Source organism: Sphaeramia orbicularis, chromosome 10 (genome assembly GCF_902148855.1).
Source record: "Sphaeramia orbicularis chromosome 10, fSphaOr1.1, whole genome shotgun sequence".
Taxonomy (NCBI): domain Eukaryota; kingdom Metazoa; phylum Chordata; class Actinopteri; order Kurtiformes; family Apogonidae; genus Sphaeramia; species Sphaeramia orbicularis.
Window position 1 is genome coordinate 44448401 of NC_043966.1, and position 72089 is coordinate 44520489.

The 72089-nt window shown below is 38.1% G+C and overlaps 1 long non-coding RNA gene and 3 other non-coding genes across 4 annotated transcripts; all 4 read right to left on the bottom strand.

Moving 5' to 3' along the window:
* Positions 1–9592: 9592 nt before the first annotated feature.
* LOC115426563 (uncharacterized) lies at positions 9593–23633 on the bottom strand. The gene is made up of 3 exons (XR_003936360.1): positions 23531–23633; positions 22743–22749; positions 9593–9604 (listed from the first exon to the last, which is right to left on the bottom strand). It is a non-coding gene; the product is annotated as an uncharacterized LOC115426563 (long non-coding RNA).
* Positions 23634–38432: 14799 nt separating this feature from the next.
* Positions 38433–38514, bottom strand: trnal-uag (transfer RNA leucine (anticodon UAG)). Its single transcript has one exon. It is a non-coding gene; the product is annotated as a tRNA-Leu (tRNA).
* Positions 38515–41073: 2559 nt separating this feature from the next.
* On the bottom strand, positions 41074–41155 carry trnal-aag (transfer RNA leucine (anticodon AAG)). The gene has a single exon. It is a non-coding gene; the product is annotated as a tRNA-Leu (tRNA).
* A 2766-nt stretch (positions 41156–43921) lies between these two features.
* Positions 43922–44003, bottom strand: trnal-uag (transfer RNA leucine (anticodon UAG)). The gene has a single exon. It is a non-coding gene; the product is annotated as a tRNA-Leu (tRNA).
* Between the last annotated feature and the right edge of the window lie 28086 nt (positions 44004–72089).

The window sequence follows — 72089 nt, forward strand, 5'->3', positions numbered from 1 at the left end:
CTACTAGAGAGTCATAAATGTAGTAAATATTATTCCTTACTAATACCACAATGTCAGCACTAAAACTGTGACTGTGCATGGTAATAGTTTTTTATCACAAAGCGCTGCATTACCCACATTTAGAAATGTAACGATATGCAACTTTTCATATCATGGTTATTGTGACCAAAATTATTACGGTTATCATTATTATTGCGGTATTGTTGAAATGTGCTCAAAATGTTCAAAAAGTACTTATACATACAATGAAATAATGTAACCAAGTTGTATTTTGAAAAAAACTAATAAAATAACATGCACAATGTACTTTCTGTTTGCAGAAACATTAAAGGTTGGGTGCGAGATGTTTTCTTGAAGCATTTTTTACTATATTGCTTAAAATCTCCTTCACACCCCGATTACAACCAATTAATTAAATGCTCTAACACAAAAAATTAAAAAAAAATTTACTCACCTGTGGAACGGGCAGGACTGAAATAACACCATCCAATCATTTTAACTGGCCCATCGAAATGATTGTGATATGTCTATCAAAGTCAACTGCCATTTGTCCCTCCCCCCTCCGCACGTTCCCCTCTTCGTGTGTTCTCAGAGGCTTGGAGCACTTGTTCAGGAAACAAAGCCAGAGCCAGAGCTTGGCTATAATAGCTATATTAGGATGGAAAGTTCATCGGCAAACTGTTTTGTCACTAACATAAATCACTAGGAAATGTAACATTAGTCAGATAGGTCTGAACTGGGGCTGTTCTGTAAGAGCGGGGGTGTAGGAGGAGACTGGGGCCGCCGTAGCAAGGCGAATGGTTGCTGTGCAGCGCTCGTGAACCCTCCAGAACAAGAATTGTGCGTGCCAGTACTCTGGAGGTGTGGCTTCGGGGATGTCTGAAGAAAGGGATTTAGACTTCGGAATTGAGTATTTTCAAAATGCAGCTTGCTCAAACTGTTTTTCTAAGAGCACATACCCAACCTTTAAAATATTAACATGTAAACATCAAACATACAAATGTGCATTAAAGATGGCACCTTATGGCCATGAGAGATATCTGCCCTAGGGGTGGGGATTAATAAGATTTTATCAATATCAATATCAATGCTATTGTCAATTCTGCTTACCAATCCAATTAATTATGTCATGGCCGTGAGGTGAAGTGTCACCTGATATCTCAATACTAACTCCAAAATGGTATAAAGACAACGCCACCCTGATAAGGGACAAAACAGAACACAAATAGGCTAAGCCTAAGGCTACGTTTACACGGCAACACTAAGATCCAGTTCTGCAAAGATTTCTCCTTTGCGTTATAAAATCATTCCGCGTTAAGACGAAGCCGCTATGATAACGATCTGCGTTCACATGAGTCTGCGAGGATGGCTGGATACGCTGTAGTGGCCATGCCAGACCAGTAGCTGGCGATGTAGAGCTGTAGTGAAACAGTGGCGGTAAAACACGCGCCTGCGCACAAACGATTTCCGGTTTAGACAGCCTTTAAGTGAGAAGAAGAAGAATAGGCGGACAACACTATTTACAAACAACAATGGCGAGTGGTCGTACAAAGACGCAGGACTTCTTTGTCTGGACAGACGAGCTGAGCACAGTTAGCAGCATGTATGTTGTTCTGAAACCGGCCATTGTTGTTGTGGTTGTTCCTTCTTTTTCTGCAGTTTTATTGTGTCATAGAGGCTGGCAAACCAGCTTGGAGGCGCATTACCGCCACCAACTGGCCTGGAGTGGGTTAATTGGCGGTTCTTGGCTGCGCGCGCATGCAGTGACATCATATTTAACCCGGAACGCTCCGACTCGCGTTAACACGGAGCTGGAATGCGGAGCGTATCGATAACGTTCCACCCTGGACCCTGGTATCAAAAGTTTCCGGATTCAGGCACTCTAGGCACCGTTTCCATGTTAACAGAAGGCTAATCCGCGATGAAATCTTCCCGGAGTCGACTGAATCCGACGCCGTGTAAACGGCCCCTAAATTTATCCTGCTGTTAAGGGTTAGTATTTTTTTGTTGATTCTGTAATGGGCTGTGCCATTTGTGATTGTTGTATTTTTGTAGTTCTTCTGTTCTCTTCCTTGTGTGTGGGTGTATTCTGTTTTTTTTTCCTCCAGCAGATAGCAGTTGATTAAGGATGAGCTGCAGGTGTGCTGTTGCTCTGCTGGCTGCAGCTGATTGGTGCTTCAGGAGATGAGCCGGGAAATTTAAAGGACAGAGCTGCATTCCTCCAGAGACTCCTCTCATTCCATCCTCCCCTGTGTGCAGACTAGCCTTTTGTAATTTTTTGTTAGAACTTTGTAAACCTAGTGATACAAGGAGGGAATCTTTTTCTTTAAGTTTTGTTTGGTAAAATTGATGTATTTTGGTTTCCTTCGATTGTTTTTGTAGAACATTTTGATTCCCTTACCTGATTTAATTTTTCTTTTTTTGTAAATAAATATCTCATCCTGCAGTGCTATGGTTGCTGGTCATTTTTTGATAATTTGCCCTGTTTGTTAAGGGACATGGAGGGAGGGGAGTCTCATATCATGTTGCGTCTCGGCAAACCCTAGACCGAGCATAATACTGCCATAAGATCACACAGGTTAGTATCTGAAGGAACAGTAGATCAAATTATGAAAATACAAAGTCTTTATTTAATAGTGTTTTTCACATTACAGCAAAATATAATTTCTCTTTTTAAAAACCAACATACACATCCATCCATCCATCCATCCATTCATACTCATGTGACAGGTTAAAATACCTTAGCGCATTATTTTTTTTTTTAAATGTTCTTCATAGGTCATTAATGTTTATTTGTTCTCAGGTGTTATTGTAGATTTATGTATGTTGTTGCTGAAGTGCAAAGGTACTGTGTAATTACATTTATATGTAATTAATGATGAAAAATACAGGTTTAAATAATTGAATTTTACATTTAAAACTGTAGTAATTAAAATCGTTACATATTTTGTTTAAAAATCAAATGCATTTAGAAAAGGTTCTATTTAAAACAAGTAATATACAGTTTGTTCGATGTTTCATGCCTGATTGATTTATACTGTCTAGAAAGGAAGTTGTTGTACGCATGTGCACCGTGGAGGTGAGTGTTGTAATGGCGGCTGTTGAATAAACTCCGTACGAGTGAGGAAAACGCAGCGAGTTCATTGTTATTTCAACACCACATACAGCGCAGCCATCTCCCTCGAACGTCCGGGCGGATTGCACAACACTCACACCTACGTATATAAAAACAACAATATTTCAAAATGCGATTTAAAATAGTACAAACACCACAGCGGAGAGCCGGAGCTTTAAACAGTGCTCCTTATTCAAATACCGGCATATATGAAAGTCAGCCTACCAGGGTGTAGTAGTATGTCATTTATTTGTGGCGAGGATTCGCTGAAGCCTTTTCGGCATTAATGGATGGGTTGTGGGTTCCGCGAGTCCAGAAACCCAAAATGGTGGTCCCATATAAATCGGTCCAGGATCCACCCACCAGAGGAGAGAAAGGGTCAGAGGTCCGGATTCGGAGAAACGAAAAGGAACAGAAGCAAAAGAAGGGGAGGCTCGTTGCTCCTCAGATCCACACCGCAACTTTAAACACCCATCACAGTCCTGCACACCATGCCCCCAAACGCTGCCGGAGAGCAGGGGCAACGAGCATGGAGGCTTTTCCCCACGGAGCGCAAAACGCTCCCTGAACGCCAGCATTTAACGTAGCGACATGCAATACAAAACGCGTAGTAACTTGGCCTTAAATCCCAGCACAGGTGAGTAAATCTGGGTCGTAGTTTCAGCTGCTCTCACTCGGGAGCTCTGTTGTAACTGGCAGGTAACGTCAGGAATGAAAGAGACAGAACCAGGTGAGAGGCCCTCCTAATATAGGCTCTGGTACGTGATTGGCGGGCCAGCAGGTGTGCGCATCACCACACTTATCAATTCTAATATCGATTCCTGAGTGGTTTTTAGAGTTGTCGGACAAGTCATAGTGGAGCTTGTTTGACCATTTTCCATAACAAAACATTAACAATGTCACAGTGAGACAGAGATAGAGATGTATGAGAGGGAGGTGCGTTCAGCCTGGGTCCATGTGGGAGCCCGCTATCCCCAGATCTCTGCAGCGCTGTCCATGCGGTTGCCTTCAGCCATGTTTTCACAAGCCAAACACAGTAAATTGCAAATGCGTGCCTGGAGTGCCACTGCTTCTTTAGGAAATGAGCAATATGAGTTTTCAAAGTGCGGTAATCGAACACGGTTTTCACGATAATTACAAATTAAACAGTAATACTAACCGTCTGGAATTTTACCGCGGCTTATCGTTATACTGGTAATCATTACATCCCTACCCACGTTGGTTGATGGATGAAATTCAAACTAAAACAACCACTAACATACAGACAAAAGCAACAAACCCTTCTCTGTATAAAATGAGTTGATATTGCCTCCATGATGTCGTCCCATAATTTTTGGACAACTGATTTACATTGGTGTTGCTACCACTTTGGGGTTTTAGAGCAAGAAATGACTGTATTTGGACAAAATTGTTGAGCTGTTGGACTGTGGGATAGTCAAAGCTAGCATTAGCATACTGACAAGGAAAAATGTTAATATCATAAAGTAAGCACACATTATATACACTGAGCCACTTGTAGAATTGGATACAGGACGCTCACTCAATGGTGTTGTAAGGACACATGAGGTGCATTTATTTCAGTTTATTACAACTTGTAAAAGCAGAACATGATCAACCATTACCATTGTCTAACAGGTAAAGGCACTTGTTCAGCCTACAGCTTTCACTCATGGTGCACTTGAGAAAAACAAAGCTGAACATAAAAAGGCAGATAAGTATTTTGTCACACACACACACACACACCTTCCATTAACCCCTGTACATAACACAGAACATACTACACAAAATGTCCAACACCCACAATGCAATGCAGCAAGATAGTTGCAGCATGCCACAATACATATACATACAAACAAACATGCATGCATACAACATCACCAGTGCACTTATTAAAGGATCTGACGATACTGAATGAAACCAGAATGACGCCTAGAAAAGAAGCAAAAAATTATAAGTAAATTTTAAAAAAAAACAATGCATTGACTTGCATTAGTGATTTCACATTTTTTTCAGATCAACTTATTTGTCAATGTGTTGCCCTTAAGGCATATTTTGTAAGAGTTTTATGTTTTCTTGTTAGTTTATTATTAGATAGATAGATAAGCTTTATTACAGACTCATGGTCCACATTAAAAAGCAAAGAGAGAAAAACAGATACAATTTAAAAAAAAAAAAAAAAAAAACCCTCTATACTTTCAAGAGGCAGTCATACCAGTGTTTCCAGAACAGAGATGTGTAACGTACAGCACTATATGCAAGATTTGTCAGCAATAAAATTACAGTATTTTCCGAGTGATTCAGGCGACACATAAATTTAAACATCAGATTTCTCAGCACAGCACACAACAAATTTACATGATTAGACACAAACAATTCACTAGCACTAGTCCATCTGGGCTTTTTCAATAAAAGTCTTAGAGCAGTGGTTCTTAACCTTGTTGGCGGTACTGAACCCCACCAGTTTCATATGCGCATTCACCGAACCCTTCTTTATTAAAAAATACAATACGATTTTTTTCAAATTCAAGACACCGGCATATGTTTTACTGGTGCACAAAATGAACCGTGCATTTACATCACTGTGCTCAAAGAACAAAACCAATACAGTGCATGAACTTACAACAAATTACATACCTTTTCACAAAGACATGATCTTTTTTAATATTACCACACTGAAATGGTTTTAATTTTTAACCTTATGTATTCCAATAATGAACTTATTGTATTTATGCTATCTATCATTTTTAACATGTTAACACACACCCATCACCTAATTTCCATCAGGCTACAATAATAATGAATATTTACTGCAAATCAGTGTGACTTCTGCTGTTGTGTACATGTATGTGTAAGCCGTCAGGTCAACCCGGTTTTCATTTCATCTCGCTCCAAACTTTCCGAACCACGCAATTTTGACATAAAAAAAGATAACTGCATGTAGTGTATCAAAAAAAAAGTTCTCGTTATACTCCTTCAGTATTTTTGTGATCGTTGTTTTATTACGGCACTAGCTCGGCTTTAGCGTAATACGATTTCTCCATCCGCGACGGTGCGTCGGTTGTCACATGATTGTAACTGACCAGTGCGGTGACCGAAAAATGTAAACAAACGCTACACATGGCTGCCTCTGTGGTTAACAGGAAGTAGCAAAAGTCATAACAACGATGTGGAAAATACTCAAATAATTAATCGTCAGACGAGTGGAAGAGATTATAAACACTTCCGGATTGTGTTGTAGTGCTATAAGCAACAACAATACACCGCATATATTGGATGTCAATCAGAGAAAGAGTCTCCGAAGCCGTTTGTTTACATACACGGACCTAGCCCGACACACACACCCAACTAATGAGTTGAGTGTGTGTCTTGACCTCCGCCGAACCCCTGAGACTGACTCACCGAACCCCTAGGGTTCGATCGAACCCAGGTTAAGAACCACTGTCTTAGAGCATCATTGTATGCCACTGTCAGTCTGTGGAAGCTGGCCTTTTTATAGTTCACCCACAGATGTGCTGTGTACAGAGGGGTGCAGTACGCTCTAAACAGAGTCAGTTTCACCTGGACAGAACACGAAGAGAATTTCCTCGACAGTATGTTTGCTTGTGCATATAACATTCGGCACTGACGATACATGTCCTTGTCATCTGACAGCTGATCTGTAATGATGTGACCCAGGTACTTGACAGCATTGCATACATTTAAGATATTCCCTGTTAGCTTAAAGTCAGGAAACTTCAAAGATCTGTCCTTCTTGGTCCGACAGATCATAATTACACTTTTAGCCAAGTTATACTATTGTATACTATTTAGTTATACTATTGTAGCAATGTGTTTGTATAATGTTAAATAAGCAAGACATTTTAAATAGTACGTTAAATGTGAATTTCACGGAATTTATTTTGTTATACGCAAACTTTCGGTTCGAGATCTATCACTTTCGGTTTTAGTAATATGCACAAACTTTACATCGAAGTTCGTCTGTACTCATTCAAAATGCCACCAAATCATCCTGCAAAGTCACAGTGAAATATTGGAGAGCCAACACTGTAAGTTTAGGAAACTTTGTTAAAATATTTTCGGGATGTGTTTGCTGAGAGATTGTTACATATGTTGTTTTTATTTACAGTTTTCACCGATTGTACGAATAGCATGTGCAGTATGTTGAAGAGGAAACTACAGTAAAAGGAAAATCCTTACTCTACGTTGCATCTTTGAATCCGGTTTAACTTGGTGTTTAGTCTGTGTTTATACACACTGTAAAAGACACTAAAGTCAATAAAGTCGAAGTCGAGTCGACGAGTCGTATGATGATGTCATCACCTTGACAGCAGAGGAACAACAATGATCAACTTGTACTAACGTTCACCGGAACATTAACAATGTACAGTAAAGAGCACAATGAAAAACTTGCAAGACATGAGCATCAACTGACACCTTGAATTTTCTTTTAAATTTAAGTGAACAACATAAAGTGGAAAAAGGTTAAGACAGCGTCAGCCAAAATGCACAGCATGTTTGAGAAAAGAACGCATTGTCTGAATGAAATTAATGAACAGAATAATCCAAACACACTGGCTGTCCAAATTATTAATCAAAATGCGGACCCGTACCAACCCGACCCAGGTCTGCTAATCTGCAGATCACTACCTTGTACTCCATGTTTTCATGTAGAAAGATGACAGTATTGACATGTGCTGAAAAAAGGCTCACACGTTGTCAGGTGATGGAAGGGAGAGAGAGAATAACACACGACTAGTCGACTTGTGCCACAGACATCGATGCGTCGACAAACTGGCTTTTCTGTTAATGCACTAATTTCTAACGGTAAGTTGGAGTCAGGCTGTTTTGGAGCTCATACACAGACTTTTTAAAATTGCACTTTTTTTTTGCACTAAAGCAAAGAATAAAAAAATGTAGTATTTATTTATAGGTTACTGTAGTGGTTTCCAAACTTTTTTGGCCTGTGACCCCATTTTAACATTACAAACTTCTGGCGACCCCAGATATTCAAAACAGAGACATTTTTTTGCTGAAATTAATTTGTTTTTTTAACATGTATTAGTTTGCTATATTATGTTGCAAATACACGTTAATTTTAGATGAAATTTAGTCTATAAAATGTATATTATTTGGATGGAGGCAGAAAAGTCAGGCGTAGATTACTGCACAAAGTGAGAATTTTATTTTCCTTGGTCAGGATATGTACAGTCAGTCCAGCTGTGATTTACAAGGCTGGCAATTAATACTGAACAAACAAGAACTCAAACTATGAATTATGAAAGAGCCGCAGCATCTGAAACCGACCGCAATGAACATTTGAAAAATAAACAGTACACTCTAAAAAATGATTCATGGGGTTAGTAAGTTAAGCTTAAAATCAAGAGCTTTCTCGTTTTAAAAAAATTAAGTTTGTTACATGTACACATTTAAATCAGATGATAAGTTATTTTATTAAGTTGGTCTAAATGAAAAACAAGGAAAACACTCTTAACTTAATAACATATTGATTTTGAACAGACATTTCTGCCTTTAACTTAACAAAAAAATATATTAAGTTAGTACATCTTAAAAATCTTGTAAGCTTCCTCTAAAAGCTGAGTACAAAGCTGACGAGCCTGGACATGTTTTGCTGACAGACCACGCCCACCACAAGAAAAGGAGGGAAGCACAGAAAAAAAAAAGGGAGAAACATGATTTTACACAGAACTTTACCAAACTTTAAGGCTTGATAGAATTTAGCTTTGTTTCTGCAACAGTAGTTTTAATTATTCAAGGACTGAATAATACACATTTTGCTCCTTTCTAATTTAAAATTGTAGTTTATATTGTGGCGTATTTGCTGCATTGCGGGTATTGGGTATATTGTTGAAAACGTGTTCTTTTATGTGCAGGGGTTCAGCAGGGTTGTGATGTTGGTATTAATTTTGAGTTAATGTGTGCATGCTAATGTTTACTGGCTTTTTTGTGTTTATTTTTTTTATTTTTATAGAACTGCACCATGAGTCAGAGCCATAGGCCAAACAGTGCCTTTCATGTTTATTGTTAGTTGCAGTTGTATTGTTTAATGTAACTTCTCACTGCTTAACAAGTATAAATTAATATCTGCAAGAACATGAGAACAATAGTACTGTGTACATTCGAGATATTAACATGTAGACAAATTTAGTAAGTTAGTTGCGCAGAAAATTAAATGGCTCAGTCATATAACTGGAATTTCCATATGGAATTTCTTCTGATGTACAGAAACAAGTTAGACCAACTCAAAAAATTAAAGAAACTACTTGTATGAACATTTTTGAGTAGAATGAAAGTAAAACAATAAGTCAATATAACTAAATGGAGTAGTTTTTACACAATTAAAATTAAGTTGGTTTGACTTAATTAAGCTCGTAGAGTAAAAAGCAAATCATGTTGTTTGTACTAAAATAATAGAGTTTACTTAACTAGAGAAGTCTTGTGGCATTTAAGCAATTTGCCAAGTTGAAATAACTTAAAAAGATTAATGGAAATTGTTACCTCAATTTTTTTACGTTGAGCCTATTAATCATTTTTTAGAGTGTACCACAGTGCTTCAGTTTCAGCTTCACAGTTTGTCATGGCTTTTATGGATTGGAATTGTCTCTCTCAACCCACCATATATTCTTATTAGTAATTTTTAATTTTTATCAATTACTAGAAATTTCAGGTGACCCCATTTGAATTCCAGGCAACCCCACATGGGGTCCCGACCCCAAGGTTGAAAAACACTGGGTTACTGCACTGTTCTTTTACTGGGCTGGCCCACTTGAGACCAAAGGCTGAATGTGGCCCCTGAATAAAACTAAGTTTGACACCCCTGAGTTAGAGGAACACAAACTGAACAACAAGTCAGTCAATACACAAGAAACACTATCAAACCCCAAAACAGTAGACACCAATCTCTTCTGTTAAATATAAATATAAATAAATGTGACAAAAGTACCACCAGACCACTAATAATAGAGAGTATGCACATGACGTCACCGCTAGCAGAAGTCACTGCGGTTCCGCCCACTGAGTGGCAGAAAGAGGGAGATGAGTGACAGCGTTGGCTTCAGTACTGTCTAAACTGAAGAACAATATTCAATAAAAAATGGGGAAGAGCTGTTGTGTGATTGATTGTATGAACAGGTTTGAAAAGCAGTCGGAGGTATCGTTTTACAGACACCGAAAGACAAAGAAAAGAGAAGTAGATGGATCCACAAATCCAGGAAACCAAACCTAGATTTGTGGATCCTGTTTGGTGTCGGCTAACATTAATTTATGCTGTATTTTGGGGTAAAATCATACCTTAAGTTATGTATTGTTTTGGCTAATGTTACTTCTTAGTAAAGCTCTTGGTTTCATGATCAGATCTTTCATGGTTTTTGTCTTCATTTTGTGATTCTGAACCTTGTGCTCCTACATGATTAGTAAAATAACTTAAAGTGAGGCTAACCTAGTTTTTCAAATACAGGGGAACTGGAGAATAAAGCTACGACAGAGTATTAGGGTCACATAAGAAAATAAAAACACTTGTCACTACGAGAATAAAGTCATAAAATATCGATATAAAACCTGTAATTTTATGATAAAGTCAAACACAAAAAGAATCACAATGTTATGAGAATAAAGTTGTAGTTATAAAAAAAACTCATAATTTAACAAAAATGCCGTTCATTTAAGAGATTAAAGTCGTCATATTCCGACAATAAAGCCATAATATTACAAAAATAATGTTGTACTTTAAAAACAGAAAAAATATAATTTCCCAGAATCCAGTGGTCCCCTGCTCATCCACAGCAGTATTATCTGTGTTGTTTAAAGTAGTTGATCTGAACTAGACTCAGTAAATCTCCTCAGTCCCAGTAGATCATGCATATATTCACTGGGGTCAGTCCACGGTCTACTGTAAATGCACTTTGGATCAGCTGGTTCTGGGCTCTAGTTTTGGACCCTGGTTGTCACTAATGATGAAACCATGTATATTTGTTTCAGGTAAAAATAGCGATGATCCCCTACACCCTGGATGTCCGCATACTCCATTTCTGTCCACATGTCAATGTTCATGGACCACTTCTTGTTTAGCTCGTATGGATCCATGTCCAGTCCAGTTGTCCTTAATTTAATTTCATATTTCACATTTTCCCAATCTGGCTGTGTTTACTGCTATACTTTGTCATGTGGCGCAGGTTGGTTTTTGCCACTCAGTCTGACTTAGAGGGGCATGGCCTGGGGTAAAGTGGCATATGTGCATACTCTCTATTAACAGTAATGACTAGTGGTTTTTAACAGAAGTTCAGTGTACGTTTATAGTCCCTTTTACACAGCAATTCTGTTCCGGGAATATTTCACCTTTATTCTGGAGTGACGTCTGTGTCAATAAAATGGTGAGATCATTTGGTTCTACCTCTGTAACGCCTTCGGAGGTTGTAACAGAGTCAAATCATGATTCCAGAACGCTATGTAAAAGGAACACCTCTAATTCCGCAATCAAGGTGTAACGTTTTCATGACGTATTGCGTGTGAAACCCCCGCGCCGAAGGGGTTTTAAAAATGAGTGCGGGGCGTGTACGGTAAACAAACATATCAACGCAACCAGAAAGATGTGGAACTGGGGAGACGCTGAGATCTGTGAGCTGTTGTCACTGCGCTCTGTTCGTCCTCCATTGTTGTTTTGAGAGCCAACACCGTCACACTATACACAGCGCTGCGTCACCGCCCCTTAAATTCCAGAACGCAGGTCCACTGTGTCGAAGTCCAGCCTGTGTCACCTCTGTTACTCCTTTGGCTTGGCTGTAGAAATCGGTCAATGGTGGAAAAAAGGTGGGATCACCATTTCACTTTTTTTTCCGGGATCTCTGTGTAAAAGTGGCTTATAGGAGCTAGGGTACAGGTGTCAAACATGTGGCCCGGGGGCCAAATCTGGCCTGCCAAAGGGTCCAGTCCGGCCCTTGGGATGAATTTGTGAAATGCAAAAATTACACTAAGATATGAACAATCCTTTTCGTTCAGGTTCCACATTCAGACCAATTCAATCTCAAGTGGGCAGGACCAGTAAAATACGATCAAAATAACATATAAATAATGACAAATCCAAATTTTTCTCTTTGCAAATTTAAATATTTTCATATATTTACACTAAAACAAAGTATAATTTCGCAAAAAATCTGAACAAATATGAACAACCTGAAATGTCTTAAGAGAAGTAAGTACAATTTTAACAATTTTCTGTCTGTTATTAAATGTTTTGTGTGTTTGTAGATCCACTGTGATCTGTAAGTGATAATGCACATGTGTAAATGATAAACTGAGGCAGAATATTGTTAAAATTACACTTATTTTTTCAGTTTGTTCATGTTATTCACATCTTTTGAAAGGATAGTTTGTAGATGTAAACCTTTTCATAATGTACATTTACTTTTTTCGCTCTAAAACATAGAGAAAATTTCGGAGTTGACATTATTTATATATTATTATGTTATTATTTTACTGGTTCGGCCCACTGCAGATCTAATTTAGGTGAATGTGGCCCCTGAACTAAAATGAGTTTGACGCCCCTGAGCTAGGGCATTTTGAAACCAGCATCTAGTGGTTATCAGGGGTATTTCACTTTAAGAAACGTCTTCCTTGGCTTCACTTTGGAGCTGTGGTCTTTGCCCCTTGGGTGACACTGAATAGGGTTTAGCTCCAGGTACATCCTCTGGCGAATCCTCAACCTGACCACAGAAAACTCACTGCACTTTTACCCTCAGCACTTACACACCATCACATTCACACTTCACTGAACATCGATTCTAGGTATTTAAGTCTTACTGTAGATCTTAGGTATTAGGTATTTTTAACCACAGTATTAGTCATTATCATTGTCTAATGTGATTAATATTAATATACCGTAGGTGATTCAAGTGTGGCAGCAACAAATAAGTTTCATTATAATATGTTCCTATGACGCCAGTAGAGGTTTTATGCCTCTAATCACCTAGAAACCTTGTTCAGGAAATGAGTGAGTGCAAATGATGCATCATTATGCTAAACCTAAGCTTGTCAAGGGACACAGCAGAAGTAAAACACTGAATTGAAATAGCTAATTAAAATGTTGAATATCTTACTTTGCATTAGTATATGCACTGTAAGACATTTGCTTTTAAAATGAGTGTTGCTTTTTTTGTTATTTTTTCATCTAGAGTTAGTGAATTCCCGGCCACACAGCAGAAAACACAAGCCCTTTTTCTCCACATCTGGTTCATAATTTATTAAGGACACATTGATATGCATGGCACTGCACTGCTCCATTCATATCCACTGCGTTGGTACAGAAAAGGAGAGAGAGGAACAGAGGAAGAGAGAAATAAATATGTGTAGAGGAAGAGTATGTGTTCATGTGTTTGTTTAAATGACGTCCACAAAAGACAAAGATTCTACGAGATTTAACCTGCAGATCAGACTGGACGGCAGCTAACCCTTACCCTTTGTCTGCTGCTCTATAACTCATGATAGAACATAAAAAATGGCCTAAATTTACCATTGATTATGGAGTTATCACATGACAGATTTTATGTGCATTATTTATTTATGGAATTTTATAGGTTTTAATTCTTACTATTTTATTCTGTCTACAAGTGTTTTATCTGTGTGTTTTTGAGACCAGTGCAGTTTAACATTACATCTATGGTGGGAATGTTTAAATGACGAATAAGGAATCTGAATCTGAATCTGAACACGGTTCGAGACTAGTGGTTATGATTAAAACAGGTTATGTAGCTAGTGTGAGATATGATGTTGTTTAAAAAACAAACAAACAATGAAATCGAGAAAAATGTTCAAATCCTACTTCATTTCACATTTTCTAAATGCAATTTTCTAACTTGCAATAAAATTAACATCCTTCATTGTCAGTACACAGTACATTTTACCACACACTGAAACGCAACCTCTGCTTTTAAAACATCTGTAGAACATGCAGGAACATACCACACACTGCAAACTAGGAGCAGCGGGGTTGCCATAGGAGGCGCCCAGGGAGCAAAATGGGGGATGAAGTGCCTTGCTCAAGGGCACATCAGCCAACAGCTTTTTCAGCCAGTGCATGGAATTAAACTGACGACCCTTCGGTCACAAGCCGACGCTCCAGCCCTCTGGGCCACAGCTGCCCCAATAAACAACTAGAAGCACTCGGAGAGCGCAGACCTCCGCCAAGGCTGATCAGTGGCCCCCCCCGTGGGCACCCCCACCCCCGATCACCACCAAAATTTAATCATTTCTTCCTTATCCCATTTCCAACAAACCCTGAAAATTTCATCAAAATCTGTCTATAACTTTTTGAGTAATGTTGCACACTAACGGACAGACAAACAAACAGACAGACAGACAAACTAGAAAAGCACTCGGAGAGCGCAGACCTCCGCCAAGGCTGATCAGTGGCCCCCCCCACGCCAAGGAGGTTATGTTTTTGCCAGGGTTTGTTTGTTTGTTTGTCTGTCTGTTTGTCTGTCCGTTAGTGTGCAACATAACTCAAAAAGTTATAGACAGATTTTGATGAAATTTTCTGGTCACGCTGACAACAAAAAAACCCCAAACATCCCCCCCTCTGTTTTTTCGACAAATTGCACCCTGAATTAGGCTATGCCATTGTGAAGAAAAAGAAGAGAAGGCACGGTGTGTGTAATAGTGTGAGAGAGAGAGACCCTAATTTTTGGAGGATTTTGACATAGCCCCCCGTTACCTAGCATATCAGAAGTGACACTGGAAATGAGTTAAATATTCGCAGACTACCTGGAATTATGGCGCTTTTATTTCCATATTTGTATATTGTTCGTGGTATTTCACACATTCATTTTGACAGCCCCAAACATGTCAGGTTGGACTGCATTAACTTTGAATGCAGTCGTCATCATCATGGTGAAAACTCAACATTCTTAACAGAACCCTAATAAACAGGTAGCTGTAGCCGAAACTTAACCCGCCTATACTTATGTCCTACTGCTCCTGCAACTTAACAGCAACTCTCGCTCGTCACCTGAGTTCTCCTGTCCCTGCACTGCCGGGGGATGCTCTGACTCAACCTCCTCTTGGCCGTCCTCCACAGTCTTGCGAAAAAGCTCAGTAAGCTTTTTGAATGTGAATGCCTCCTCCTGTAATAATTTGGCCCTCTTCTCTTTTGATTTTTCCCAGCCACCTTTCTCCTTACGCTTCATATTCGACGTTTTTTCACACTCTTCTTTGGGTTTTTCGGTTTCAAGTTTTCTGTGTTTCCCCTACGTCACAGGTGTCAAACATGCAGCCCGGGGGCCAAATCCGGCCCGCCAAAGGGTCCAGTCCGGCCCTTGGGATGAATTTGAGAAATACAAAAATGACAGTAAGATATTAACAATCATTTTAGTCCTGGTTCCACATTCAGATTAATTCAATCTCAAATAGGCAGGACTAGTAAAATACAATCATAATAACATAGAAATAATGACAACTCCATTTTTTTCTCTTTGTAAATGTACATATTTTCATGTATCTAAACTAAAAAAAAAGTTTAATTTCGCAAAAAAAATGTGAATAACCTGAACAAATATGAACAATTTGAAATGTTTTAAGAGAAGTAAGTAACAATATTTAACAATATTCTGCCTGTTATTCAATGTTTTGTGTATTTGTAGATCCACTGTGATCTGTAAGTTATAATGTACATGTGGAAATGATAACCCAAGTAAATTTACATTATGAGAAGGTTTACATCTACAAACTGTCCTTTCAAACAATGTGAATAACATGAACAAACAGAAAAAAAAAAAAAAAATAATAATAAGTGTAATTTTAAGTATATTATGCTTCAGTTTATCATTTACACATGTACATTATAATTTACAGATTACAGTGGATCTACAAATACACAAAATATTTAATAACAGGCAGAATATTGTTAAAATTGTACTTACTTCTCTTAAATTTAACTTTTTTTTTTTTTTTTTTTAGTTTAGATACATGAAAATATTTACGTTTACAAAGAGAAAAAATTTGGAGTTGTCATTATTTCTATGTTATTATGATAGTATTTTACTGGTGCTGCCCATTTGAGATTGAATTAGTCTGAATGTGGAACCTGAACTGAAATGAGTTTGACATCTCTGCCCTACGTAATAGCCTTCATAATCGTATTGGTGCCACCTGTTGTTTTGACGCTAATATCGCTGATTTTTCTCCTCTGATTCACCATATCAGACGGCCATTTTGGACTTCGATAGAATGTCCTAGTGGTCAGTCCACGCCTGCATACATCCAACGGGGAAAAACTTTCTTTCTGAGACGACTCATACACAATTAGCCCAGCCTCCTTTTCAACTTTTCCTGTGGAGATACTAGCTAAAACCAAGCCAGCAGATCTGTCTCCTTGGAGGCACAAGCCAGCCAGGAAACAATGCTGGAAGCGCCCTTATCTGCCACTACAACCAGCTCTGCTCCTGACTAATGTGACATCAATGAAGCACAAAGTAGATGAATTGTTCCTGCTTATCCGAAACAACAAGTACTACAAGTACTGTTCTGCCCTCTGTCTATGTGAGACCTGGCTGGACCACACTGTGAAAATACAAGCATATCGTTAGCCTCATAGCCCAATTGCCTAAGTCATACAATATATCAGAGGTGTCAAAGTCATTTTAGTTCAGGGGCCACATTCACCCCAATATGATCTCAAATGGGCCAAACCAGTGAAATAATACCAGTGGAAAAAGTTAAATTACATTATGATAATGTCTACATCTACAATGTTTCCTTAAAAATCTGAATAATATGAAACACTTGAAATGTCTTAAGAAAAACAAGTGCAGTTTTAACTATTCTGCCTCAGTTTATCATTTACACATGTGCATTTGAAGTTACAATACAATTACAAATACACAAAACATTTAATAACAGGTATAATATTGATAAAATTGTGTTTACTTTTCTTAAAGGTCACGTATTATGCTATTTTTCAGTCACGTCATATAGGTCTCAGAAGCCCAAAAACATAGTATTTAAGTTTGTTCGCCCCAAAATCATCCTTTTTTCGGAGTTTCAGCAGTCGAAAAAGTCACTCTCACCAGCCCTCCTCAGAACAGGCTGTTTCTGGGCCTGCTTCCGGGTATGCAAATGAACGCATCTGTCCACGCCCACTCCCCCTCCCCTCTCTGGGAGAGGACGCGGCTTACGCTAGCGGTACTACGCGCTAATGTTGACTGTGAAGCCATGGCTCTCTCGTCTACAATACACATGTCTCAGACAGAACGTCTTTCCAAACACTGGCTTTCTTTGCCTTGAGGCGTGATTGAGCCCCGACGGAAAACGGCGGTGTTGTGTCGGGTTCATGGACCCGACACGAAAAGACGCCTGCCACCACTAATGCAGGCAGCTACTAACAAGCTTGATGCTAACTGTACTGATGCCAACCACAAAAGGCCCGTGTTCAAAGTAGTTATGTTGAATGTCTCTCGATATTATCAGCTCTTGCATTTTAACAGGGACGCAAACGTTAGCAGCAGTAACCGAGCTATGTTAGCTGCCATGCTAAAGTTAGACGTACATGTCAACAACCACCAGCTTATCCGTAATGTAGGGTTATGCAGTAAAGATACAAAAAAATGATAAGAACTTACATCTCCCACACTTGTACTTGGGTCACGAAGCGTTGGTACTGCGTCCTTCTTGATTCGGAGTCTTTGTGCTAAGCCAGAGCTGTATGGGCCCATGTTCGAAAAACACTCGTCCGTGAAATGCCGGGCACACACGTACAAGGGTTTCGGAATGTTGTTTGGTACATGACCATCACAGATATAATCCAGCCACTTTTTACGGAGAGGCTCGGAAGTGGGGAGCAAAAATAAACTATCGTGTTGGTGTATGCTGCCAACAACACCACAACTTGCGTGTCTCGCCTTCGCCATGTTTGTTGTCCAAGAGGTACTTTGCCAGGGCGGGGCTCGCTTTGCCAGGGTGGGGGCACAGTCAGGGGGAGGAGTTAAATCCGCTTATGTCGTCATAAGCGGACCCAACTCAAACTGGGCCGTTTGAGCAGGCATTTTCACAAAATGTGGTGTAGCAAGGCAGGGAGGAAACAGACAGTTTTCAAATTCGAACCTCATAATGAGGCTACTGCAACACACACTACTATAAGAAAACTTTCACAAAGTGAGATTTGCATAATACAGGACCTTTAAGACATTCCACGTTGTTCATAATTGTTCAGGTTAGTCATATTTTTTGTAAAAGGGTAGTTTGCTACTGTAAACATTTTCATGTAATTTTACCTTTTTACAGTAAAACAAAGATAAAATCTGCAGTTGTCATATTTATAGGTTCTTCTCAGGCCCACTCTATCTGGAAACATGGAGACTAAAATTGGGAGAAAGCAGAGTCTGGTATGGGATTTGTTTGAATATGACAGTGAAGAAGATAAAAGATATGACAAAACTAAAATTAATACTAAAACTAAACTAAAAATAAGCATTTAGAAAAAAAAAGAAAACTAATAAAAACTAGCAAACCTGCTCTAAAAATGAATTAAAGCTAACTGAATTAGAGAGAAAAAAGTCAAAACTAAATAAAACTAAACTAGAATAAAAAATCCAAAACTATTATAACCTTGCTATAAACTATATGCATCACATCAGCTGCAACTATGTCTGACTGCATTGTCCCTGTCAAACAAATAAATACATAATTTACAACAATGACCTGACCAATGTGGTGGAAAAATTTACTTTTTATATTTTATACTCTTTATATTTTATACTGTTAGTACATCTTCTTTTATTGCTGAGTCATTATTCATTATGTGTGATGTTTACCACTCTGTAACACTCCCGACCCAGGAATGGAGTTCTTTCTTGCCTTGAGTTAAAACCCAAACACCTAAATGTCTGAATGTGTAGATAGAGGATGGCGCCTGCACTCCAGATAGGATCCAAGCAAGGTTAGAGTGAAGAGGTCATCATGACCTCTTCACGGAGCAGAGAAGGAGTAGTATGGAGTGGTACGATGTACGTAAGGAATGACATCATAGTTTGAGGGGGTTGGATTTAGTTCTATATAATCTTTAGTTTTCTCTTGTTTAATCAGACTTCACTTACAGAGTTTCTCTGTGATTGACTTCTCAATAAATGCATTTATTTATTTTAATTCTAACTTTCTCTCCTCGTCTTTGTGTGTGGGTTATCATTTGAACATTTCCACAACACCAAGCAGCTATTTCCCTCATAAACTAAAAAGAGCTAAAAGAGAACATCCGAGTTCCATTTGTCGGGTGTTATTTAATGACTTATCGGGCTGTAAATCATAGTTTGTCTAATATTTTCACTGATAGCCAGTGTTGTGCTGTGTGATTGTAGCCACAGAGTCTGAAAGCCAGCAGGAGAAGGCAAATCTTTATTACTTTCCTATTTTGTGTTTGATAGCAGGCTGCTCGATTCAGAAATGAAGGTTATGTGTTTGTTCAACTGTAGGTCGGGTACTTCACTTGAAATGGTTTGTACCCCTAGGTAATGGCAGATACCTGTTGAAAGCATGGCCACTCACCCTCTTAGTAAAAACACACAGCAGGTGCGCTTTAACACATGGCAGAACCGGGCTCCCTCCGGGCTAGAGTAAGCCACTGGCTCACTGAAGGGGAAATAGATTTGCCTCAATGCCACAGAGGGGAGACTGCTCTACCGCACAGAGGGGGCCTGCATCTATTAAAACTCACAGTATTACACAGTATTGCAATTAGAAATGGATTTCCTTTTCCCACTGAGGACCAAAAGCTTGATGACCCCCATGAGCTCCAACCCTAACACCAGCCAACAGTAGCAGCTATCCATCTGTGCACTACTGCAATGCACCATCTTATAAAACCCCCACGGTAGGTCAATTGTAAGTGAGAACCGTAAAGGACATGCCTGACTTTAATGTTTTATTGCTATTTTTTGTAGCGCACTAGTACGCGGTCCAACCTGAACCTGTTCCAACACGTTTTTATATTTCCCTCTGTTTTTCATAACCACATCTGTTATGGTCTGTCCTTGTGGTCTGAAATTCACCGGTGCAGGTGAACTTGAGTTTGGTGAATTTTGTCATTACTTAGCAATATGAGTCTATTTTTTACCGTGCTTTCATTCATAAGCACCTTTCTCTGCTGTACTTTGAGAAGGACGGGTGATGATACAGGTTTTGTGTTGCAACAAATGGCGTTACAAATACATTTGCAGCTCACCTGCTTTCAAATGCCAAGTACTTTCCATTCAGAGGAAAACTTGACGATGGAGAGAGCATTTTCATCCGATTCATTCTCGTACCTTTTCAAAATTAATGTACACTGTTAACAAAAGAACACTTCTGTCTACAGATAGGATTCTAAGCAGGGCATTGTCTCTGGTAGGTCCATCATTTCTAACAGAATGTTTCCTAGTACAGTAAATGAGTCCAACAGGCTCATAGTTGAAGGTTTGATTTTCTACTTTTGCCAAAATAGAGCAGATGTTTAAGGACTGAGTAAATGTTTTAATTTAATAGCAATGGATTGCCAGTAAATTTGCTGCAGAGATTAATGTCCCATCACAACAAATTGCAATTACTTTGATTATCCCTTAAATCTTAATTAAGCACCATCTTCGGGCCAAAATTCTCCAATATTACTCATTTCTTGTTCTTAGCAATTATTTAATTGTAGGACACCAGCTTACTTAAGATAGTTCACATTGTAAATATGTCTAAACACATGCGTTTTACAGCGCTAAAGCTGTTAGCATGCTACATACTACCATCTGCAGACGGAGTAACTCAAGGAAAAAAGACTGGAGAGGCATTTCCTGCTTATCTGTCACGTGGTTTTTCCACTGTCCCGCCCCTTTAAAGGGACTAGAAGCAGATCCTGTCCCATTCATTCCAATGGCAGAAGTAATTTACAGATTTCAACAGATTCTTTTGCCCCAAAGTCTTTTGCCCCATGACTTCTTGACCTATTTTGCATCCTCTCAACATTGTGACGTTAAAATGACATTCCTCAGACACACAGATCACAATAAAATGGACTGACTGAATGTTTTAGGTGTACCTGTATTTCCAGCGAAGCCTCATCAGATCTCGTACAAATCTCATCTGAAAGAAATAAGAACAAGTGGGAAAAACAAATCCAATTATAATTGTGATTGTGCTAAATTATTCCATTTCTTTCGAGAGTAGCGTCTAGAAACACCAGTTAATTGCTCATTTTTCAGTAACCTCCACAACAGTCCTTCCCTGTAAATTCCCTGCATTGCTTTTGTTAAAATCTAAATTTGTCTTGTTCTGTACACTCTGATGTGAGCTTGTCACTCACTATTAACAGTGATCGTACTTTTCTTTACTTGTTTGCATTTTTTTGTCACCAAGAACAGTTTCCCTGTAAGTGATATTAATGACAGTGATTTTGACTGAGTGGGTTTGACTTTTAGGATTAATTTGACATCTGCATAATGTAACACTGACTGTCTCAGACTTTGATTAACCCTTAGGGGTCCATGGTCACGCCCCTGTGACTGAATCACATGACATTTTCAACACATCGTAGCGTCGGAAGTCGGTCATGTAGACCGCTGGGGACAATTGCAGTCCAAAGTGCAAACTTGAAACACTCTTCCACAATTATTTGATGGTGGTAGAGCAAACACAACTGGAGATATGACATTGTGAACCTGGAGCAAACAAACGCGAATAAAAGTATGAAAATGAGGTGGTGGTGGTGGTGGTGGTGGGGGGGGGTTTATCTCCTAACATATCTCTGTCATTTTTTGTCCTTTTTCAAAACAGAAAAAAATGGCAGAATCTGCGGATTCTAACCCACAGACTGCATTAGCATTGGAGGTAAAAGTGAGGATGACCCCACCTGAACTGGATGCAGAAACCGGGGACTTTTAATTTTATATACCTAATATTTGGAACCAATAGATCAGTTTCATTATGACCTAGGATGTATGCTGCTCGTGCACCTTGGAGGCAGAAAGCATGCAGAATTCATAGCAAAGCACTGACTGCCAGTGTGAATAATGCTGTCGTCTTACTGTGCTGAGGGTTGTCAGAACAGAAAGAACAAACAGAAGGATTTAAACTTCTACAGAATTACTGCTGGCAAACATCCCTTCCAGAAAAATCGGCGAAAGTTATGGTTGCAGGCGTTAAGACCAGAGAGGAGGAGGAAATTCAGAATGCTGGTCTGTGCAGTGCACACCTCAGATCTGTAAGTACTGGAGATCAAGCATACAGAGGTTGCGTTAACCAAAAATATTCCGCCATTGACAGATTTTTTTTTTTTTTTAAATGACGGAAAATTCTGAAGGCCGTCCGTCATTTTGACAATTAAAATACTGAGGGTAATTGTTGTTTAGCCAACTTTAGCCAAAATTAGATGCTACTTTGCTAACGCAAACTGTGCAGACAGCCGAGTCTCCTTAGTTCTTTTATAGCCCAGTATATGTGATGGCACTGATAAATGCGGTGAAAAAAGAGGGACTGATGTGGTGGAGGATGAAGGACAAACAAGTTATGCGCCAGTTCTGATGGCATTTAGTGTGTTATATGTACACATTTTCTACCTTTCATGTGTTACGGCACATCAGTTTGTACCCAGATTTGTGGTTCACATAACCCGAACCCTAACCCTCAGTGTATGGGATTGACACTGCGTAAACATACACAAGGAAAGCTTAGAATGTCTACAGATAACACACCAATTAAAAGTGGCGTAAATAATTATGCAAGTCGTGATATTGCGTTGGTTTATCAACCAGCAGCAACTACAGCTGCTGCACCATTGAGATGTTTTTGAACATTAAATACTACTAAATATATCTCATTATCATTAAAAAATAAAAATTTAAAATGACGGATAATAATGTATTATGACAGAATTTTTACGACCCTGTCTGTCAAAATGACGGACTACAAAAATGTCTAGTGCAACCTCTGCCGCCCATCCGTCTGTGACAGTCTGCTTTTCTACTATGGGACAGCCTATCCCGATGCGGTCAAGTCAAATTATGCGGCCGTGAAAGAGAAGATGGGTTCGGCTTTTGGACAGAAACAGTTAATGGACAGTTTTAGAGCTAACATATTCGCTCGTTCACGAGTTCCGGGGGAGAGCCTGGAGGTGCATGTGAGCAGACTGGTAGCTGGTACTGGTGTTTTTGCCTCCGAGTTGCGCACGCATCACTGTTGCTAGTAAACATTGAAACTCATCTATATTCCCTTTCAAAGTCTTAGAAAAGGTTTGTTAAGCATCTTTGTGTTATTTATGCAATAAATTATATAATTTTTTTCAAATTGTGTTTTATATTTTTTTGTGTGTTTTTTGGCCTTTTATGTTGATATAGTAGGTTAAAGGGAAAAACATAATAGGCAGATGATATAGATGAAGCTGTGCGGAAAGGAAGATACCAAACATGGGCATAGTAAACATTTCTTTATATAGCATATAAAGGCAAAATCAAAAGTACTCAAAAACAGCCAAAATAGCCTCAGGCCTCTAAGGGTTAATATACTAGTACCGAATCTAAACTTGTAACGAAAAACAAATCTTTGTACATTTTGGGCAGTGGAAAACAAACCGTTTTTCACGACTTTGTTGGCTGTGCGGAACAACATACCACACAGAGGAATACCATTAAGAGAAAGTGCTTTAACTAATGTTTAAGTCCTCCGTTAGTGACCTCATAAACCTATTCAAATGTCAAAACTCTTATGAAAAGTTCATCTCTCAAAGTGATGTACGACTGTCTCCAGCAGCCGCAATTCATGTCAAACAGTTTCACTTGGTGACATTTTGTATGAATATATTTTTTATGCCTAAGGTTTGACAGACTTGTTTCTGAATCTGTTTGTGATTGCCTCAAATTAGAGACTACGTATATTTCTTGTATTTTAAAGTATTCGGCTTAACTCCTGCTATTGACTGATTTATATTCATTTAATCGATTTAAATTATATTATTTGTGGTTTATTTTATTACATTCGAGTGAAACAAAACTGTAAAACATATCAGCTCTGATAAAGTATCAACAAACAGCCACAAAACAGATACACTCTAAATATGTGTAATCACAGAAATCCGGTTAACGACAAAATGCCAGTACTGCAGGAAATTAAAAAAAAAAAAAAAAGAAAAAAAAGAAAAACAGAAAAGTGATTATGTTTGCATGCACAACAACCCAGTTATCATAAGAAATTAAGTTACAGGACCAAGAAATTAGAGAAAGTGCTTACATGTACTGCCATAAACTCGTTATAGTCAGTCCAATGTTCACCCACAGATGGCCAGTAAGCAGCTTTTTCTCCCACCAGTTCATACCTTTTTTCTTGATATTTAAAAAACTTTAGCACATTTCAGTTCGTGCATCCTAATACTGTGTAAATAAATAAAAAAAAAAAAAAAAACAAAAAAAAAACATCTAAAATGCATGTAAAAAACTGGTACATTAATAATTGGAGCTGCACAACATTAGACATTTTTTAGTCTTGTCTCTGTTGTATTTTTTAATATGTCTGTGCCAAGTATATTTTAATAATGTTTAATTATTTTGTCTGATCTGTTATTAATTCTAAATTTTGTATTGCAAAACTTTTATTGTACTCATCTGTGTTTGGGTATTTTTAAATGTTAAAGTGACAATTCAATGTCTATTCAGGGACTGCAGGTGAAAAATAGCCGTTAGGCATTTACAGGAATGTGAATTAATGTACAATGTCCCTATTAACCCGTAAAGACCCAGAGCTACTTCTGTGGTAGTTTCCAAATACATTTTTCTCTATTTTTTAATCTTTTTAAGTGATTTAACACTATTTATTCTAAAGTTATTGTCTGCATTTTTTTTGTTTTTTTTGTTTTTTTTGGTGGAAATCAGGTATTTTTCTATATTTTAATCAGTAATCATGTAGATGTCCATTAAAATTCAGTCTAAGGTTGAGGGTTATTATATCAAAAACAGAGAAAACTGTGACTTTTTCAACAAAGATATTAGGGATGCACCGATACCACTTTTTTCCAGAACGAGTACAAGTACAAGTACTTACGTTTGAGTACTTGCCGATACGGAGTACCAATATGAGTACTTAATGATACTATTCCAGTTCTTAGTTCCTTTTGTAAATGGGCTTTATTGTCGTTGTCATGAGTTTGACTGGAACAAAGTGCTGCTGCTGACATTTAATTTAATGCGTTGCAATGAGCGTTTCTCAATCAATCCACCAGGGGGCGCCACTCTTAATTAACCATACTGGACAAATACCACGAAGAAAAGTAAAGTTTTTTGAGAAGAAGAAAGTCAGTAATAATAAACATGGAGACGACAGAGGTAACACTAATGTGGATACTAATGTTGATATTGATGAGGGTTGCTGTCATAAATCTGTCAGTAGTTTTTCTCTAACTCACACAGTCGTTCTTTGAACAGATCCTCTACCTCCACGGTTCCCGCTGGTATTCTCCATCTGCGTACGCATCCACCAGTACCTGGAAAACAGATGGAATGTACGCAGAGGATGGACAGAGCACTTCGTCAGTATCCATCTGTGTCTTTAATGTTACTTTTGTCATCGTCATTTATTTTGAAAAATCTCCACACTGCTGACATTACTCCTTCGACGCGTACCTGCTGCACTTAACTGTTAATGTCATGCTGCCGTAAGGGGTATTGGTGCGGTTGTATCGGAGTACAAGTACACACGCTAAGTATCGGACCCGATACTGGTATCAATATCGGTGCATCCCAAAAGATATCAATTAAATAACATAAAAACAAGTGTCACTGTCATTTATCAATCTCCAATGGTTTTCCTCATGAATTAATGTTATAGAAGATAAGATAAGATAAGATATTCCTTTATTGATCCTACAATGGGGAAATTCACAGTGTTATCAGCAGCATGGAACATACAAATAAACATACACGTAAAAACAGTCATATAAATTTGAATAAAAAAAGTGTTTAAAAAGGATAGGTAGATGACGTTTTTTCTGCGTTCACTACGGAGCCTCTGAACGTCCAAATGGGTCATATCTGATGACCGTGAAAAGATGACAAACTGTATTTTACACCAATTATTTCAACGTTTTAATAGGTTTAGTGCAGTGTTTTTAAGCCTTGGGGTCAAGATCCTATGTGGGGTCACCTGGAATTCAAATGGGGTCACCTGATATTTCTAGTAAGTGATTTAAAAAAAAACTTACTAATAAAAAATATATGGTGAGTTGAGAGAGACAATCCCAATCCATAAAAGACATGACAAACTGTGAAGCTGAAACTGAAGCACTGTGGTACCGCTTATCTGTCAAATGTTCATTGTGGTCGGTTTCAGATGCTGCAGCTCTTTCATAATTCATAGTTTGAGTTATTGTTTGTTCAGTATTAATTGTCAGCCTTGTAAATCCAAACTGGACTGACTGTACATATCCTGACCAAGGAAAATCAAATTCTCACTTTGTGCAGTAATCTACACCTGGCTTTTCTGCCTCTGTCCACAATAATATACATTATATAGACTAAATGTTGTCTAAAATTACTGTTTATTTGCAACATAGTATAGCAAACTATTACATGATATAAAAAAAAATTAATTTTAGCAAAAAAAAAAAGTCTTTGTTTTGAATGTCTGGGGTCGCCAGCCAAAAAAAGTTGGGAGCCACTGGTTTAGTGGTGTAGAAGTTCTTAAACATTTTAGATCAGCAGATGATTTTGGTCAATGGATGGTGGATGTTTGGGTCTTTATGGTTTAAATAAACCAATGAATATATATACAGTCTACTCTCGTTATACTGCCAACTTCCGTTCATGGCCAAATTGGCGGTATAGCAAAAATGGCGTTACAACGGGTTGCGTCCATAATGTGCATGTGTTTACTATATGATGTCTATGCTGCCTCCATTAACCCGTTCTAATTGCGTTTCTAAATAAATCTTGATTTTGTTTTGTTGCAAGGGATCATTTAAAGTGGGGAAACATTTTAAGCATTATTATACCGTGTCGGGAAATGACACCCCATCATCTTGAGGCTTTGGCTTAATCCCACGTCCTCTTCCCGACATCCTGACCTACTGAGTGTTCTGCGATAAATGAACGGTGGCCGTTCCGTAGACCTACTCGTAGCTTGTCGCGATCAGCATCTGGCGCGTTTGTTTCAGTGCATTGTTAAAATTTATGTGTACTCGATGCCAATCACGCTGGCGGTATAACGGTCGGGAAATCAATGGTGTAAGTGTTGTTTGTGCATGGAACTGGGCTGGCGGATGGCGATAGGCGGAAATGGCGGTATAACGGCGGGCGGTTTAACGAGAGTAGACTGTATAAATAAATATAGATAAATACCCATTTGAAACCTGTTAATTTAGGTTTGTGTTGATACCATCCTTTAAAATCATTTGCGTAATAGAGTTTGTGCTGCTTGTTCATGTAAGAAAGTAATATTCTTACTGATGGACAACTTGTGCACATCACAGGGAAGTTCATGTCCATTGTGTTCAATCCCCTTCCAGAAAAAAAAAAAAAAAAAAAGATAGGAAGTGTCACGTAGACTAAACTGTTCTGACAGAATAATTACCAGCACGATGTGGAAGGGTTCAGGTTTCACATAATGAACACCAGATAATGATCAGTCAGAAAAATGAATATGTAGCTGAGATTAAAGCCTTAAACTAAATGTCAGTGTCATAGAACATCCATGTCTGTTCAGACTCCAATAATATATGCAGCGAAGATTTAAAGGAAATTAATAAAAGCTACTGATATGTGTAACTTCACTAAATCACTTACAGTGAGTATGATGTTGAATAATTGAGATGAATTATCAGATCAAGGCTGACCTTTGACATTTTATATAGAAATTGTAGTCAGATCATCATGTGTCCTAGTCTAAATTATATTAGTGTGGAATTTTGTCATAGTTACCAAAATAAATCCAGTTAACAAGAAAATGCCAGTACTGCAGGAAATTTAAAGAAAAATGAAAAACAGAAAAGTGCTTATGTTTGCATGCACAAACAACCCAGTTATTGAAAGAAATTAAGTTACGGGATCAAGAAATTAGAGAAAGTGCTTACATGTACTGCCATAAACTAGTTACAGTCAGTCCAGTGTTCACCCACGGATGGCCAGTAAGCAGCTTTTTTCTCCCACCAGCTTCTACTTTTTTTCTTGATATTTAAAAAAACTTTAGCCCATTTGAGGAATTTTGTCGTAGTTACCAAAATAAATTATTTTGGCCAAAAACATCTGACCTTTGGGAAATACAATCTGGTTATCTCATATGTTGATAGATAGATACGCAGTTCAGAAAGATAGATGGATGGATGGATGGATGTAAATTGTGCCACCACTTACACATGTGCTGTTTGTCAATTTAAAAGTTAATTTTACCAGCCAAGAAATTTGCAGTTTGTCATTAAAAGAGTAAACTTTACTTACTTTAGTTTTACTTTTGTGACTTTAGTTACTTTTGTGTAACACAGCTCAATAAACTGCATCCCTCACCATACATAATACACGTCGCCAACAAATACTTTCTTTTCTTATATTCATCATTTAATAGTTCTTATGTATTTTATTTTATTGTAATTTTGTTTGTTTTGTTTTTTTTTCTGTCTTCTGCCCAGTTTACTCAGTTCTGGTTGTAGTTATTGTTACCATTATAATTATCATCATGGTTGTTACTGTTCGTATTGTTGATATTTTCTTGTAAGGGTCTTCGCCGCCTTCTTCTTTCTTGCCCCCCTTTCAAAATGTGGTTCAACAAAAGTCGAATATCAAGGGGAGCTTCATATGCTTTATGAAGTTTCCCTTGACAAAGCAAATTTGTTCAGCACCAAAAGGAACCAGACTACCATTCTGCTGTTAGGATGGACAAGACAAGTTTAAAAAAAAAAAAAGAAAAACTATTTCACTTCAACTTTTTGACAGGTGTGACAAAAGTATTAAAATAGGAGTAAATCACAACAGTCTGGTCATGGTGAAGCTGCACAGACATCTTCAGACTCTGAACAGATCATGGACAGAGACCTCTTATCAACTACAGAAACCTCTTATCTCCAAAATGAGTATTTTTCAGGAAACTGGAAAAACGATGTATATTCTATATAAATGAATGCAGTTCACAGATGTTTGAGCTATTCAGTTAAAGGAGCCTATTTAAACAATGCTGTAACAGGACTGACACAGACTGTGGGAGGGGCTTCTCATCTGAATAGAGGGAATGCACATATGTCACTTCCCCCTGGGCCACGCCCCTCTAAGTCAGACTGAGTGGCAAAAACAAACCGGCTCAACATGGTGGAGTATAGCAGTAACTACAGCGAGACCGGGAAAAATGTGGAATATAACATGAAATTAAAGACAATTGGACTGGACATGGATCCATACAAGCTACCAAACAACAAGTGGTCTACGAACATTGATATGTGGCCGGAAATCACGTATCCTGACATTTATATGAACCTGATTTCAACGCCGGGAAAATCCACAATGCAAAGTCTGAAAGCATCCAAAAGCCAAAGAGTTGTTGACATCCTCGTCATCGTTAATTAGAGGATTACAGCTGGTGAGTGCTTTCAATTCAACAGACTATTGTTTTGGAGGTTTTATGTCAGTGAAGACGTATTTTCTTGGTGGTGATTTCCAAGGTAAAGGCCCAGCAGTAGTGCTCACAGTTCACCACTGATTTACTGGAGTTGAACCCTTAGTATTGACCCAAGTGAGTGTATGATGTACTGGTACTGTGGAGATTTAATAGGCCTGTGACAGTAGACAAAATTTTCGGTTTGGTACGTTTTCAGTTTTGAAAGCCACGTTTTTGTTTTTTTTTTTTGTTTGGTACGGGAAGAAAGAAAACCCCTCAAAATGTCTTTAATACATTTATGAATTTTTGAACATTTTTCCCCCAATTTTTGGAGACAATAGAATATAGAAAAACAGGAATAAATATAATTCTGCTGCTGTAAATCAAATAGAAAATAAAATAAATTATTAATATTACTAAATGTATTTTAAACATTAGTATTGCACTTTTCCCTGAAAGGGAGTTTTGAACAAACAAAAAAATTCTAATGACAGTTCTGTCAGTTCACATTCTGCATAAAAATATGAACAAAAAAATTCTGCATGAAGTGCAACATTAACAGGAGGGTAAACTGGTATTCTGTTTAAACAAACTGAAGAGCAACATTGACAACAAACTTAACCAAATTATTTATTTTAGGACAGAGAACAAACTGTTTAGGACACTTTGTGTACGTGTGTGCGCATGCGTGCAAGGTGCGATTTGTCTGGGGGATGGTTAGTTTGTTGTTTTGTTTTTTTGGTCAGGGCCGAGTGTGTGTGTGTGTGTGTGTGTGTGTGTGTGTGTGTGTGTGTGGGGGGGGGGGGGGGTCCGGTCCATAACTAACGTAACTAACGCTGGCTGAAACTTTATTTTTATATACTTTCAATGGCCAACTCCGAGTTCTATTCCTCTGTTATGCAGCGTGCGTGATTGACAGACAGGCAGAGAGACAGAGCTAGTGTAAGTGTTTTAGAACTACCGTAGTTCCTAGGGGCCAAACAACATTTGTCTTATCACCATCTCTTTCCCCGTTGTTGTCTTTCACCGGGACCTGAACTGATCCGAAACTGGACTGTAATGATGGTGGAGGGTCTTCAGTCTCTTCCTTCCAGGTTCACATCATATTTGTTGTTTTTTTTTTAACCTTATATCAGCTGCTATTTCGTATTTCGGGTCAATGTGCGTGTCCTTCAATATGTCCGTGTGAAACTTGCGTGGATTTAAAGTTCCGCATTAAACAATGTCTTTCGTTCCGTATTCTTTTTCTCAACATACTGTGCTGTTTCGGTACAGCTGTGTACTGAAACGAACAGGTGTGTACCGACACGGTTCGGTTCGGTACGTGTACCGTTACAGGCCTAATATTTAAGTAGAGTTAACTTCAAATACTTGATACAACACAGCTACAACAGCTTTGTGCTAGAGTACCCCCTTATTCCCCTCATTTACTCCCCTCACAGAGAACGAGGTGTCTAAACTCCTTTCCTCTAGCCGTCCTACAACATGCTTGTTGGACCCTATTCCATCCAACCTCTTACAGTCTGTAGCCCCTACTATCACAGCACCAATCACACATGTGATTAATGCTTCACTGACTTCAGGAACATTTCCTACAGTATTTAAACAAGCGCAGGTAACACCACTACTCAAAAAACCTTCCCTCACCCCCACTCAAGTGGAGAATTATCGACCAGTCTCACTCCTCCCATACCTTTCTAAGACCATCGAAAGGGTGGTTTTCAAACAGGTCACAGAATTCCTCTCCCAAAATAACCTCCTGGACACCAACCAATCTGGCTTCAAAATCGGCCACTCCACTGAAACGGCTCTGTTGTCTGTGACAGAAGCCTTGAAAGAGGCTAGAGCAGCAGCCAAGTCTTCAGTACTCATTCTACTGGACTTACCAGCAGCATTTGACACTGTCAATCACGATATCCTGTTATCCATACTCTGGAACATGGGCATCACAGGCCACGCACACTCCTGGTTTCAATCTTACCTTACTGGTCGGTCCTTCAGTGTGTCCTGGCTAGGGCACACATCAGCAGTTCACCGCCTCACCACGGGGGTCCCCCAAGGCTCTGTGTTGGGCCCCCTCCTTTTTGCCATATACACCACCTCACTCGGTCAGATCATCCACTCACACGGCTTCTCATATCATTGCTATGCTGATGATACCCAGCTCTATCTGTCATTCCCACCTGATGACTCCACAGTCTCAGTGCGGATCTCAGATTGTCTCTCTGACATATCTGCATGGATGAAAGCCCATCACCTTCAGCTGAACCTGTCCAAAACTGAACTGCTGGTCTTCCCAGCTAAGCCAACCATACAGCTGGACATCTCCATCACTATTGACTCCATACCTCTGGCTCCTACCAGTGTAGTACGTAACTTGGGAGTCATGATTGATAATCAGTTGACCTTCACGGATCACGTTGCCTCTGTCACCTGATCATGCCGTTTCACTCTGTTCAACCTAAGAAAGATCAGGCCATACCTAACCGAACAGGCCACCCAGCTCCTGGTGCAGACTATGGTTATCTCCCGTCTTGACTACTGCAATGCTCTTCTAACGGGCCTCCCAGCTTGTGTTGTCAAACCACTACAGATGGTCCAGAATGCAGCAGCGCGTCTGGTCTTCAATCAGCCTAAAAGGGCACATGTCACCCCCTTACTCATTGAGTTACACTGGCTACCCATAGCTGCCCGCATCAAATTCAAATCTTTAATCCTAGCCTACAAAATTCTCAGTGGGTCTGCTCCTGTCTACTTAGGTGCACTAATAAAAGCTTATGTTGCCCCACGACCACTCCGCTCGTCTGGGGAACGTAGTCTGGTGGTCCCCAGACCTTGTACAAGACAATCCAGGCTCTTTTCATGGGTCGTTCCATGTTGGTGGAACGCTCTACCAAGTGCTACAAGAACAGAGTCATCCCTGCCTATCTTCAAGAAGCTCCTGAAGACCCAGCTCTTCCGAGAGCACCTCCTGTCCTAGCACTTTCAAACATTCCATTTTAAATATTCTAATAAGGTTTTTCCCAGGACAACCACAGATTCTTTCACGATTATCTCTGGACCTGCTGCGGTGGTCCGGCCTCTTCCCTGCCCTCATCATCACCACTCACTTATCCTCAACCGCCTCCATGTGTCTCCCCCTACTCCCCCCTTCTCCCCCTCTCCCCCAGTCCCTATCTCTATCGCTCTCTCTTTTTCCCCTTCTCTACTCTCTCTCTTTAACCCCAACTGGTCAAGGCAGACGGCCATCCTCCAGGAGTCTGGGTCTGCTCGAGGTTTCTGCCTGTTAAAGGGAAGTTTTTCCTCGCCACTGTCACCAGTCACAAGTGTTTGCTCCTGGAGGATTCTGTTGGGTTTCTGTAAATTGACTTAGAGTCTGGTTTTGACCAACTCTATATATAAAATGTCAAGAGATAACTTTCTTGTGATCTGGCGCTATATAAATAAAATTTGATTGATTGAGTGATTTAATTGGTTTTCCCCTGTAAGTCGCTTTGGAAAAAAGCGTCTGCCAAATGCGTAAACATAAACATAAACATATTTGGAAAACTAGGTTAGCCTCAGTTTAAGCTAGTTTACAAATCATGTAGAGCACAAGGTTCAGAATCTCACAATTGAAGACAAAAACGTTTCAGTTTAAAATACAGAACTAAATGACAGATGCTAACATTAAGAGCTTTACTAAGAAGTAACGTTAGCCAAAATGATATGTAATTTAAGGTATGATTTTACACAAGAATACAGCATAAATTAACATTACCTGACACAAAATGGCAACCACAAATCCAGGTTTCGTTGCCTTGATTCCAGTTATTTCTACGAATTGCAGCGATCCATCTGCTTCTTCTGTCTTTGGCTTTAGGTCGCCGCTAAAACGATAGCTCAGAGTGCTTTTTAAACCTATTTGTGCGATCAATGGCACAACAGCTCTTCCCCATTTTTTAGATTGTTCTAAAGTTTTCGCAGTATTCAAGCCAAAGTCGCTACTCATCTCCCTCTTTCTGCCACTCAATGGACGTAATTGCGGTGATTTCCACTAGCGGTGACGTTACATACATACCCACTATACAGGTCTACAGAAAGTCTGTGGTGACGTCCGTCCACAAACAGACACACAGATTCCACATATGACGGGAATGGGAGCTATTTCTTGCTTTCACGTCACACCTAGCCACAAGTCCACCAATCCGGCAAGAGGCAAGCACACGGGTTACATCTCCTCCAGGAAATGTATGAAAGTCTAGTTTTATATACAATGGACGGAAATGATATAGCATCTATCTCAGTGTTTTTCCAACCTTGGGGTCGGGATCCCACATGGGGTCACCTGGAATTCAAATGGGGTCACCTGAAATTTTTAGTAATTGATAAAAAACAAAAAACAAAACAAAAAAAAAAAACTTACTAATCAAAAATATACGGTGAGTTGAGAGAGACAATCACATTACATAAATGACATGACAAACTCTGAAGCTGAAACTGAAGCACTGTGGTTCTGTTTATCTGTCAAATGTTCATTGTGGTCGGTTTCAGATGATGCAGCTCTTTCATAATTCATAGTTTGAGTTCTTGTTTGTTCAGTATTAACTGTCAGCCTTGTAAACACAAGCTGGACTGACTACATATCCTGACCAAGGAAAATAAAATTCTCACTTTGTGCAGTAATCTACACCTGGCTTTTCTGCCTCCGTCCATAATAATATACATTATATAGACTAAATGTTGTCTAAAATGTATTTTTATTTGCAACATAGTATAGCAAAATATTACATGATCAAAAATAATTTAATTTTAGAAAAATAAAAAAAAAAAGCCCCAGTTTTGAATATCTGGGAGCGCCAGAAATTTGTGATGTGAAAATGGGGTCATGAGCCAAAAAAAGGTTGGGAACCACTGATTTATCCAGTCTATGATATGGATGAATGCAAAAACACAATGCATAAAACACATAGAAACAAAAGTGACAACATCCTGACCTAGCGCTAACAACTGGTCCATTTTACCCCAGGCCCATCAAAAAGAGCTGGTTTTTGCCCTGTCTCCTTGATGATGAGTAATGTGGCTGAAGGGGTTGAGTTTGACCCTCTGTGTCCACTCCGATTTACACCAAACATACTATGAAAAACAGTTTGTCACCACATTTTTTACATACAAACTAAATTTGTAAATCCGAATTTTCTTCGTGCTGGATAAGCAAAACTGTGCTATTGTGAGTTATGGAGGTCTGGAAGATTTAGGAAATCCCCCATGATAATTATTGTTTTTCTCTTTTGTCAAAGGTGAAGCCTGAGGTTAAGAAATGGGTCACTAAACTAAACCGAGCTGTCCTCATCTGTATGTGTGCATGTGCATGTGTCTTACAAAGACTGGATCTATTTTTACTAGACTTGTGTGCTGGCTGACAACTGCAGGACAACACATGCACTATCCACTTCTATACCACCAGCTGCTCCCCGCTCATCCTCATATTAGATCCCACCACTAAAACATTCCATTCAAATAATTCCATACGGTATACTCCAAAGTCAAAAGGCTTTGTTGATCTTACAATGACAATCAGATGATTAACTTCATCTATAACTTCACAGTCTGATCACCAACTCATTCCCTCCTTTCCAAATTCAAGTCTTTTCTGTTTGATAAACTACGACTGTGTACATGCACACAATATAGTTATGTGCTATAATATACTATGCTATTCTGTACCATACTATACTGTACTATATTATACTATGCTGTTCTTTACTGTACTATACTATATCATACTATACTACTATACAATACTATACTTTACTATGGTATACTTTATTATACTATACTATTCTATACTATAATACTACACAATACTATAGTTTACTATGATATCCTATACTATACTACTATACTATACTATATACTATACTATTTCATACTATACTATACTACTATACAATACTATATTATGATATGCTATACTATATACTATACAATACTATGCTCTACTATACTATTCTATTCTATACAATACAAAAGTTTACCATTCCATGATATCCTATACTATACTATATACTATACCATTCTATTTTATGCTATACTATATACTATATTATACTACTGTACAATACTATACTATGATATACTGTACTATATACTATACAATGCTATACTATACTATCCTCTACTACACTATTCTATACTATACAATACAAAAGTTTACTATGCTATGCTTTACTATACTATACTATACTACTATACAGTGCTATACTTTACTATACTATGCTATCCTATACTACTGTACTCTACTGACTATACTATGATGTGCTATACTATACTATGCTATTCAATACTACTATACTATGCTATGCAATACTATGCTATAATATGCTATTCTATACTATGCTACACTATACTACTGTTCTCTACAATACTATATTCTACTATACTATGCTACACTATACTATGTTATGCTATACTATACTATACTATACAGTGCTATACTATACTATGTAATACTATACAGTGCTATACTTTACTATACTATGCTATCCTATACTACTGTACTCTACTGACTATACTATGATGTGCTATACTATACTATACTATGCAATACTATGCTATAATATGCTATTCTATACTATGCTACACTATACTACTGTTCTCTACAATACTATATTCTACTATACTATGCTACACTATACTATGTTATGCTATACTATACTATACTATGTAATGCTATACTATACAGTGCTATACTTTACTATACTATGCTATACTATACTACTGTACGCTACTAACTATATTATGATGTGCTATACTATACTATACTATACTTTACTATGCTATGCAATACTACTATACTATGCTATGCAATACTATGCTAGAATATGCTATTCTATACTATGCTACACCATACTACTGTTCTCTACTATACTATATTCTACTATACTATACTATGCTGCAATATACTATGTTATGCTATACTATACTACACTATGCTATGTTATGTAAAACTACTATACTATACTATGCTATACTATACTATGTTATGCTATGCTATACTATACACTCACTCACTCACTCACTCACTCACACACTCACACACACACACACACACACACACACACACACACACACACACCATTTGCTCTTTTTGTGTCCGTGCCTTAATCCAACACCTTACACCACTCGGCCACAGAACCTGAAAACCTACAATTCCATCATCAGCAATACAGAAAAAATAATTATTGAGAAGTGGGTGAAATCTTCAACTATTAATCCAAAATTGCTAGCATGACAAGATGTAGATGTCAGTGGTGAGATTAGAGCCCATGTCTCCATAGAGACTGGAGCTTCAATCTACCTCAGATCACAGCACTTACATATCAGTAAGAGTATTCATTTGTTTTAATTTGATTTTTGTCACTATGATCAAAGCAGATCTCAAATAAAAATCAACATCACATGAGAATAACAAGAAACACTGGTACCATCTTTGATGAGAGGTGTCATGTAACACTTGTGCCGGTCTTATATTTATTTTGGCTGTTATCACAAGTAATTAACATTTGACACCAATCCAATCCTGTTGTTTTGATCATTTAGTCTGATCTGCATTGAAGATTAACTCCCCCAGAGTTAGGAAGAGGCTAAGAGATTATTATCATTATTGGTTGCATGTACAGGTGTGGATGTGAGAAAAGAGTAATTCAGGTTTATTGGAATGATGTAGAATCATAATACATCAATGTAGAACCACATGAGGCTCTGAAAGACAGTTGTTGAATACATTTTACATCCACCTGCTTAAAAATATAATGCTTAATTTTCCATAGCCCTGCCTCTGATCTCTACCCCGTTTGTCCAAATATGGTCACTTCTGGCTCCAACATGGCCGACATGGTTTCTCTCTCTACATCTTAAATTCCAACTATGCTTTAAAGATTGACATTATTCATCACATGATGTGATGAGGGCATCATCATATCAACTTTATTGTTGCGTATGATGTGCCATTAATTTCATTGTGTGAAATATGTGCATGTTTGCAATTAGAGAGATCATCTGAAAGGATCCTCATGTATATCTGGCTTCAAAATTAGTACAAATGTTTAAGATCCCAAATTTTAAGACGATCTTTGTTGAATGCATAGCCAAGCAGGATGTGGAGATCAGATTGGTAGTGGTAAGATTTTAACCCAAAAGTCCCTTAAGACTTGAGCCTAATGCGTTTGTTGTTCTCTGTTTGCTCACTGTTAAAAAATACAAACAAAAACAGTTTTTACTGGCAAAGGTGGGATTTGAACCCACACCTTCATAGAGACTGGAATCTAAAGCCAGCGCCTTAAACCACTCAGCCACACTATCTGAAAACATGCTTCCACAAGCACTGGTAAAGAAATAACCTCCAGTTAAAAAACCTGTGTTTTAACATTCACATCAGCAGCAAAAGAGGATTAACCATTGAGTCAGTTTTAGTATCGGTAAAGCTCAGATGAGTCTTGTTAGCCTCAGGGGTTTCAATATTTACCATTGTTATCATGGGTATCTTCCTGTGTGAAATGAAATTCTTGAGTTAAGTTGTGTGGTTTTTGTTAAGTCCTTTCCTTATCTTGACCCAATTGTCGTCCACATATCCGAACCAGCGAGTGGGGATTAATCCTTTGTAGGTCTTCAGAGCCCTGGGTTCCACTCCTTCCGTGGATAAAAGTGACCAATACCATTTAACCCTAGAGAAATAAATGTGAGATGAGGCTTAAGATGGCAGTGGTGGGACTTGAACCCACGCCTCCACAGAGAGTGGAGCCTAAATCCAGCACCTTAGACCACTCGGCCACACTACCAGTCTTTGCATTGTGACTGACGTTACGATGATCCAATCACATTGTAGCCCTAGTTTGGATTATATAGTGTAACAGCGTATGAAAGGTCAGAAAGACTGGAATCGCACAAAGTCCATTTATTGATAAAAATCTTATAGACATGAAAACAGTCATCTGGCTGGCAGTGGTGGGATTTGAACCCACTCCTCCATAAAGACTGGAGCCTTAATCAAAAAAACCTACTGCTCGGCGTTTCCAAGCCATGGTAAACACTGAAACCTGCTGAGGCTAACACAGTTCATGTTAGTTTATCTGATACTAAAACTTACTCACATGTTGCTGTGTAGAACCATATGAGGCTCTGAAAGACAGTTGTTGAATAGGTTTTACATCCACCTGCTTAAAAATATAATGCTTAATTTTCCATAGCCTCGCCTCTGGTCTCTGCCCCTTTTGTCCAAATACAGTCACTTCTGGCTCCAATAAGCCAACATGGCTTCTCTCTCTACATCTTAAATGCCAACTATACTTTAAAGATTGACATTATGCACCACATGATGTGATGAGGGCATCATCATTTCACAGTTCATGTTAGTTTAACTGATACTAAAACTGACTCACACATTGACTATATGCTATATTATGCTTTTTTCCTCTTAACCCACTGTTAAAATAACTTTAAAATACTTCACAATTCTTTGCCTTTTGAACAATCTTACCTGCAGTAGTGGGCAAAGTCCCATTCAATTTTACATCATGATGGCAGTGGTGGGATTTGAACTCACACCGCCATAGAGACTGGAGCCTTAATCCAGCGCCCTAGACCACTCAGCCACACCACCTAAGAAAACCCCCACATCAGCACTGGTGAGGAAATGACCTCCAGTTAAAACAGCTGTGTCTAAGTGTTATGTTCTGACGCACTTTTATTTTTTCCCCTTTGTCTTTTGTGGGTTTTTTGTTATAATTCTTACTTGACACTTTTGGGTGAATATTCCTCTCTGTTATTTTTTTTGCCTTGATAACATTTTTGGGAAAATATTATGTATGGAACGAATTGAAGGATGAAGTGAAATTGTGTAGCTCACTGTTGAGTTTCAAAAAGACTTTAATTTGTCAAATTCTGAAGGGCTATGAAAGTAATATGATTACAAAATGATTTATAACACTGAATGTAGTATAATTTGTGTTTAAGTATTTACCTGCTGCAACTACGGGTGTAGACGTGAATTAAGGATGTGAATAGGAGAAGCAGAAATTAGCCTCCGGCTTCAGCTTCTGCCTTTTTAAGTTACAAAATGGGTTAATTTTATGTTTGCTTGTTTTTTAATATGTATGTGTTTTGTTTTGTTATTGTTTGTTTTTTGTTTTTTTTTTTGTATATGTATATGTTTTGTATTTTGTATTTAACTGAAATAAACATTCATTCATTCATTCATTCATTCATTATTGAGTGTGTTTCTTTAATAGATGGCCACTTGGTTTTCCTGCTGGCTGAGCTTATAAATTGGACCAGCACTGCGCTCTCATTCTCTCTCTCGCCTCCTGCTCTCTCCACCTCCTCCAGCGATGCCGGCGTCCGGAGCACGCACATTGAGGCGCACATCCGCTCCACTCTTCCACGCAGGTTGCTCCACACCAGCGGGGTTTTTGTTAGCTTTTTGTTAGCTTATCCTTTTGTTTGACCAGGTGGATCCAGACGTCCTGTTTTCGCCTTTTCTTTCGTTAGGGCTTATTTTGAAGTTTGCTTTATTTGATAGGGTAGCGGTGCGCTGGCAGCTCCTACGGCCCTGTACAGGGTTGGCCTGTCCAGCTATGTTATGTTTAGTTTGCCGGTCCACTCTGGTCTTTCCTTTGTTACTTTGGGTACGGGGTTTAAAAAGGGGTTTTTGGATTCTGCTTAATTAAAATCATGTTGGTTACAACCGAAGAGAATCGCAGAAGAACAAAAAAACTAAATGCAAATAAATAGGAGGGTTTTTAAAATTATACTCCTTGACTCCCGGTGTCCTTTGTAAATATGTTTCACCCTTCGGGTTGTAACACTAAGATTTAACAACATGGTGGCCCAGAAGTCATGGTTCATTGACCTCTGGGTTTGTGGTCCAATCTGACCTTGGTGGTCCTGATGTTCAGTGTAGAGTACCTTGATCAAATCTAGAACCACATGTATGGTATTTAGGAATGAAAATCCTGATAATTAAATCATTACTTTTCATGTAACAGCACACAAGCCAATGAGAAAGAGAAATGGAGTTTCCAAGCAATGGTAAACATTGAAACCCCTGAGGCTAACAAGGCTCATGTTAGTTTGTCCTATACTAAAACTGACTGACTTCTTCAATGACTATGCTTTTGTTTTTTTGTTTTTTTCTCTTAACCTACTGTTAAAAAAAAAACAAGTTACTTTAAAAGACTTCACAATTCTGTGCTTTGTGAAGAAACTTGCCAACAGCAGTGTGCAAAGTCTCATTTCAAAACCTGTCTCAATCAGAGCTTTTTTGTTCACCTGAAGTCACGAGCTCATTAAGACTGCAATGGCACAAAGAGAATATATTGATGTTAAAGCAGTCATCTAGCTGGCAGTGGTGGGATTTGAACCCACGCCTCCTTAAAAACTGGAGCCTTAATCCAGCGCCTTAGACCACTCGGCCACACTACCTAAGAAGACTCTTCCACATGTACTGGTGAAGAGATTACCTCCCGTTAAAACAGCTGTGTCTAAGATTTTAACAAGACGGTGGCCCAAAAGTGATGGTTCATTGACCTCTGGGTTTGTGGTCCAGTCTGACCTAACTTGGTCCTGATGTTCAGTGTAGAGTACCTTGATCAGATTCAGATGTGTGATATTTAGGAGTGAAAATCTAGACAATCAAGGAATGACTTACCAAGTAGCACAACAGCCAATGAGAAAGAGAAATGGAGTTTCCCAGCAATGGTAAACATTGAAACCCCTGAGGCTAACAAGGCTCATGTTAGTTTGACCGATATTAAACCTGACAGTGATGTTCACCTCTACAGGGGTTGGACAAAGTAATGGAAACACCTTAAAAAATCAACAAAATATAATTTAATATGGTGTAGGTCCGCCTTTTGCGGCAATTACAGCCTCAATTCTCCGAGGTATTGATTCATACAACTTGTGAATTGTTTCCAAAGGAATTTTAAGCCATTCTTCAGTTAGAATACCCTCCAACTCTTTTAGAGACAATGGTGGTGGAAATCGAAGTCTTACTTGAATCTCTAAAACTGACAATAAATGCTAAATAATGTTGAGGTCTGGGGACTGTGCCAGCCATACGAGATGCTCAACTTCATTAGAATGTTCCTCATGCCATTCTTTAACAATTCTAGCTGTATGGATTGGGGCATTATCATCTTGAGGTGAAGGTGTTTCCATTATTTTGTCCAACCCCTGTAGTTCTCACATGCTGACAACGTCACCTCGGTCATTTCTTCTATCATCATGCTTTTGTTTTTCTCTCTTAGCTCACCGTAACAGTAAAGATACACTTTAGATTTCTTCAGATGTGTCATATTATCATATAATTCTGTGACTATTGAACAACATTGCCAACAGTGGTATTCAATGTCAGTTTTTGACCAAAAATAAGAAGGTTTTTGAGGATGCTAGTGGCTAGATTTGAAGCCATGCCTCCATAGAGACTAAAGTCTAAAGCGAGCACCTTCAATCATTTGGCCACACCATCACACCTAGTCGTTTTTCTCCTTTCTTGTTTGCTGCAAACATTTGATACACCTACAAGACAACAAGTCATTTTGTTTGGATGCTACATGTAGCTTTAACCAGTAATCACAGTATTCTGAACAACTAGTGTGACATTGTGATGTTTCTGTGATCTGAGTATTTCTTGGATAACTTCTAACAAACGTAGGACAAATAATTGAAGCAAAGGAACGAAGTCATTTAAACTTTTTTGCTAATGCACTGTCACAGCATTGTCCTCTTCATGGTACCTAAGAGCTAGCTAAATAACCCAGGCATTACCGTACTCTTTAACCCTATCCTAGAGAAACAGTTGAGGGTGTCAGGTCTATTAAAGCACTGAGAAAGAGGTAATAAAATGTAGAAACAGAAATGTGAGGTGAGTCCTTTTCTAAGATGGCATTTTATAATTACTTACATTGTGATGATCCAATCACATTGTAGCTCTAGTTTGGATTATATAATGTGACAGATGTAAAGGTCATAAAGACTGTTATGGCACAAAGTCAATTTATTGATATCAGTCTTATAGACCTATACACAGTGATGGGATTTTTAACTCACGCCCTCATAGAGACAGGAGCCTAAATCCAGCTCCTTCAACCACTCGGTAACACTACCACAGAAAAAGGAAATATGCTACTGTGGTCTGATTAACCCTAACCTAACATCTTCTGCAGGTGTAAGGGCACATGTTTCATCTTGCCATAGCCGCATTGGCCGTGATTCTACTTTCTTCCTATACCGAAGACTGTTACATTTTGAGAGCCCCCAGAGATACAACACCCTGAAAATGACAAGTTCTGACAAAGACACACTACTGCTTTAAATGTTGGGCTTTAGTTATTGTGGTATTGCTCACCCACACATGTTCAATCAGAACAGCAAATCCTAGACAGAGGTACTACTAATGCGATATTTTATCCCAGAACTATCAACAACAGGTAGAACTAGCTAACAGGAATTTAAGATATCGATTAGGGGTACTACTTGCTACTAATGTTCCTTAGCAGTGTTGGGATTTGAACCCACACCTCCGAAGAAACTGGAGCCTAAATCCAGCTCCTTAGACCACTCGGTTGCACTACCACAGAAAAAGGAAATGTGCTACTGTGGTCTGATTAACCCTAACCTAACATCTTCTGCAGGTGTAAGGGCACATGTTTCATCTTGCCATAGCAGTATTGGCCGTGATTCTACTTTTTTACTATACCTAAGACTGTTACATTTTGAGAGTCCCCAGAGATACAACACCCTGAAAATGACAAGTTCTGACAAAGGCACACTGTACTGCTTTAAATGTTGGGCTTTAGTTATTCTATGGTATTGCTCGCACACACATGGTCAGTCAAAACAGCAAATCCTGTAGAGAGGTACTACTAATGCAATATTTTATCCCAGGACTATCAACAATAGATAGGACTTGCTAACACAATGTGGAGACAGGTCAGAGGGATGAACCTTAATAGGAATTTAAGATATCCATTAGGCCAGGGGTGTCCAATCCTGGTCCTCAAGGGCCGGTATCCTGCATGTTTTAGTTGTTTCCCTCTTCCAACACACCTGATGATCGTTATCAGGCTTCTGCAGAGCTCAATGATAGGCTTATCATTCGAATCAGGTGTGTTGGAAGAGGGATACATCTAAAACATGCAGGACACAGGCCCTCAAAGACCACTCCTGCTTTCGACTAATGTTCCTTGGCAGTGGTGGGATTTGAACCCACGCCTCCGAGGAGACTGGAGCCTAAATCCAGCGCCTTAGACCACTCGGCCACACTACCACAGAGCCTTTTTGCAGTGTGTTCCAGCCTGAGCCTGAGATTGTATTGTTTGATTGCTCTCTGTCACTAAGGACTCATGATCTGTCCGCCCAGTGCACTATCAGGTATGGGATGATGATCACAAAAAGGCTCATTGTAAGCCTTTGGAAATCTGAGACTGTGCCTCTTTTCAGAACAGACCTGGCCTCTGTGCTTCACATGGAGAAGATCAAATACAACATGAGTAATAATCTAAAGACATTCTATAAGATTTGGCAGCCTTTTTTTTGACCATATGGCTCAAACCAATGAAGATCTTGGACAGGGAAGTGGTCCATAAAATGCCACTCACCTCTTTTTTTTTTTTTTTATGCCAGCCAAGGAGGTTACGTTTTTGTCAGCATTGGTTTGTTTGTCTGTCTGTTTGTTTGTCTGTCCGTGTGTAAGACAACTCAAAAAGTTATGGATGGATTTGGATGAAAATTTCAGGAAATGTTGATACTGGCACAAGGAACAAATAATTAAATTTTGGTGGTGATCGGGGATGGGGGGGCCACCGATCTGCCTTGGTGGAGGTCTGCACTCTATGAGTGCTTTTCTAGAAAAGAGAGCACAGACCTCCGCCAAGGCAGATCGGTGGCCCCACCACCCCTGATCAACACCAAAATTTAATCATTTGGTCCTTGTGCCAGTATCAACATTTCCTGAAAGTTTCATCCAAATCCGTCCATAACTTTTTCAGTTATCTTGCACAAGGACAGACAGACAGACAGACATTGGGGGGGTGATCTGCCTTGGTGGAGGTCTGCGCTCGGAATCTATGTGGAATCCAGACAGTTTACTAGTGATGCAACATCATGTACCCTATCATCTTGAGTTCTACGCCCTATTTTACTTCTCTTTTTCTTTTTCCTCTTTCTTTCTTTCTTTCTTTCTTTCTTTCTTTTGTATTTATTAATTTCTTTTCTTCTTTGTATTTCTGTAAGCTACTTGGCTGTTTTGAAAAACAACAAAAATATTGAACATAAAACTTCTTGCTGTCTTTCCAAGAAAAATGTTTGCTAAACATACAGTACTGCATAAGAGATAAGTGTGGAAAGACACTCAGTATTGTTGAGAAAAAGAGACATTTATGAAAGTCAAAAAACAAAAACAAGAAAAACTCACTACTGGAGGGAAAGATGAAAACGTTCAGTCTTCTTTGGTTTTCTGTGATAAGAGTATTTCAACACACTATAACACAGAACTCTACAAATAATACAAAACCTAATTACAACTTTAAGAACTATGTAGCGCTGCTAATGTAATATAATCCACCCTCAGACCTGAAAGGCTGCCCCACTGCTGCTCTGGAAAGCTTGAATGCTTTATCTGTGCAAAGATGCAGCAGAACCAAAGCTGAGTCAGCTTACATTAAAGTCTCATTTAGCACTTTTAATGCAAGGTAATCAGTGTGACTGTCTGCTTTCTAAGTGAGTAACCAAACTCATCAGGTCTTCTCCACTTAAGGAACAGACAATCATCTAGAACTCAGATTATCCTTTTAAGACTTTGTCTAACAGTAATTGTTGGTACTGTGTATCAAGAAATGCTAAACAGCACAGTCACATGAACGTGTCTTCAACCTCTTATCTGCTGCTGGAAAATCCACGAGACCGACATTTTTCAGCTTCTATGTTTGCCATGGAATTAAAAAGACTATTTTAAGATGATGAGTCGTGACAGAAACACAAAGATGTTTTTGCCAGTAGTGTCCTTGGAGCGAAACACGGTGATGTACAATCTCTCTCTCTGCAGTTCCATCACTCTCTTTCTCTATTTCAGCTCTTCTTTTCTCCTTGTTGCTTCTCCTTCACCCGTTCCTCTTCCACTCTTTTTCAGTGTAGTGTAGACAGTCTGTACAGTTTAAAAGGATGCAGTTGCTTCTCAGCTTTTTAATTAATGGACTTTTTGTCCGTGCCAGGAGCAGAATGGAGTCTTTCTTTTTATTCAAGATTTCCCAAGGTAATCAGGCACATAAAAGCACACCTGTAAGTCTATATTTTTCATATGAATTGAAACTGATACTAAAAATGATGACTTAAAGGATAATGGTATATCACTTTATTTAACTTTTTACTTACAACTTTGAAGGTGAGTTTGAAGTCAATACACTGGACATTCATCATTTATCATTTAGATATTTTTAATCAAATCACTTATCAAAGTACTCTTTTCAAGTTGAGGAATTCCAGGGGGTGTATTGTGTTTGCGTGTTCTTTTATTGGAAGCTCCAGGGATGAATTTGGATTCAGTTCGGTTTCAAAGTTGACAAAATGTATTCAGATCACAAATTAGATGGACTGAAGCACTGAGGACTCAAAAACAATAAGCCCTGAACATCAGATGAATTGTACATTTATTTTCCCTATGGGCAGGCTCACCTTTACAAATGGGTTGGTTTTTAACTTTGCGTTATCTAACTAGGTCAAGCAGATGTGGGGCCTCAACTCTAAGTAAAGTTATGCCAACAATAAGTTTACTTCTTATCACCTATGTTTGACAATACTATGTGTGTGAATATGTGTGTGTTCAGACGTGTATCTAAAGGAAGAATAGAAGATAATTAAATCTTGTGCAGATAGATGTTTCCTATCTTACCAAGCTTAACATACTGACAGAATATTTACACTTAAACAGGGTTAAACAGAAATCCTGGTCACAAAGAGCTCACTTTTAACCCTTAGTGGTCCAATGTCACGGCCCTGTGACTGAATCACATGACAATTTCAACACGTCGTAGCGTCAGAAGTCGGTCACGTAGACCACTGGCGGGAATTGCAATCGAAAGTGTGGACTTGAAACACTCTCCCACTTTTTATTTGATGTTGATAGAGCAAATATAACCGGAGATATGACAGTTTGAAACCGAAGCAAACAAATGTGTGTAAAAGTATGAAAATGAGGTGGGGGGGTGTTAAATTTCTTATCATATCTTTGTCATTTTTTAACCTTTTTGAAAATGGAAAAAACTGGCCGAATCTGCTGATTCTAATCCACAGAATGCATTAGCATTGCAGGTAAAAGTGAGGATAACTCCCACCTAAAATGGGGGGGGGGGGGCTGGAGAAAACACCTCAGTAAATATATTCTTTTATGTCAAATATTTGAGTATAGTTTTAATTTATTACAATTTTGATTTCATATACCTAATATTTGGAACCAATATTCACTGTTGAAGTTTTGTTAAGCATCTTTGTGTTATTTATGCAAAAAATTATATAACATTTTCAAATCAGATTTTATATTTTTTTGTGTTTTTTGTCCTTTTGTGTTGATATAGTAGGTTAAAGTGAAAAAATAATCGACAGATGAGATAGCTGAAGTTGTGCTGAAAAAAATTAAACAAACAACACAACAAACAAACATGGGTATAATAAACATTTCTTTATATAGTATATAAAGGCAAAATCAAAAGTACTCAAAAACGGCCAAAATAGACTCAGACCCTTAAGGGTTAACATTATTGAATTAAAACAAATTAAACAAATGAGTCCTATGTTAACACAATAACTACTAACTAATAAAACAATTCATCCTAAAACTCCAATATCTAAATTAAAATAATATCTCAATTGTTTAAAGTTTGCTCATTGACACAAATGACGACTATAGAATGGCACTTTTTTGTTTTTCTTTCATTTGTTGCCAAGTTACATCCACAAACATGTGACTAAACTGTGTTAGAGATTTTCTATTTCCTGTGCTGCTACGAGACGTTAGAAAATGGAAATGAAGCAAATTTCATTTCATTAATTTATTCACATATTTTTTTAAAAGAACCAAGTGTAAAAACATTACATTTTGCATTTACATTGTGTGAAATGGGACACTATGGGAAGCTGAAGAAGTTTTTGAGAGGGGCCCTGGCACAAAGAATAAATAACACATGTAACAACAATGCAACACATTTTACAGTAAGACAAACCCAACCCCGCCCCCCTTTCAAGCACCCACACTCTCAATTTAGCAGTGTTGTAATAGTATCATAAGTAACATTAGACTATTAGAAAATATAGAATTAGGTTACATTCAGACCAATCTCACCAATGTTGTAATACTATCAGTGGTATACAGGGTGTCCCATAAGTCTCCATACATAGGAGACATAATACATTCCATACATATATGGTTCTAACATGTATTTCTTTATATTTCTTCTTTATAGTTCTTCAGCAGTGGAGGACACGCATTGAAATGTGTTCCCGACAAAATGGCAGTCATATAGAGCATATTATATAAATAAAAATGGTTTATGTCAAGAAACGTTTATTTTTCCTATGTATGGAGACTTATGGGACACCCTGTAGTATGGCTGGAGTGGACCCTTTGACATGCCGGTTTTGGCCCGCGGGCCGTATATTTGACACCTGTGATTTATAGTGTTAACTAGGGATGGGAATCGTTAAGAATTTAACAATTCCAATTCCATTATCAATTTTGCTTATCAATCCGATTCCTTATCGATTCTCTTATCCATTCCCATTGGGTGAGGGAATAAAAGAGTACAAACGGGTGTGTTCGCATTAACTGTCTTTTATATTTCCGTCTCTGCACAGAAAATATAACATATACAGTATGTACAAATAATAATACCAGATGACGCATGGCCCGGTTCGGAGGGGGGGGTTGGGGGTGCAGTGAAAGCGAAACTGAAGACGTTTTACTAATTCGTCTATTACTAATTCTACTACGTGGAACCGGTTCCACTAGGCTTGGCTTGTCTCCTGTTGTTGTGCACCTCAGTTCCTTTCCCCTACCTTAAGAAACTTGTATTTGGGTACGACGTTTGTTGCCTGCACCAGAACCGGAACCGGTCCGGCGTTCACTCTGCCGCTACATTCACAAGCGCTGCTAAGTAGCGAATCAAATACGTGACATTCCTGTAAATGAATCACATGCTGTGGACAAATGTTTGAGCAGACTGGAGGGATTCCACCCTTTAGAAGACATGGAAGCTTTGCAAGTGATCCAAGTAAGTGGACCTGGTGTCGTCTTTTTGGACCGTTTCTGCCTCAACACCATGTTGCCTACGTTCTGACCAAAACAATGAAGCGTACGCGTGATGTCATCGTGCATGCGCAACTAAGGCGGAATCGATAAGCAGAATTGTTAAGCAGGAAGGCAAACAATTCCAAGGAATCGAGCAACCGGGATCCAGTTCTCAAAAAGAACCGCTCCTCGATTCCCATCCCTTGTGTTAACCGTAGTTAAGTCTCATGGATATATTTCAAAAACCACTGTGTGATAGTACAGACTGTTTGTGTTTGTCACACTCACCCTTTTTTTTTTTTCCTTCTTACTGTTTTTCTGAAGGTGTTTCAAGTGACTTCAAAAACCCATCTATGCTTTGTTTTGTGATGTGAACATAAAGCACACCTGAGGCATGAAGCTTAACATCTGTGCTCAATGTACACTTTATTTAACTGCAGAGGGTGAGAAGACAGGTTGGTTCTGGGGGTGTCAGTACCAGATGTGCTTGAGGTCTTATGTTTATAGATGTGGAAGGCTGAGCACGTCTGGTCCCTATGATACCGCATGGATTATCAAACATGTTCATGCCAATATGATTGATTGCATGAGCCATCTCTCCATAATGTACAGGAATAAATAGGGACTCATTGAATATTAAAATAGTAAAAGGGTTGCCAAAGTATCTTCAATGAAAAATCATTAAAGCCTGATTATAATGTACCTAGATGTTGCGAGATGATGTCATGTTTGCCTGGTCATGACATCATCGGTGTTACATGAAATGAGGGCTGAATGATCAAACTTAATTTATAATATGATCCACTTTTTAGAGGAATCCTAACATGTCAATAAAAATAAATACATAACCATTCTTTCAAAAATTCCTACACATCTACACAATAAACATTTTACAATTATTTCACACATTGAACAAAGATCCTCATGGGTTTAAAGCTGTAATGCCACAAAAACAGGTTCCTAATCTAGTGTTTCATTTTGTTCATTGGGATATTTTAGCATCTCTGTTGTGTAACATGTTGTTTTGCCACTGCTGAAGAAATAAAACTGAAAAATAACCGTAATTCTATCAACTGCAGATGCTGCTTCTGAACTCCACATGCAGTGACACTGATTTACATAAATGAGACACATTAGAGTTTTGTTTGTATTAAAACTTTTTGATTCATCATAAAACTCTGGCAGCAATTTGTCCTGTCAGAGTTTTATGATTTATATAATTAATAGAAACATTGCAACTGTAAAAAAAAAAAAAAAAAAAGTGGATGCATTGGTTTATGTCATCTAGATATTGCCACGATTGTCATAATGTTGATATAAAATCATATAAACATAGAATTTCTAATCAGATAACATTGAGAAAAAGCCATCACACACAACCTAAGCCTCCAGAAACCAGAAAAAATAGTAAAACCATTTATTTTATTTTATTTATTTATTTATTTATTTTTTTTTTGGGGGGGGGGGGGTTTAATTAAGGAGTTCCTTGGGGGAATTAGTGACTGCACTGCAAAAATCGAAATCTTACCATCGCCTTGTGTATGAATGGTGCTATACAAATAAATGTGCCTTGTAGAGATATTAGAACAGTGTGGAGGAAAAATTATTTTTTGTTGATTCATTCTGTCTAAGCAGTTTGTCTAAACTTTGTACTTGTCATTCTGACGACATTAGACTTTGCACTTGCTACACTGAGCAAATCAATAGAATCTAATCAAAACCAGACACTGTAGGGACATGTGATGGAACTTAAACATGTTTGCATGACCTGCACAGTATAAAAGCTCTTTGATTTCTATGCGTCTTTGTCCAGTCTTAGCAGACTGGACCCTGTTTGGCCAAACAGTGAGACTTTATCTGAATCTGTGTGTTGATCATTGCTGCTTATTGTTGGTTGTTCACTTCAATTTGAAACATCATTTTGTAATAAAATTTAAAACTCTACAAGCTCATTGTGCTTTTTTCTCACCGTGAGGTTTAGGCCCCGACAATTTTGGCAATGAGAATGGGATCGGTTGCGTGATCTGGACTCTGCTGGATGGACAGAACTGGCTCTAGTTGAGAAGCTTCCATCCTGCGGAGCCCAAGTCGCCAATCTGATCCAACGAACAACCACATACAGTGAGAACAGTGATTACAGCACAGACAATACTGTACAGTGCACGATGGAAGATTTGTGCATACTTGTGTATTGAAGTTGTGCTGCCCCTTTTACCAGTGAGCAATCAAATGGAGATGTGAATGCACTCTGAATGGATGGACCTAACAACCAGTCACTGCAAAAATCCAAGTCTTACCAAGTGTATTTTTGTCATTTCTAGTCCAAATATCTCATCACACTTAAAATAAGACAGAATCACCTAAAGAGTAACTTTTCACAGAGATATAAGAACTTATTTGTCAACAGTAGATCTGGAAAGTCTTCTTTCAAGACATCTTACCAAGATAATTTTCACTTGTTCCATTGGCAGATTTTTTTTGCTTAATTCAAGATTCAAGATTGTTCAGTCTTCAGTGTCATTTTTGTATTCCAAAAATTCATCCCACGAGCTGGATTAGACCCTGTGGTGGGCCGGTTTTGGCCCATGGGCCGTATGTTTGACATCTGTGGTCTAATATGTCTTATTAGGAGAAGCCAGGCTTGTTCTGGCTCCAGTGTGGTTCATATAACACAGTGTTTCTCAAACTGTGGGGCAGGCCCCCCCAGTGGGGCGCAAATGCTTTCCAGGGGGGGCATGAGATCATTCCTAGGTGTTTTGTTTTCTTTTTCTTCAGGTTAGAACGTGTATCAGGTGGAACTAATGTTTTAGTGTTGGAGCACCCTGGACTCATTTTAGGGACGTACAACAAACAAATCTACTGCCATGGTGATCTGACACTAGACTAGACCAAGAGTTGAGGTTTGGACAATGGACAAGGATTGGACTGGAAAAGAAAAATGTGCAATGTTTCTGGTTTTGCACAGTTTGTACAGATTGCACTTTAATGTTCTGAGATGTGCAACGGAAACAGGCTCATTGCAGCCACTGATATTGTTAAAATGTTCATCTTTGTTACCAAAATTTGTTTGTTGTTCTACAAAAAAATTTACCTTATTGTCATAGTTGTAAGATAATTACACATTTCCTATTTTTAATTGGAAAAATAATGTCTCAGGGAGCAGTTTTGTTGAGGTCATTTATATTGTTCAATCAAAAATCAAAGTTATTTTTAATTTGCACAACAAATTATTCGAGGAAAAGCAAAAAGTATTCTAACGATATTGATGTTTCTTTCAATAAAAGTTATAATTGCACCACAGGTACAATGTTGTTGGGGTTGAGGGGGGCTTGGAGATTTTTCGTGCTCCAAAGGGGGGCCCCGACAGAAAAAGATTGAGAACCACTGATATAACATGTTCTAACCTATTCCTAAGGGGAAACTCCACAAAAGAAAAGCCTCCAATGACCTGAGAGAAAAACTGCCTCTATTTGAGGTATATTTTAGAATTAAATCTCAGTTATCTGACTCTATAGGCCTTGTTACAAGCCCAAAGGATGGAGGACCACCAAGATATTTCACAGCGTTTATGGTGGATGAATGTTTGATGTTGACTGGGCCGATGGAGGAAAAGGAAGAAAAAATGCTATGTTCTAGGTTTACCTGCTGTCAAGTGGTGTGCGTATGTGTGTGTGTGTGTGTGTGTGTGTGTGTGTGTGTGTGTGTGTGTGTGTGTGTGTGTGTGTGTGTGTGACAGACCCCCTCCCCAAGCTGACCCCTGTGTATGTCCAGACTAATGCCTCCCCACACACACCCACTGTGACCTAAGGTGTTTGGTAGATTGATACCAGTGACTAGAAAGGTTCCAACATTTATTCATTGAAATGTCAAGAGCAGGAAAACATATGGTGCCCCTGATGTAGGAGGTACCAAAACCGCAAAGGTGTGTTTAAGGCTGTGCATTTTTCTGTAGATTGTGGGTTTGAGTGGTCACATCTGCAGAGCTATATGTGTGTGAGAGTGTGTTTCCAACCTTTTCTTTTGCTGGTAATGTGAAGTGGCAGAAAGCTAAGAGGTTTCCTACACGCCACCGCTGACCATATGTCACCGCATGCACTGATAGAGACAGACTGAGAGGGAGATGGAGAGGTTAGCTAACAGGGTAAAAAAAAACAAAAAAAAAAAAAAACAAGAATACTACAGTGGGAGTTTTTCAGTTACGAATCAAATAATCTGTAGAAATTAGAGAAGAAATGAAAATGGAAAATTAAGGAAAAAACAAAGAAATACGAAGAAGTTTATTTATACACTATTCAAAAAGTACAATTTGTGCATATTGTTAGCTTCATAGCATAACTGCCTACGTCGTATTTTTGATACATGCCGAACTTTACTTTCCTAACATTGCAGCTTCATTTTATGCAGGTATCACAATTTGGCCAAAAATATGACTTAGGCATTTACGCTATGAGGCTTGCGATATGTAACTTTTTTTTTTTTTTAAATCTGTGTGACGGTTGGACCCATATGTTTGATTACATTAGCTCAGTGTCTCTTTACCTGTGGGGTGGGCCCCCTAGGGGAGGTGCGAAGGCTCGCCAGGGGGGGCATGGGATCACTCCTGGGTTTTTGGTTTTTGGTTGTTTTTTTTTTGATAAAGCCTCAGTCACATAGCTTCCTACGAATGATGAGTTTGTACGAATCTCCCAGTTCGTATGAGATCTGGAGTTTGTAGACGTTCGTAGACATTCGTGGAGGGAGCAGTAGTTTCTTATGGCCGTCTTATGAAGTCAGTCAGTCAGCTGCCGTTCAATACGTAAGAGCAACTTGAGGCCTCCGTGAAAAAATGACTTGATTTTGTGTCGTATGAACACCATACAGTTGTTACGTTATTCGTAAGGGTGCCTTGGGACCTTCCTACATCAGACCTAAGGCCACTTCATGAATTATTTTGTCGTAAGGTGAATGTACATCAGCCCTATGTGAAACTCACGGCATTTTTAAGTCAACGGTAGAAAGATCTTACGCTGTTTCAGAAAATTTAGATTGGTATATAACAGTGGCTGTCTACTCCCGTGTCGTGATCATGACATTGAAAGTGGTAATAATGCCCAAAAGACTGAAATTTCTACAGCTACAAGATGAAGAGAAGGAAGATCAAGCTGTTGTGGCCACTGTTTCAGTCCGACAGCAGCAGAAGAAGAGGGACATTCCATAACATTTAGCGTGAAAAAAAAAAAAAAAAGCTTAATAATATCCCCTTTAGCCCTATTGGCCCGCCCATGGGCCAAAAAAATTATATTAATATTCATCTACTATAAAAATATAAGAAATCAGGACAATGGATGTTTTTTTCAACTTTTGCTCAAAGTTTAGACCCTAATGTTAATAAAAGTACATCAAAAGTGTATTTTAGTGCAAACTTTAATGTTCAAACATGATTTTTAATCTTTGTGGGGTGAAATATATGCTATTAAAAATCTCCGACACGAACAATTAATTTATGCATATCATCGTCAATCCAGACAAAAAAAAAAAAAAAACAGGCGAGGATAAAAAATTCTAAATTCTCTTTTAGTTTGTTACATTTTACTCAGGCATAGTAATAGATACAATATTTTAGACAATGGGAATAGATTCTGTGAGGTCTCTAAATGTCCATAGACACCAAGAACATCCATATGAACCTTATTATTATAAGTATTATAAGTAATTCTTCTTTTACTTTGGGTATGTCTTTAAAGGCGTTTTTCCCCTCAAAATATGGTCAGGGTTAAACAGGTTAACATAATTTAATGCCCAGAATTGGGATCAATCATCACCACAGTTCATGTGGACATCTCTATTCAATTCAGTTTTATTTGTAGAGCCCAGTATCACAACAAGGTTTCCTGTAGAGGTCAATAATGTAATAACAGTCGATAACATAATAAAAGTCCTGAACCGGTGATGTAATAACTTTTGACCAATAACATAATAACTCATTACGTTACGCAACGAATGGCATCCTGATCCACGAATGTCATGCGTTGTTCTTTGGTTGTTGCAAAGACATTTGTTTGGCCGCCCTACGAAAGGGGATTTCCTAGCACATTCGTAGAAAATCTTGCACATGTTCATCCACCTGGCTACGAACTTAGGAATGGTCTACGAACTCTCCATTCTTATAAGTCCGCCTTGAGATGGTCGTACAAAATGGTCCATAAATCATTTGTATGGTCTTCGTAGCCATTCGTAACGGCGTTTTTGACTGAGGCAAACAACAAGGGAACAGATCTGGCATTGGCATAAGAGAAAAGACAAAAAAGTTAAGAACAGACCCTGTTTTTTACTGAACTGAAGTCATTTACACTTCTCTCATAGTATTGCTTTCTTTTCTTCACTATCTATTCACACGCAGTCCTAATAACCCTTCCTCCAAACAGGCATTAAAATCCACTTGTGATGAATAGATCCACTGTCAGGTTCCACTACCTCACACACAAGCATTATTAATATTATTTCTGTGTCAGCAAATTCCTTGAAATTAATTCCTACACATATGAATCATTCATATGAATATTAATAAAATCCTCCCGTTGTCAGTTTCTGCAAACCAGAGATATGTATTCCTGAGCCAAAAATACATTTCATATCAGCATTTGAAGATATGTCTATCTATGTTATAGTGTTTCAACTGAAGTGTTTTCATATGTGTTTAAAAACTTTATGGTTACTATGTGTGTTGGTGAAGCATGGCAATAACAGACTCATGACTGTGTTTCCAAGCAGAACAATAATGAAAACCATAAGTGTTTATGAAAGTAGGTATTCGCTGAGTGAACATAAAGCTTTCATAAGCTGTTGTTGTCATGTGGCGTCCAGCGTCATCGTCTGTCGTCGTCTGTCGTCGTCTGTCATCCGTTACAAAAATTTAAATCGTCTTCTTCCAAACTACAATTCCGATTGACTTCAAACTTGGTGTACAGCTTCTTTATGATGATGTCAACAAAAGTTAGGGAAATTATTTGGATCTGGATCTGATTCTGGATTTGGTGCCACTTTGAAAAATTTCCCCATTATAAGCGATTGGAAGTGGATCGATGCAATAACTCAGTAAATATAAATGATATCCAGTGTAAATTTCTACAGTCCAGCCCTGATGGGGAGATGACCAAAACATAATGGCCACATGCTGATCAGGATCTTCTTCTGGATCCGGGAACTTATGGAAAATTTAACATGGTCTCTTATGGGGAAAACATTTTAATCATCTTTTTCTCCGAAACTTCAGTTCTGATTGACTTCAAACTTGGTATACAGCTTCTGTATGATGATGTCAACACAAGGTATTGAAATTATTTCAATCCGGATCTGATTCTGGATTTGGTGTGACTTTGAAAATTTTTCCCATTATAAGAGATAGGAAGTGGATTGATAGAATAAATCAGTATCAATGATATCAAGTTGGAATTTGAATTTTTTACAGATCTGATTGGAATATGACCAAAACATGGGCTATATCTGTAATATAATAAATACACATAACCGGGTGATAATAAATGGCATCTGGATACATTTCCCAAAGCTTTTCATTTGGCCGGTAAACTACAGGGCCATTGGTCCTATTTTTTTTTTTTTTTTTTTTGGTACATTTTAGTTAAACAATAATGACTGGAGCTTAAAAAAAGCATGTTTTTAATGCAAAAATGACATGACATTTCAATGCACATGCTGTAAACATACTGTGCAAGGTACAGTACAGCACTTGATATTGTGTTTCTTATTGTGTTCACACAGAGAAATGACCACATATGCAAATGAATTTGATATAATATGATAATGCTTGTCCAATATCCCTATAGAAGAGAGTTTTGGAAATAGCATGGACATTCAGGGTTTGCATTTCCTCTTGGAATCATTATATTCATGTTTAAACCAAACCATGATCTTCTGTAACTCTAACCAAAGCACTTTTATTGCATATGGCCTGTGAAAATATGGAAGTTGTGATCTGAGTATGAGTCTCTCATGATAAAGTTCTGAATTTTGTATATTCATCCTCCACCTTCAATGACACAGAAGCCTTTTTGTGATGTAATATCTTTAATTTCAGGTGCTTTTGATAGTTTATTCAGGAATTGGGACCATAGACTGTATACGATAAGAGGAAGGTTATCACAATTGTGGCACTTTGCAGGCGGAAGTGATCATATATGGACAAAAGGGTGGAGCTAAGGGGATTGCGGGTCATGGGTGAACTAATTCTAACTGGCGGAAGGATTAATGTCATCAAATCGTTAGCCTCATGGCATAATTGCTTAAGTCATACGCTACATGGACAAAAGTATGTGGACACGTTGAATTCAGGTGTTTCTTTTCTAACAGGGGTCTGGGATACAAAACAATGATAAATGTCATAATAGTTTTATATTGTGATAAATATCATATTGATTATTAATATTGATATTTATACGTCAGCATGAATAGAACATCTTACAGCCGTAGCCATGATGTGTTCCAATATTCTCACCCATTTAAATATCAGTATTTCTTTAAAATTTAATGGGAGATTTTTCATCCAAAGTAAGATGTGAAGAAAATAGTTGTGGTAGAAAACTATAATTTAGTCAGAACATGAAAAATATGTTAGAAATTTAGAGTTAGAACATTTACAATCATAGTCATGGATAGATTAAATATAAATAAATAAATAAATAAATAAATAAATAAATAAATAAATAAATGCATTCCATTCATCCTCATGACAGTTTAAGTCAGCCACTACATGGACAAAAGTATTGGGACACGTTTAATTCAGGTGTTTCTTTTCTAACAGGGGTCTGGGATATAAAACAATAATGATAAATGTCATAATAGTTTTATATTGTGATAAATATCATATTGATTATTAATATTGATATTTATACGTCAGCATGAATAGAACATCTTACAGCCGTAGCCATGATGTGTTCCAATATTCTCACCCATTTAAATATCAGTATTTCTTTAAAATTTAATGGGAGATTTTTCATCCAAAGTAAGATGTGAAGAAAATAGTTAGTTGTGGTAAAAAACTATAATTTAGTCAGAACATGAAAAATACTTTAGAAATTTAGAGTTAGAACATTTGCAATCATACTCATGGAAGGAAGGAAGGAAGGAAGGAAGGAATAAATAAATAAATAAATAAATAAATAAATGCATTCCATTCATCCTCTTGACAGTTTAAGTCAGCCACTACATGGACAAAAGTATTGGGACATGCTGAATTCAGGTGTTTCTTTTCTAACAGGGGTCTGGGATACAAAATAATAATGACAAATGTCATAATAAAGTTTTGTATTGTGATAAATATCATATTGATTATTTATATTGATATTTATATCTCATATCATTATGAACAGGACATCTTACAGCTGTAGCCATGATGTGTCCCAATATTTTTGTCTATAAAGTTTAGAAACATCATCTCAGAGTGCATTTCCTTAAAGTTTAATGGGGGATTTTTCTTCCTCAGTGAGATTTGAAGAAAGTAGATGGTTAGTTGAGGTAGAAAATTACTATTTACAGTCAGAGCACAAAAAATATTGTAAAAAAAATAATAATAATAATAAAAAAAAAAAAAAAAAAGAGGCAGAAAATTTAAAATTATAGTCATGGAAAAAAAATTCAATGTTGAAAGAAATTAAGTAAAAGCCATCTCTGAGGCATTTTGGAAGCAAAGATAACAATTTAAACCAAACTAACCAATGCAATGCAATATTTATCACAAAATAAAACTATATTATGACCTTTATCTTTATTGTTTTATATCCCAGACCCCTGTTAGAAAAGAAACACCTGAATTCAACATGTCCACATATTTTTGTCCATGTGGTGTATGACTTACACAGCTATGCGCTATGAGGCTAACGACATGTTTTGTACAACTGAGCAGCCTGTCAAGAAAAAAACAGAAGCTTTTCATCTCTGATTCAACATACATTGTATCCCTGCATTTCTACGGCTATTATTATATAGACTGTCTTTGATAGAACAAGGTTGACACTTCAGTTTTCTAATTCCTTTGCGCCAACACCAATCACATTTCACACATTCAACAACACCCTCCACTTCCACTGTCACTTCTACATTCACCCATGCTGTTCCTGCTGTTTCTGCTGTTGAATCCTCACTGTCATTGCTGTGATTTCAGCCCGGATCAGGTTTTGTTCATTACGCGTCATCCAGCAGAAGCCATTGTTTGCGATGCCTTCAGCAAAACCATGTTCCCTGTCTTGCTTTGAGCTCCATGCGTGCCTGTTCAAGGGCGGAGGGAGTTATTTTGACTACACCTCGGTAAATGAAAAGCCTGCAGTTCCAGCTCTCAACTGGAAAATATAAACCCCCTACTACTGTCTAAAGAAGGCTGTGTCAGAGAAATGAAAGAAGTCTCTCCGGTTGTTCTGCTGCTGCTGCTGCTATAGCTATGACACCTGCTAAGAATAAGAGCCCAGACTTTCATAACTTCAACTGTAAGAGTCAGACTTGACATGGGTACACATTCACACTGTGGAAAATTGGTTTTAGCACAGCTGCAGTCATCCCTTCATTCATGTTGCTTCACTTCCAACTTAACCCTTTCATGCATGAATTATTAGAACCTTAATCAAGATTTTTTTTTCCTGAGTGTTTTTATTCCTCTTTAGGCATGAAAAAACAAAACAATACGATTGATTTTTTTTTTTTTTTTTTTTTTTTTTTTTTTTTTTTTAAATCAACCTGTTTTTCATGAAGTTACAAAAATGTCCACTCAGCTACACCATGAATTTTATTCTTGAAGAAAAGAAACATGTATTTAAAACCCAATATCATAAAGTGATATGAAAACAGTGAAATGAAACCATGTTTAATGCAGCTAATCTGATGTTTTCTCACATTTTAACATGTTCTAATACTAGTTATTACTCACTTCATGGAGATAATATGCAAAAAACAAATATTAACTAGAAGCACTCGGACAGCGCAGACCTCCGCCAAGGCTGATCAGTGCCCCCCCCCCCCCATGGGCCCCCCCACGCCAAGGAGGTTATGTTTTTGCCAGGGTTTGTTTGTTTGTCTGTCTGTCTGTCTGTTTGTCTGTACGTTAGTGTGCAACATAACTCAAAAAGTTATGGACAGATTTTGATGAAATTTTCAGGGTTTGTTGGAAATGGGCCCCCCCGTGGGCCCCCCCCACCCCCAATCACCACCAAAATGTAATCATTTCTTCATTATCCCATTTCCAACAAACCCTGAAAATTTCATCAAAATCTGTCCATAACTTTTTGAGTTATGTTGCACACTAATGGACAGACAAACAGACAGACAGACAGACAGACAAACAGACAGACAAACAAACAAACAAACCCTGGCAAAAACATAACCTCCTTGGCGGAGGTAACAATTCATTTCCACTCAAGAACCAATCAAGAACAGTTACAATTACAGTTACAATAATGGTATGAATTGCAGTTTATGAGATGATGCATAAGTGTCCACTGTGTTGGTTGATATGGAACTACAACAACAAAACCCATGAATATACAAGATTAAAGCTGTAGAGTAACTGTCCACTGTAGTGACCACTATGCATGAAAGGGTTAAAAACTAGTCAAAGGCCAAAACACATTGGGCCGGATCTACTAAGATCCCACTTTGCATTTATTAATTTTGGTGAAGTGAAAACAAATGTCCAAAGTTTCAATGTCTGGCTAAAGTTTCCCATTCCATTCCACTCCAGTAGAATATTTGATCACTATTTTTTGCCTTCTTGTCACCAGCTTCATTAGTCGCTTTTCCATTGACCCTCAAATTGCGCAAACATAACTTTCTTGCGCATAAAAATTTACCTAATGGAAAAATGACAATTTCGCCAAAGGTCTCATTTTTCGATTAAAAGCTTTTGCGCTGGCAAGAGGTGGTTTTTCGAGCATAGCGCAAATGGCATATCATGCAAAACTGCAATGGAAAGACCTTTTTTCGCAACTTGAGTCAGGTGAATTAAAAAAACGGATGCGCATAACTTGCGCATAAAAATTTTCCTAATGTAAAAATGACAATTTCGCCAAAAGTCTCATTTTTCAATTAAAAGCTTTTGCGCTGGCAAGAGGTGGTTTTTCGAGGGTAGCGCAAATGGCATATCACGCAAAACTGCAATGGAAAGACCTTTTTTCACAACTAGTGTCAGGTGAATTAAAAAAATGGATGTTGGCGGATGTTACAACAACCGAAGAAGAAGAAAGTGTCAAGCCTGCCACCAGACGTTAGTCTGGTTTTGTCTGTCTTTTATTTTGTCTGTCACTTCCTGTTTTATTTTGTTAATTTTCCCTCATGTGTCTTGTCTGTCGTCTTTACTTCCCTTCCCTGATCGTGTTCACCTTTTCCCTGATTACCTGACTCCGCCCTGATTTGTGCCACCTGTGTCTCGTTGTCTTCCCTCCCTTTCGTGTATTTAAGTCCTGTCTTTCCCCCAGATCAGTCGCCAGTTCGTATTCTCTCGTAGTTTACTTACCAGCGTTCTGATCCTGTCTGTTTGTCTGCCAACCTGTTTTTGACCCGTTTTTGCCATCTTGTTTTGCCTGTTTGCCTGCTCCCTGTCGGTTTTTGTCTGCCTCCATCTGTCTTCCTGGTTTTGACCTCCTCACCTGTTTTTATGGTACGTGAGCTCTGTCTAACCCATATGTCCTGTTGCCTGGCTGATAGCTTACCCATTAACGACCTGTTTCCGTCACTGACCTCCCTCTGCTTCTCCCTAGTCGGGGTACCGACACTCACCGCTGAACCATTCAGAGGGTTCGCGTCCTCAGTTCGGAGGACTAAACGGAAGAGGATCTCCCCAATCACTGTCCTCAAGATTTTGTTAATTATCCTTATTTCTTACCTGTCAGAACTATCAGTGACTAATAAACTGTGAACTTTTATATCTGTCTCTGGGTTCTGCATTTGGGTTCAGTGTCCGTACTATCAGCGTCACAGAAACATGGCGTGGTATGTGTGAACACACCAGGTAACCCAATTTTTATTAGCTCACCAGCCGATAGGCCATTGACTACTGTTGTCATGCGCCGTCCGGCGTCGTCTGTCGTCCGTTACAAAACTTTCAATCGTCTTCTTCTCCGAAACTACAATTCCGATTTACTTCAAACTTGGTATGCAGCTTCTTTATGATGATGTCACCAAAAGTTAGTGAAATTATTTGGATCCAGATCTGATTCTGGATTTGGTGCGACTTTGAAAAATTTCCCCATTATAAGACAAAAGAAGTGGATCAATGCGATAATAGCCTCTGGTATGTCTGTCCATCACCTAACCCTCTGGACCACACAGACCCCCCAAATACCACAATAGATGACCCGTCTTGAAATACCATATTTTCATTCCAAAGGCATTCAGGCACCCTTTGATGCATATAGATCCTTAAAGTCCTTCCATTGTTATTTGATGGTTACATACTTTGAGATATATATTGCCAACACATTTCACTACAATTTAAGACCAAAGTTGACCTATGGTAAGTCAATGAAGCCATTATTGTATGCACATTGTTTCCAGAATAATATGTGTGAAACACTTGTTTCAACAAAGCCAGGTTTATCATAGAATAAATCCCAACTTTCCATGCTTTCAGCTTGGGCTATTTCTGTAATATAATAAATGCACATAACTGGGTGAGAATAAATGGCATCTGGATACATTTCCCAAAGCTTTTAATTTGGCCGGTAAGCTACAGGGCCATTGGTCCTATTTTATTTTATTTTTTTTTAATTTAGTACGAGATAGAGAGGTAATATATAATAATAATGAATATATCTGTAAATCAACACCATATTTACATTCGTTGCCATGTTTATGGAATGACTTCTTGTGTCATCTCGCGATAATACATAAACAAATCATCGCATTTGTGATTTAATGGAAAAAAACGACATTACGCACTTCTGTTTTTTCGACATTTAGTAAAATATCAGTTTTGCGCAGATGTCCAAAGGAAAAGCAACTACTGAAAACAAATGCACATGGTTGGAGGGGGAGGATTAACGGTAGGTTTTGCGACAGTAAATCTGTACTCTGAAACTCTAGGGCAGGGGTGTCAAACTCATTTTAGTTCAGGGGCCACATTCAGCTAAATTTGATCTGAAGTGGGCCAGACCAGTAAATTAATAACATAATATATAAATAATATCAACGCCAAAATTTTCTCTCTGTTTAAAGTGAAAAAAGTAAAATTAAACAATGACAATGTTTACATCTCCCAACTATCCTTTCAAACAATGTGAATAACATGAACCAACTGAAAAAATGAGTGTAATTTTAAAAATGTTCTGTCTCAGTTTATCATTTACACATGTACATTATAACTTACAGATCACAGTAGATCTACAAACACACAAAACATTTAGTAAAAGGCAGAATATTGTTAAAATTGTACTTACTTCTCTTAAAATGTTTCAGGTTGTTCATATTTGTTCAGGTTATTCACATTTTTTGTGAAATTATACTTTGTTTTAGTGTAAATACATGAAAATATTTATATTTATTAAAAGAAATTTGGAGTTGTGAGTATTCATAGATTATTATGATAGTATTTTACTGGTCCTGCTCATTTGAGATTAAATTGGTCGGAATGTGGAACCTGAACTAAAAGGATTGTTAATATCTTCAGTGCAATTTTTGCATTTCACAACTTCATCCCAAGGGCCAGACTGGACCCTTTGGCGGGCCGAATTTGGCCCCGGGCCGCATGTTTGACACCTTTGCTCTAGGGGGTGCTCCGCCAAGAAAAATGCTAGAAAAACAGCTACGGCTGCGTGTTTTTTAGAAAAAAAAAAAAAAAAAAGTCAATACTGCTATATAATATGATCTTTATTTTGTGTATTTTGCCTCAGTATGATTTTGTTTCACCTATTGAATTTTCATATTGTTACATCCTTCATTTCTCTATAGTTACATCTGATTTGATTTGATTTAGTGATTTATTCAACAAGCAATGAAATGTAACAATATATATGAACAAGCAAAACATGAATAATACTACAAACATCAACAATCATAACATAAAATATTTGATATATATATATATATATATTTAAAAAACAATCAGTGTTGAGAAAAATTAAGTAAAAATCATCTCTGAAGCATTTTGGAAGCAAAGATAACAATTTAAACCAAACAAACCGATGCAATGATATTTATCACAGTATAAAACTATATTATGACATTTGTTTATTTATCCTGTTTTGTATCCTAGACCTCTGTTAGAAAAGAAACACCTGAATTCAATGTGTCCCAGTAGTTTTGTCAATATAGTGTATGACTTAGGCAATTATACTATGAAGCTAATGATATGTAAATGTATAAATGTAAGTGTAATAAAGAAAATATGTGAAATCAACACTGCGTTAAGGATGGTACAAGTGCAGACAGAAAGCTTCCTTGTTGTTACAGCACATTGCAACACCAACTTTTGACATGATACTGAACAAATTAACTCATTAAAAAAAAAAAAAAAAATCCATCACTATTCACTTCATCTCTAAAATCCACCTGAACAGGCAGAAGTTTTACCACGAGCCCAATCAGTGCAAGCGAACACACCACCAAGCATGACTGTGGTTAAACAAACCTCGCTGTTTTACTCAAGATGTCAAAACCAGACAGAGCTCATCTGCATACCATGTAGCAGTGGGATGTTGGGTAGAACTCACACAGATAAACCGCAAACAACAACACAACACGAACGGATAATTCCCATTGTTAAAACAAGTTAAAAAGCATCTGGCTCATTGTCGGCTGTTGGTTTCTGTTGACTGTGTGTTGTTTACCCCCTCCCTTCCTCTTGTTCTCTTGCCTTTCTGTCAATATCCGCCATATGTTTCTGTAGGCTCGTCTTTTGAAATGATTTCTTTTTTGTATCTCGGTGATTAATGTCTGCTGTTTGTCTTCTGCACGTCCCTGGGGGTTTGATTGCTCTCACTGCTGAACGTTTGACATGGTGCTTAAACAGCCCCCCCATACATGCAGGCTGAACCCCCCCCCCCCCAAAAAAAAAACAAAACAAAAAAAAAAACAAAACTGTATAACCATTCGTGCAGTGATGATTTCAACTCCATGAGATCTGACATGACATATGCTGCATGGCAATGTTTGAACAAGTTCATGAGTGTGGTGTGAATATAACCCATTTAACCCTATAATGCCAAATGTATCATATTTGATACATGAGTTTTAAAGCCCTCTACATGATCAGTGTGATAGTTTTTTTTCTTGAAAAACTTGATGTATGTAATTACCTCCGCTAAGGAGGTTATGTTTTTGCCAGGGTTTGTTTGTTTGTTTGTTTGTTTGTTTGTTTGTCTGTTTGTCTATGCATTAGTGTGCAACATAACTCAAAAAGTTATGGACAGATTTTGATGAAATTTTCAGGGTTTGTTGGAAATGGGATAAGGAAGAAATGATTAAATTTTGGTGGTGATCGGGGGTGGGGGGGCCCACGGGGGGGCCCATTTCCAACAAACCCTGAAAATTTCATCAAAATCTGTCCACAACTTTTTGAGTTATGTTGCACACTAATGGACAGACAAACAGACAGACAAACAAACAAACAAACAAACAAACCCTGGCAAAAACATAACCTCCTTGGCATGGGGGGGCCCACGGGGGGGCCACTGATCAGCCTTGGCGGAGGTCTGCGCTCTCCAAGTGCTTCTAGTTAGATACATGCAATACACAGATAATCCACCAAGGGGGGGAGGAATTAATTCACCAGAGGCCTTTCCAGTGACACTACAAGATTGTTATTAATGACAAAGGAAGCAGAACTTTGCCAATTTTGAAAAGGAATTACTAATTTGTTAGACACGTTTGTGTAATATCATGTTTTTGTTTGCTCAAAAATAATATTTGAGCATTGAGACCCGATGTATTAAATATGATACAAAATTGAAACTCATACATGGAAATTGATAGTTGAAAAAAAAAAATGTTTTGGTTGTTCAGAAGGACTAATAATAACGGCTTCAGTTTCAAAGATCTGGGATTTTCTGGCAATGATTTAATGATTCAGGCTTTACAGGGTTAAAGAAAACCATACATCCTTGTTAGAGACCAAGCGATAACACTACCAGGAGACAGGATTAAAGTTTCACGAGTGGATTTTTATTCACTCAAAATTATTCAAAAAATGATTACAAATGATAGTTTTAACAAGTATATAAAAGAGGTCAACATAACAGAACTGTGCTCAAAAATAATAGCAACTAAGGCTAAGAACACAAACTGATGCATCAAACAAACGGACAAAAACTGACCTAACAAAATGAAACAAAAGGGGAACATATATAGTGGCTTGGCCAAACCATTAAACAAACAAGGGGAAAACAAAATGGACACTAACTATAACTAAATACAACTGAAGCTCTGATAATATTAAATCCCCCCCATGACAACACAGCCCATGGTTCCTTCTGATGAGGTGGCTGCGGTATCTAACTCTGCTCCACCCTTAGCCACACCTTTTCCCCACATCAGGATGGTGCCAGGACACTCCACACGGTAACTCAAACAACGTATTTTGAACATGACATTCGTAATTTAGAATTTGTTGTAAATTTGATCCTTTTATTTGGAAAATTTCATATACACAAAAGTAAATATACTAAAACACACCCAAATTTTTAAATCCTCCTGATGGAATTTGAAAAAATATATTAAATTTTTAGATTTTATCTTTAAAAAAGCCCTACCACCTTGGCAAATTATAAAGAATTCTTTAAATAGATTGATTTGTCTATTCTGCTTTGTGTCTTAAAATCTAAGCATTTTTTTCTTAAATTTATTTATTCAAATGCTTTTTCTTTTTGACATCTTGATGTTTGTTTGTTCAACATTGGTCTTGTATACCTAAATATTTTCAATGAAATTGAAAAAAAAGGGTAACTCAAACAAAAGAACCAAGGATTAATATAACAAAACAAATTTAATCGTCACCCTACACTGTTAATATACAGTACAGGCCAAAAGTTTGGACACACCTTCTCATTCTTTGCATTTTCTTTATTTTCATGACTATTTACATTGTAGATTCTCACTGAAGGCATCAAAACTATGAATGAACACATGTGGAATTATGTACTTAACAAAAAAGTGTGAAATAACTGAAAACATCTCTTATATTCTAGTTTCTTCAAAGTAGCCACCCTTAGCTCTGATGACTGTTTTGCACACTCTTGGCATTCTCTTGATGAGCTTCAAGAGGTAGTCACCTGAAATGGTTTCCTAACAGTCTTGAAGAAGTTCCCAGAGATGCTTAGCACTTGTTGGTCCTTTTGCCTTCACTCTGCGGTCCAGCTCACCCCAAACCATCTCGATTGGGTTCAGGTCCGGTGACTGTGGAGGCCAGGTCATCTGGCGCAGCACTCCATCACTCTCCTTCTTGGTCAAATATCCCTCACACAGCCTGGAGGTGTGTTTGGGGTCATTGTCCTGTTGAAACATAAATGATGGTCCAACTAAACGCAAACCGGATGGAATGGCATGTCACTTCAGGATGCTGTGGTAGCCATGCTGATTCAGGTTGCCTTCAGTCTTGAATAAATCCTCAACAGCGTCACCAGCAAAGCACCCCCACACCATCACACCTCCCCCTCCATGCTACACGGTGGGAACCAGGCATGTAGCATCCATCCGTTCACCTTTTCTGCGTCGCACAAAGACACGGCGGTTGGATCCAAAGATCTGAAATTTGGACTCATCAGACCAAAGCACAGATTTCCACTGGTCTAATGTCCATTCCTTGGGTTTCTTGGCCCAAATAAATCTCTTCTGTTTGTTGCCTCTCCTGAGCAGTGGTTTCCTAGCAGCTGTTTGACCATGAAGGCCTGATTCACGCAGTCTCCTCTTAACAGTTGTTGTAGAGATGTGTCTGCTGCTAGAGCTCTGTGTGGTATTCATCTGGTCTCTAATCTGAGCTGCTGTTAATTTGCGATTTCTGAGGCTGGTGACTCAGATGAACTTATCTTCAGCATCAGAGGTGACTCTTGGTCTTCCTTTCCTGGGGCGGGTCCTCATGTGAGCCAGTTTCGTTGGAGCGCTTGATGGTTTTTGCGACTGCACTTGGGGACACATTCAAAGTTTTTGAAATTTTCTAGACTGACTGACCTTCATTTCTTAAAGTAATGATGGCCACTCGTTTGTCTTTACTTAGCTGATTGGTTCTCACCATAATATGTATTCTAACAGTTGTCCAATAGGGCTGTCAGCTGTGCATCAACCTGACTTCTGCACAACACAACTGATGGTCCCAACCCCATCAATAAGGCAAGAAATTCCACTAAGTAACCCTGACAAGGCACAGCTATGAAGTGAAAACCATTTCAGGTGACTACCTCTTGATGCTCATCAAGAGAATGCCAAGGGTGTGCAAGGCAGTCATCAGAGCTAAGGGTGGCTACTTTGAAGAAACTAGAATATAAGAGATGTTTTCAGTTATTTCACACTTTTTTGTTAAGTACATAATTCCATGTGTTCATTTATAGTTTTGATGCCTTCAGTGAGAATCTACAATGTAAATAGTCATGAAAATAAAGAAAATGCGAAGAATGAGAAGGTGTGTAAAATATGTGAGTCAAGGCAGGTGAGCAAATACTTTTGACAATATAGTGTATCTTTAATATATAATACGCATTGGGGCCGGTTCTAGAGGGGGGCAATGCCTCCATGAACAAACCTCCTGCCCTGTCAAATGAAAGTTTGTGGAGTTTCAGGAGATAGGGAAAAGGTAAATGAGCTTCACTACAGCGGGAAACATAGAGGAATTAGAAAGGTGTTAAGTTTCAGTTTCACTTTGTGCATACCCATTGTGAAGTACGCGCATCATGGACCCCCCCCCAATAAGTAGGGCGGAAACCAGCCAACCTGTGCGCACCAACAGCTCTCCTCCCCTCTGGCTGACCCGTGCACACGCCCCGATAACACACCGCTACGCTAAGAGATCAGTTCCACAGGAAACACTGGTTACATCTGTTATGTGTTTTTTTTTTTTTTTTATGTTATCTTCAACACTGTAATTAGGTTATGGTTGTTGTAATTCAACATGTTCCCATGGAAGCACCAAGTGATTGTTCTCTTTGTGTTTTATTCCATCAAAATAGGTTGAAGTCAGTCGATGTTGGAGACACGCGCAATGATGAAACTTGGAAATAATAAGTGTTGTATAAAGTACTGGAAAGTCACACTTGAGTAGAAGTACAGGTACCCTACCAAAATATTACTCTGGTAGAAGTTCAAGTCACCACCTGAAATGCTACTTAAGTTAAAGTCTTTCAGTATCTAGTATTTACTGTACTTAAGTATATCAAGTATTCTACAATTAAATGTACTCCTTTGAAGTAATCAAAGCAAAAGTACAAGTAAATGTTAATAACAATCAAAGACAGTCAGAGTTTGGAATATTACACTGCTCCTCACATCAACAGATCACCAACGAGTCGAGTATGGACCATCACATTTGTTCATTAGGCGATCAGGCTCTCTGACAAATCATGTTCCTGACTTTGTTGCAGTCACTGGTAATCTCAGCAGTGAAAACACCAAATTTTCTTAACTTTTTTTTGTTAACGATTAATGACACTGTGCATTAAAAATGTATCAGGGTAGAATACTCTAGTATTATTATCTAGTAGAATATTCTAAAAAAAAAAAAAAAAAACTTGCTAAAGAATTTATTCTAAAAAACTTCCTGTACAATACTGTAAACAAAGACTTGTAATTGGGTGTACTTGTCCAGGGTGTACCCCACCTTTGCCCCTATGTAGCTGGGATAGGCTCCAAGCGACCCCCATGACCCTAGTGAGGATAAAGCAGGTTCAGAAAATGAATGAATATTCTAAAAAAATAAAACTTGCTAAAGAATTTACTCTGAAAAAACTTCCTGTACAATACTGTAAACAAAGACTTGAAATTGTATTTACACATTTCAGGGCACAGTGACTTAAAGTGAAACAGTGATTTAAGTCATCTAAGGTGGTTTGACAGATAGGTGTAGTCCAACTACATAAGGTGCTTGGATATTCTACAGTCACATTGGATCAGACCTAATGTGATCATGACTGAGACTGAAAGTAAACAGAATAATAATACTCAGTAAAGTACAAATTCTCCCAAAATATACTTGAGTATAGTAGTAAAGTATTATTACTTCATTACTATACAACACTGGAAATAATTGAGAAATCTTTAATATACTGGAAAACAATGTGATAGCAATGGGGTGGCCTTTATTGTGAAGCCCTCACTGTTCATCACTGTCAAAAAAAAAAAAAAAAACTCTCAAGTATTTGATTAAATAAAGCACTCTTACTGTTCACAGATTGAATGGACATTGGTTGAGTGTGGACGGTGGTGTACAAACTGAATGACTCTACATTCTGAATGTGTATGTGTATTCACTGTCAACACTACAGGATATATCAGAAAAAAATAGACTCTCAGAAAAAAAAAACAACAAAAACCCAAAATGCGAAGACATTTTAACAAAAAAAATGCTCATATGTGTTTATTGACCATGTAATTCTCCCTTGATTGACATCAGTGTCCTGGGTCAGCTTTCATGCTTCTGTGAACAACGCTAATTTGAATTGTGCAAAGTAAAAGTCTTTTGTGCATGGAAGTGTAAGGGTTAATATGAGTTCTGTCACCACAGATGATAAGTTCCATTGGTCTTTTACTTGTATATATAAAACAGGAAAAAAAATAATTATGCTAACCCTCCACCATCGATACTAGGGATGCACCGATACGAGTATCGGGCATCGGCTCCGATACTCAGTGTGTGTACTCGTATTCGTAAAAGTAATCCAGTACAAATGCACCGATACCACTTATGGCCATGTGACATTCACAGTTCAGTGCAGCAGGTACACGGCGGTGGAATAATGTGTGTGGCGTGTGAAGAGTGTGGAGATTTTTCAAAATAAATGACGGTGATAAAAGTAACGCTGACTGCAAGTGATGTTACAGACACAGACAGACGCAGCGTTATGTCCGTCCTCTGCGTACATTCCATCCGTTTTCCAGGTGCTGGCGGAGGCGTACCCAGACAGAGAATACCACTGGGAGTACAGAGCAGTGCGGACCGCCGCCAGCGGAAGTGAAAACCAAACTTATCATTCATTTCTCTTTTCTCTACCTGCTGAAGCTAAGCTTTTAAACCTTACCAGTGAAAACGCTGCAATGTCAGTATCACATTAGTGTTGCCTCTGTCGTCTCCATGTTTGTTATTACTGACTTTCTTTTTCTTCTTTTCAAAAAACTTTACTCTTCTTCGTGGTATTTGTCCAGTATGGTTAATTCAGAGCGGCGCCCCCTGGTGGATTAATTGAGAAATGCTCATTCCAACACATTAAATGTCAGTAGCAGCACTTTTTTTCCTGTCAAACTAATGACAACAACAATAAAGCACATTTACAAAAGGAACTAAGAACTGGAACAGGATTATTAAGTACTCGTATCAGTACTCGGTATCGGCAAGTACTCAAATGTAAGTACTCGTACTCGGTCTGGAAAAAAGTGGTATCAGTGCATCCCGAATCGATACTCAGATAAAGTCCCTAAAACTGTAAATGATATTTCCTGTATAACAATTTAAATAATTTAACAAAAATAGTCTTTGGTGTGTTTCAGACAGAAGACTAAAGGTTCTGTTTTCCTGCCTTTGCAAAGCGAACACTCTTTGTATTGTTTTATTGCATTAGTGCTACACGTTATCATAACTCAATGTATAGAACAAATTAAATTTCAGCCTGATGATGGAGCTACATGACGAGTTAGGAACGCTCTGAAGTAATTATGATTTATCCTGAGGCAAAGAAGACTAATTGTACCTAATTTTGGGATAATCAACTTACTTTTCTGTAGCTTCTGGCTTTTCTGCAGGGTACAGCAGTTTACAATGAAGTTTTATCATAAGTGTACGACACATCCGACTACACAAAGTATGGATGTGTTTCAGAACATACACTATCAATAAAGAATAAAGGGGACAGTTATTCACTCAAAATGTTCTCCTCCACAACAAGAGCACAGTGAAGAAAACATAAA